This window comes from Simochromis diagramma, unplaced genomic scaffold (genome assembly GCF_900408965.1).
Source record: "Simochromis diagramma unplaced genomic scaffold, fSimDia1.1 OVJJ01000304.1, whole genome shotgun sequence".
Lineage (NCBI taxonomy): Eukaryota > Metazoa > Chordata > Actinopteri > Cichliformes > Cichlidae > Simochromis > Simochromis diagramma.
This window is the reverse complement of record NW_024387030.1, coordinates 11,084,461-11,152,343: the sequence shown is the minus strand read 5'-3', so window position 1 is coordinate 11,152,343 and position 67,883 is coordinate 11,084,461. Positions and strand designations below refer to the sequence as shown.

Here is a 67,883-nt window from a genome sequence, read left to right as displayed (position 1 = left end):
TTGTTTACATTTCCTGAGTGTGCTTTTTGATACTTCAGCTCATTGTGCAGCAGAGTAAGGCTCTCTTACTGCGAAATGTATTTTTAATGAAATGCTTCTTTTTTGTTGAGCTCAGCAAAGGCATCTCAATAATGGTGTACGTTTTCCTCATTTTCTGTTATTTACATACTGTTACATGCTTGGACGTTCATATATTTTTGACATGGATGAAGGTAAAAAAACATGAAAACAAAGGAAGGCAACCATATGTATCAGTCAGTCGGTCTTTAGCCTTGTGTCACTGGAGGCAAATATGTTGATTGTTATTTGAAAAGCTTCAGTATCAGACTGAAGTTGTGAACACCAGAAACAAACAGCTGATTCTTTGCAAATCAAGTAAATAAATATTAGCATATATAAATAAATACATATTAGCTGTTTGTTTGTAGTTTTACACGTCCCACATGCTTCAGTACAGTATGTTCATCAGATAGCATCAATCATCTACCATTTAATGCTGGGCAGTTACTACAGATGAGATTTGTTAGACTTAAAAAATAGATGCATACTGCTATGGGAGCATTGAAATAGTAAAAGGAGGGTCAAACAATAAATTAATCAAGCTCATAACTTTATAATGTTCTGTAAAACTGACAATAACTCCAAAGCCAGGTGATAATTGTATGTAGCTTTATTACTGCATACATGCAGAAACGCGATCTAGTGTAAAAATGAGCAATCATTTTAGTCATTTTAATAGTTATTTATTTTATTTTTATTTTGCCCCAGTCATCAAAGCAGAAAAGGTTTTAGGTCAGAATTGCTGCTTCAATGCACACTGACGGCTAATAAGGGCAGAAGTCAGATTTTCCCTTTAACATTCTAGCTAGACTTTAAATAAGTAATCGTTTTGAAAGCTAATGGCCTTCACAGTGTCAAATTAATTAGACAGTGAATATACAAAGATCTCTGAAAAGAGGTCACATTTGCCTGAATTTGTCTGTGGATCATGTAATTCAGGATACAGAATTAAACCTGCCACAATTAGTAAGATGGCTATGGCCTTTGGGATTTCTGAGGTCATAGATAAATGTTGAGCAGAAATCAAAACAAATCACAGAAAACTGAATTTCTGTACAAAGATAAGTTAAGATAAATCTTGGGTTCAAATTAGGCTGCATGTGCCTCTTTTAACTGAGTTCTCTAAAATAATCTCCGAACATTTATATGGATGAAGAAAATGAGCAGTCCTGTCACTCTGGATGAGCTTGGACAGGAGATGGCTTCAGATAACGAAAGGCTGTCTTAAGCAGTGAAACCAAAATGTCAGGATGCACTTAACCTTATGAGATGGGAACTGCCACTTCCCGACCTGAGCAAGGCTGAAAGGGAGCACAGAGGAAAACAGCTGCAAGAGGGTAAGTGGATTTAAAGCAAGTGACAGTCCTACAAGCTCACAAAATGAAAGTGTCCAACGGACTGTTGAACTGTTAACCAAGTCAAGCCAAAGTGTAATAAAGTACCACTTGGTATATAACATACACATTATATTACTTAGAAAAAAAATCAAGTTAGAAGTATTTTGGCAGATTTTCTATAAAAATGTCCTGTAGATTTGTTTAAATGGCGAACTTACGTACATAAACTCAAATTGGATGTTTTCATAATGTCATGACAAAAAAATTTGCACATTCTCTCAGCACCTTCCTCATGAAATGTTCAGATCAGCACAGTGTAAAAGCTAAAGTTGGCTGTTTGCTGATCTGGAGCATTCGGTTATGTGTTAAAACAGTGCCACAATCTTCCCAGGAGTGGACATCCTGCAAATTCACCCCAAAGTCAGACTGTGGATGTTTAGGATGTTAAAATGTTAAAGTTCATGACAGTACAATTAGAAGCAGACTGAGTGAGTCTGGCTTGTTTAGACAGATTGCCAGGAGAAAGCCTTTTCTCTCCAAAAGAACACTGCAGAAAGTTTCATCTGAACAAACCAAGAGATTTCTGCAACAGACAAACTCAACGTGAAGATGTCTGGTCATGATGTTCAGCACCACATTTTGCAGCACAAACGCCTTACACCAACAGATAGTGATGGAGGTGTGAGGATTTGTGATGTTTTTTTCAGCCATAAAACCCGGGCACCTTGCAGTCTATGAGTCGAATATGAACTCCTCCATATTCAGAGTACTGTAGAGTCAAATGTGAGGCAATGATGATAATGACCCAAGACAAGCAGCAAATCTACAACAGAATGTGTGAACGAAAAGAATTCAGGTCCCAGTCAAAGTGCAGACCTCAACCTTATTAAAATACTGTGGAAAGACTTTATACTGTAGAGAAGAGCGAGCCAAGAGTCCTCCAGAATGATGTGAGAGACTAATAAAGTCAAACGGACACTGATTACTTCAAGTTATTGCTGCTAAAGGTGATTCTACAAGCTACTGAAGCATGGGATGTATTTACTGTCTCAAAGCACTGCTTTTTATTTGTAGGCGATGTAGTCATGAACCAAAGTCCTGAAATATAAAAAATAAAGAGCCAAATGTGCCTGAAGACCACAACACATGAACTTGAAAGTAACAGCTGTTCAAAAGTCTTTGCAGGTCTTTACACACACACACACACACACACACACACACACACAATCACACAATGGAGTAGTAATACCACAACAAGCAAGCTGACATTAAATTAATTATGGTGATACGACAGCTATACTAGAATAAAAGAAACAATCTTCTTTTAGACCAAAACAAACATTTAAGTCACTGAACGATTTAACATGAATTGTTCAAGAATCAAAGCACTGCAATCACATCATAAACTGAAGCAATCAGTCTATAGATTGAATGCATTTCCCCAACCACCAGGAATCTGTGAACCTTGGATCATAGCTTTATAAAAAGTGATAAACTAAGTCGACTGAGATTAGAGTCACTTGTGTATACTCGTGCTTTTCGTGTAGAAATAACTACAAATAAGTAAGTAATGTGAATGGATTGTTTCAGAGATTATCTTGTTCTATTCCTTCTCTCTTGTACGTGCACAGAGACATACCTACAGATTTTTTTATTTATTTTTTTTATCTGAGCTGAGAATTCATGTTTAATGTATGAAGACAGAACAGCAGGAGTGTATAAAAATATTTCTTTAAAACATGTATGAGTTTCAGACACATTTCTGCAGAACTCTGCCATATGGCACAGGTAAGTTATTCTTGATTATTTCAAGTGGATTGCATTGTCAAGTATTGGCATCAGCACTGTAAGTTATCTGGTGGCAGTTATGCCAGACACCCAGTTTACCATACAGCCAAAATTTGAATTTGAATTTGAAAACACCAAATGAGACTTTCAAATTCATATAAAGAGTACACAAAGAGTTAAAATCAGGGAGTAGGGGAAAAGAACGATTTGCTGAAGAAACTGCACAGACTGAAGGTTAACCAAGCACGAAAATGGGCACAGAGGGAACACCGGTGTACGGCAGATGGGCCAAAAACATGATAAATAGCTGAAGGGGCTAAATTCAAAAATGCGAAAATCAGTACAAAAAGTGAACAAAAACCCTCTCCCTCTCTTATCTTTGAGCTGTACAATTGTACAAGATCCGTTTTTTACAATAAGATACTGTTGGTTTTCTGGATACAACAAAATGCCATGGTTATGGTATGACATCCAAAACTCAACCATGTATAGGTTGAACAAACATTTCTTGAACAAACTACCATTCGTTAAAATGGTAGTTTGTTTTTTGTTTTTTTAATTTAATTGGATTGCCTTGTAAAGCCAGTCGTTGTCTTAATGTTCCAGCATCCCGTCTCACTGAAAGCTGGTACATAAATAGAGTATAAACAAAACACAGACTGATACTTAGCATAGTGCAGACCACCATAAGGATAAACTATTAATCTTGTATTAAGCTTGTCTTAGTTGTGCGCTTCAATTGTTTTTCTCCCTGTGGAGATAGGCACACAGCACAAAAGCATGACCAGCCTTAAAATGAGGAAATTACTGAATGCCACAAACGCTCTTAAATCTCTCGTGATAAAAAGAACAATTGTACTGAGGGCCTAACTTCTTTTGAGATTAACAACAAACGATGCTATTAACACCACTTATAAAACATATAAACATAGCATCCTCGGGGTGCTGTTGCACAACGGCAATGAGTGTTTCTGTGTGTGTATTCAGCTTAGAGGCTTCATCTATCAAATTCTATTTGTGATACTACCTGATATTTTCTACACCCAGAAAGCCAGGATTTGCAATCAGTGGAGACCACTTATCCTTTGATGTGGATTCTACAAACGCTACAAATCTTTGAGTAAATTTTCAGTAAGCACACCTTCATAGAGCTTTTTGAAGATCTTTTACTTCTTTGTACTGCTTTCCAAAGATCTGTGATACAGCGATTCATTCTCCGGTCCTGAAGGGTTTTCAGAGTTACAAAAAGTCTCATGATGATGATAATTCTTTAAAGCAGGATTAGAGTATAAAGAACTGCGGTGTAACAGTGCAAGACACACACACACAGCTATAACAAATTACAGTACTGTGCAAAAGTCTTAAGCTTCAAAAAAGCCAGGCATTTTTGTCATTTAAGTCGTGTTGAGTAGTTCTCCAGGCTTTTTCTTTGGACTTTGGCTGCTTTTTTACTCATTTTCAGTTCAGTCCCCACACCTAACCATTTTCAGAAAAATATTTGTTGTCTGTTAAGCTGCTTAACACCAACCTACAAATCTTTCAAGCTTAAAAAAAAAACACTAACTAAACTCCAGGAATGAGCTAGTGTTGTGTCTACACTGTCACGGTTTGCACTGGCAGACTGTATTGAAGGAGGAAGAGGACCCAAACGCAGACACTTGGAACAAAACTATCATTTAACAAAAGACGAGCCATTTATTTGTGGCTGGGAAAATGTACAAAACAAAAGGAAGATGCACACTGGGAAAAACTAAATGCTAAACACAATAGACAAAGAACAAAACCTTGAACATGGAAAAACCTGGAAAAACCTGGAGGCATGAAAGCATGGAAACATGATGAGAACTCAACAGACAACCTGACCAGGAAGGAATGAAAATACACAGACTAAATGCACACAGGAGATGCTGAGGGGAAGTGGAAACATGGGGAAACAGCTGATTAGAATCAACATAATGATGCCACAAGGGAAGTGAACCTAAACACAATGAACATGGGACACCAGACCTCTTCAAAATAAAACAGGAAACATAATGAGATGCACACATGACACACATGAAGGGCAAGGGAGACTTAAACACAGGCGTGAAGACACAAGGGGAATCTAATAAACAATGAACTATAACAGGGCAACATAGGCAAAATAGAAATGAACTTAGATAAGCTAATGAGTTTAAACATAAACCATAAATATCAAAATATATTAAAACTCAAAATGCTGGGTCAAATGACCCAGGAGCGTGACATACACCTTACAGAAAAAATGAGCTTCAGTGAAGAATATTGTCCCTAATGTCAGCAATTACACATGCAGTTGTGTAATGGCATTTTTGTCACGGTCCCCGTGCCTCACCGGCTGATTCCGTGTTAGGCAACATGTGTTTTGTTCTTGTGCTCTCTCTCTCTCTCTCTCTCCCTCTTTCCCCGGCCACAGCGGTGCTCACTGTGGGCTCCGCCCCTGGCCCACACACCTGTGCTCATCATCACACCTGGCGCCGCTAATTACTACAATCAAAGGGCTTTTTAAGATGGCAGACCTACACTACTCATTGCTGGAACGTTGAGTCACTCGCGTTAGTGCTTCAGCAATCTGCCTAAGTCTGTGAGTTTCCTTGTGATCTAGTGCTAATTGGATTTTCTGTGTGTGTGCGAAGATTCCCCCCCAGACCCGTCCCTGTACCCCCGAGTGAGCGAGAGGAGCGACTGGAGTGGGAAAAGAGTGGGATTGTTGGCTGAAAGAGCAGAGTGTGGTTTTGGACCCTTCCCCCCTGGAGCCCCGGACACCTTCCCCGAGCACCTTGTATATATATATAATCACCCGGTGACATCAGTTTCTGCAAAGGTCTCCTGGTCTGCGCCTGAGTCCGTTTAAAAAACCGTGTCAATTTTTAAGTGTTGGCAATTCACAGAGTTGAAGAAAAATTATTTCTGTTGCTATCTCAATGATAAAAAAATTCCCTTTGTGATTTTCAGAACGGAGATGTCCAAAATCTACCTACCTTTAAGTAGTAGTGGATACGCAAATTTGGTCCTTGCAGGTTTACATTGTCATGCAACAATTAACCTTTGATATTCTCTCCCCTGGATGATTCTGAGATGCAGGACAGGAAAAGGTCATGATATTAAAGGTGACTAAAGGTCACTGTAACATTTTGGTCACTGAGGTTTTAGCAATTAACAAACACATGGCAGGTAAAGCCTTTCATGAAGGAATTGGACAGTCACCAAGGAAGTACACATTAACCTTATAAACCCCCTTTTTAAATCTACCCACCTGTTTACACAGTGACGGCAATGCCAGACAGTAATGTCAGCTACCATAACAACGGCAAAGGACACTAATACTGAATACAGGTCACAGATACAAACACACAGTGAAGGATTGATGCACTTAAGGAAATACAAAAAATTCTCCAGTGACAGTGTGTAGGCTTGTGCTCCCAACAATGTTAATCACAACGAGGAGTTCCTGGCAGAGAAAATGCTGGGTTTTAAGGTGAGAGGAGTAGAGAGAGAAAGTGGAAGGGCGAAGGGAAGTCAGGAATACCACACATATATACAGACACACACAAACACAACACAAGGGTTGTCTGTTCAAGATTATCTACCTAGATTAGAGCAGATGAACCACGGGTGAACCTAAACAACACGAAGCATGGAAATCATATTTATTTATAAGTCTGCAAACATGCTCATTTTTAAACATTTATCTGAACAAAGATTGAGAAAGTGATTTATTTTCTGCTCGTAGATGAAACTGTATACATACACAATTAACAAATAGCTTCACTAATCTGGCGTTGTCATTCTTAGACTGGGTCTCCTTATAAATACAAAGAAAGATTTTGCGACAACCAAAAGCAATAATCTTCATAATAGCATGTATTATTCAGAGCCAATATTAGATGATGTCTGCACAGAGCCGTTGAATCTCTGATATTCATATGAAAAAAGCTTCACCTATAGAAATTCATATTAAAAAATACTGATATTAATGATCACTCCAAAAATATATGGCTTTTGGCATTATTATAGAAAAATAGCCTCTATTATGTCTGTCTTTGCTAATAGCTGCTATAGTTTCAGCTCTCATTTAATTATAATAGGACATAATGCCTGCAACTGCAGTGCTGAGTGGACGACCCAACCACAGTGATCCTCCTACGCTGGACAGTGACAGCTCCAATAAATACTTCATCGCTGCTGCTGCTCCTCCGGAAAACTCATCCTGGAATAAAAATGTCCTCTTTTTCAGACCTCAGGCAGCAGCAGTTGGAAATTCATTATTCCCTTAGGCTTTCTTTTCAGAAGAAGATATCCTAGAAGATATCATATTTACATTCTTTTCTTTGCTACTTACCATGTCATGCAGATATATTTGAAGCATGCTACATAATTGTAGCATACTGACAGGCCAAGATTTCCATTCCTATAAACACCTGCGACTAGTAAAAATGAGTAATTCAAATAACTGAGGTAGAAATAATGAATTTATTGGATGTTATTATTCCAGAAAATCTTCTTGTCTTCCAACTTTAAAGCATGCACACAAGACATCTCAGGAAGAAATATTCTGAACAGTCCTGACCATTTGCAGCCAAATTGCGCGCACACACACACACACACACACACACACACACACACACACACACACACACACACACACACACACACACTCATCAGATCATTGCGCTACCGAAAGGGCACACAAATCCTCCAAGAACTGCCTCTCTGCCTAACTTCGACAGAAAAAAAAATCCTCCTAATTTCCAGTCTTTGTACAGTGCTGCCATGCAACCATGGAGCGAGATAAAATGGTAAGTAATTTCCATACTCGCTGTGTTGCCTGAAAAATAACTGAGGGACTAATTAGTGCAGAATGACAAAAGAAAACTCTTTTTTTTTCTCTGCATATTTTGAAATACTCCATTAAAGGCTAATTAAGTGAATCCATACCTTGCAAGAATCACATTTTACATTTCTGAATCTGTGCTCAGGGCTTAGGTGAAAAACTCCCACAAAACAATTTCACTGCAGTGATAAAAGGTTTTAAGCATGAATTAACAAAACCCTCATTAGCGATCCACAACACCCACACACAATTATGCAATTACCCATTCAAAGAGCTGTTTATTTGCAGACAGATGATTGATGTAAAAAGGCTTCCTATTATTCTCCTGTTATTGGTGAATTTTGTTAACCTCAAAATAACCAATATACAGCATTATCTCTTCTGTCGGTCGGAGTCTTAAAGTCAAATTTAAATTTCTACTTCTACAAAGTTATTCTGAACTTCACATTCTGGGCGATAGAGTCTCTCTAGATATGAAGATGCATTTCTCTTTCTAACGGTCAAGCACATTTATAGGTCAGGTTGGATGGTATCTGACTTGAGGCATGAGCACAGCCTTTTATCAACCAGGAAAAGCTGGCCTTTCTGTCAACCTCTGTCTTGGTCTTCAGCTGCCTGTATTCCCCAGATTATAGCCTGGGCAGCTGGCTCATTTTCTGACCTGAGTAACTCCCAAGCAGAGAGGACGGGGCAGAGACTGAGAGAGAATGCAGAGGATAGTGTGAGGAGGAGATAGGATGAAGAAATGTGAATAGGATAGAGGAAAACGGGAAAGCAAAGTCGCTCTGAGAGAGTCAGCGGTGCAGAAGAGAGGAGTCAGAGGAGCCACTGACTCACTGAATGAGACAGTGGTATTTCATTTCAGAAGCATGCTTTTCACTCGGGCTTTATCTCTAATGAAATATGGGGTATGAAAGCAAGATAGAAACTCCAGAGAATTGAGGCTTTCTTAAAAGCCACTATCATGAACCACACGTTTCCCCACTCATTTGTCAAGGTACCATTAAATCTAAAAGTCAAGTAACGAAATGAGACAATTATGAATGCTAAAGTCCATCCAAGCTGGAATAATATTTTACAAGGTGTTTAGGATCACAAAACATTCAAAGGCAACATTCAAGGGGAAATATGCAAGGCATCCTGTCTTGTCCTTTATCCTGTTTTGTTTCTATGGTAACACAACCTTCAACAAGTCCACGTTTCCCACCAACACAGCAGCCACAGATAAACCATCACAAGCTCTCTCTAAGGAAATTATTCAAAGCAGACTTGCACTACTTGACTGGAGCATATTTGATTTGCTGCTGTTCTCTTAAAGTCTGCTGTGTGCATTTTTCAAAGAATCAGGGTTAGGCTAAATGTTAGCTGTCTCTTTTAATTTGCACACTCGTGCGTTGCTCTCGGTACTAGTGTGTACTGAAACCATGAAAGCATCGGTTTATTTCAAATTAAACACCCGAAGGAAAGTGGAACAATGCCCGAAACTTCAAATCTTGTCATTGTTTACATTTCTGATGATGGAATTTAAAGAGATATGACTAATAGTCCCTGGAGAAAAGCAATAGGAATGTTTTTAAGGACGTTTAGAACACGGTGCTTCACCCAAATTAAACATTTGATAGCAAAAGTGGGGACATTTCATAAAGTCAATTGTGGCTCCACAACCCAAAATCAGCGTGAAAAGGAAGGGATCATAATTTCAGCCAGCAGGAGGGAGAAACTTAGCTAATGCTAGCTACCTAGTTAAGAGCGGCAGATTATTTTTTTCAGGTACTAACATGATGTATTGTGACACTGAATGGTTTTTATGCATAGTAACTTATGGAATTGGGCAAAGACGTGAACATATGTCATGAAGATGTCAACATTTATTTAATGAGCTGCCCCCGGAATCCCTGGACCCCTTTTCTCCCTCTCACTGTACATATGTAAATATTCCAACTGTTGCTGTAAATAAACCCTGTTCTGTCTGCACAGTTCTGACTCCTGCACTTGAGTCCACCCTAGTCATCATGACACATAGTGTGTGAAAGTCTGTATTGGTCCAGATCTCCTCTGGCATTAACATCAGCCGCAAAACTGTGCAAGCTTCACGGCATGTTTCCACAGCCAACCTGCTCCTGTATGTGTAATGTGTATGTGACACAGTACTTTCGTCCATATAAGTAAACAAGTAATGTCACATACACGTAAGAAAACACTGAACTGTCTCAAGAGTGCCAAACAATCTGTTATGAAAAGAAAACAGAAAAAATTTTATGTTAAGTCTTAGCAGTTGAATCTGATTAAAATGTTCTTCCTGTCTTTACTCTGAGCCATCGCCTTTTTGCTCTTTCTTTCTATTTCTCATTTTATGGCACTGACAGCTGCAGCTGTTACAGCCTTTTTGATCAGTCTTTCTTTTCCAATTTTTTTGTTTTAACAGATAAAGGGAGCCAGAGGCAAAAAATAAAAGAAAGGACTGATCTGCATAATGAAAGAGAATTCAACTTTATTCGTGATGTCCACCATGGGGTTGAAGAACTGGCAGTTTTCATCCCAGTGGAGAGCAGCGCTCTCTTCTTTCGCTGAAGCAGTCGGAGAAATGACTCGGGACAGCAGGAACGTAAACTGAACAAAACGTATCTCTTTCATTACAAACAAAGATTGACAGTGTCAGTGTCTGTGTGAACGTAACACTGAGATGACAGCTGTGGCTTCAAACTGATCGCCCCTTTTAGAAGAGATAGCAAGTCACAAACACATGAAAGAAGGTACAATGCTTGGGTGGTATAACAGTATTACTGTATGTGATTTTAGCAATTCAGATGGTGATGCTTTTGGAAATGTAGATACTCGTCTTTCCATTAAACTGACAAGGAGATTCTGCAGTAAAGTAGGAAACCTTGTTGCACTGTGCACCACATGCTGCCAGATATCAGTCTTTGCTTGTGTAACATGCAGGTTTGCTCAGTAAACTATGAAAAATCTAACTAGAATAACTGGTAATAAAAAAAGAAAGAAAGAAAGAAAAGTGCCTCTGGTCTTGTGTGATAGTATTTTGCTGCAATAGCCACTTTGCATTTAATCATTAGTTATTTTTAAACTCTGTCTGCCTCCCCTCAACCCTAGCTGGTTACATCAGATGGCTGCTCCCTACCTGAGTTTACTTCTTTCTGAGGTTTCTTCCTGTTAAAACGTGTTTTTCGTTCCCGCTGTCACCGAATTCACAGTCAAGGGGGTCATGGGAATATTGGGATTTCTATTATTGTAGGGTCTTGCAATATAATGTGCCTTGAGGTGACTTTTTTGGTGACTTGGTGCTATGTAAATAAAATGGAATTTAATCTTTCTTCTTTTGTTTTAAGTACATACAGTATAATGTAGTAAGAGAATGGATGGATGGAATCAGCTGCATTCTTCCCTTCCCTTGCATCAATAGTATCAAAAATATGAATATGGTCGTGCAGTCCTCCCGTCGAGAGGTAACGTAGCTGGAATATATTTGACACTGACTACATACAACATACATGGACTACATACTGCTGCTAAGTAGCATAGACTATGGCTAAATAAACCCAAAATTTCTACACTACATATACACTAGCCAGTGTGCTAACCTTTACACATTTAATAGACTGATTGTGTACATCCATAGCTACAATGGCTTCTACTATCATGACATGAATGGCCATAGAGGGCTTTAGCTAGAACGGATGCTCATAGACCCAAGTGTAGGACATAAAGCGATATGAAAATCATTCTGCTTTTGTCTTGTGTAGGATAGTGCATGTGTTTAACCTGAATCAAGTCCATTTAGACTGTTTTTGTTTTTATCCTTCATGTATGTGATGATGTTTTAAATGTTTTATAACCAGATATATTTCTTAATTCTTGCAATCTCTGTCATGCATTTGTCTGCAGCTCCAAAGTTCATCCATACAGGGAGTGCAGAATTATTAGGCAAGTTGTATTTTTGAGGAATAATTTTATTATTGAACAACAACCATGTTCTCAATGAACCCAAAAAACTCATTAATATCAAAGCTGAATGTTTTTGGAAGTAGTTTTTAGTTTGTTTTTAGTTTTAGCTATTTTAGGGGGATATCTGTGTGTGCAGGTGACTATTACTGTGCATAATTATTAGGCAACTTAACAAAAAACAAATATATACCCATTTCAATTATTTATTTTTACCAGTGAAACCAATATAACATCTCCACATTCACAAATATACATTTCTGACATTCAAAAACAAAACAAAAACAAATCAGCGACCAATATAGCCACCTTTCTTTGCAAGGACACTCAAAAGCCTGCCCTCCATGGATTCTGTCAGTGTTTTGATCTGTTCACCATCAACATTGCGTGCAGCAGCAACCACAGCCTCCCAGACACTGTTCAGAGAGGTGTACTGTTTTCCCTCCTTGTAAATCTCACATTTGATGATGGACCACAGGTTCTCAATGGGGTTCAGATCAGGTGAACAAGGTGGCCATGTCATTAGTTTTTCTTCTTTTATACCCTTTCTTGCCAGCCACGCTGTGGAGTACTTGGACGCGTGTGATGGAGCATTGTCCTGCATGAAAATCATGTTTTTCTTGAAGGATGCAGACTTCTTCCTGTACCACTGCTTGAAGAAGGTGTCTTCCAGAAACTGGCAGTAGGACTGGGAGTTGAGCTTGACTCCATCCTCAACCCGAAAAGGCCCCACAAGATCATCTTTGATGATACCAGCCCAAACCAGTACTCCACCTCCACCTTGCTGGCGTCTGAGTCGGACTGGAGCTCTCTGCCCTTTACCAATCCAGCCACAGGGCCCATCCATCTGGCCCATCAAGACTCACTCTCATTTCATCAGTCCATAAAACCTTAGAAAAACCAGTCTTGAGATATTTCTTGGCCCAGTCTTGACGTTTCAGCTTGTGTGTCTTGTTCAGTGGTGGTCGTCTTTCAACCTTTCTTACCTTGGCCATGTCTCTGAGTATTGCACACCTTGTGCTTATGGGCACTCCAGTGATGTTGCAGCTCTGAAATATGGCCAAACTGGTGGCAAGTGGCATCTTGGCAGCTGCACGCTTGACTTTTCTCAGTTCATGGGCAGTTATTTTGCACCTTGGTTTTTCTACACGCTTCTTGCGACCCTGTTGACTATTTTGAATGAAACGCTTGATTGTTCGATGATCACGCTTCAGAAACTTTGCAATTTTGAGACTGCTGCATCCCTCTGCAAGATATCTCACTGTTTTTGACTTTTCTGAGCCTGTCAAGTCCTTCTTTTGACCCATTTTGCCAAAGGAAAGGACGTTGCCTAATAATTATGCACACCTGATATAGGGTGTTGATGTCATTAGACCACACCCCTTCTCATTACAGAGATGCACATCACCTAATATGCTTAATTGGTAGTAGGCTTTCGAGCCTATACAGCTTGGAGTAAGACAACATGCATGAAGAGGATGATGTGGACAAAATACTCATTTGCCTAATAATTCTGCACTCCCTGTATCTTTTCCTCCGAAAGAGGATTCAAAATGTTTCTGGCAACCATTATTAGTGTCAGTATCTTTATTAATTAAAGCTGCATGTCGATCTCATATTGATTGTTTGGTTTGGAATCTACTTTGGTGTTTGTAAAAGGAATCACAGACCCGACCACATATTTCACTGGTTTACACACTTTTTATTCCTGGTTGCTTGCTCTTTGGTCCAATACTCAGCTGCAGCTTTTCAGCTGCCAGCCACACATACACAACAACAACAACAAAACTCCTCCAGTCCTGACACGTTTAATATGGGAGGCATGATGAGCCGATCAAGGTCAGGTGTGTCCGCCTCCTCTGCAGCCGCGCCACAAACCACGCCATGCCACGGTGGTGTAAAGGGACAAAAAAAAGGCCCCAAACCTATGTATGTTACTTTCCTGCAATTAAACTCATTTCTGGAGAAAATGTTTTGCATTGTCTTCACTGAAAATGTCCATTTTGCTTCCACAAATTACAAACATTAATATTTAAATTTGTTTAAATTTAAGATTCCTTCCTTTTTAATGTCTTGACAATGTTGTTGTTGTTTCTGTTTATATGGCACATGCTATCATCATTACTTAAAGGTCCAGTCTGTAATTTTTCATCATATTATCAAAATCACCTCCTGACTTTTGATTTTTGTATCAATGTGGGTGTCAGTATTATTATTATCACGTTGTTTGTTTGTTAAAGCTAAATTTTTTAGATATAAAATCAACCAAAACATGTTATGTGAACTTTTCAGGCTGGCTGATAAAAACTGTAGAGTATAAAATCTCTGTAAAAGACAGATATCAGGCAGAAACACAAACGTAAAGGGTAAAGTCCAGGGAAAAGCTATCTGGAGAGCTCTCCAAAACCCACGGGAAAGGAAAAAAGGTCGACGCTGGCGCAGCATGAGCCATAGCCTGCAGAATATGAGTTGAGACCAAGTGGAGATGGCACGAAACAACAAAGTGACTGCGGAGAATAGCTACAGGTGAAAAGAGTTAAAGGTCACCTTGAAGAAACCAGAAAGTTGAATCCCGGAGGACGATGCTGCAGAAGCAGGTGGTACATGTTGTTTTTTCAAAATCATCAAGCCAGTCATCTGCTGAAGCAAACTGAAGGCAGCGGGGTGCTACCACTATTCATGGTGTGAGAGCGCTGCATCATGCTAAACATAAGTATGCCCCGATGCAATACTCTGGTTTATACATTATCGTTTTGTCATGACTACTGTCTTTCCTTTTAAGCTTTTTAGTAAAGGATCAACTAAAGACTTTTTAGTAAAACCTTCAGTTGATCCAAAATGCCGCAGTACAAATACTAACGGGGATTAGAAAGAGAGAGCATGTTTCACCCATATTAGTTTTTCTGACTGACTTCCAGTTAAATTAAAAATTCAATTTGAAACCCTTCTCCTCTCATGCTAAATCTCAAATAATTAGGGCACACCATATATTAAAGACAACTTATTATCCCAACACCTCTCTGACTGCAGGTTTGCTTAGAGTTTACAAAAGCAGAATGGGACGTTTCAGGCCCCTCTTCCGGTGGAACCAGCTCCCAGTTTGGATTTAGGAGACAGACTCACTAATTTTAAGATTATACATAAAACTTTCCTTTTTGATAGAACTTATAGTTAGGGCTGGATGAGGGTATAAAAGTGAACCATGAAGTTGTAACCACTTTGCATTTAATCATTAGTTATTATTAAACTCTGTCTATAATACGAGTTAACTGGACAGCTTTTTACAACATTAAGAAGAGAATTCAGGTTTTGGTCTGAGGCACTCAACCTGCTGTGAAAGGGGAAATTGTGAGCTGGTGGTTGCACTTACAGGATCACAAAACTAATTCTGATTCATTCCAAATGAAATGAATTACCCACTTAATCAACCTGCTGAACAATCACAGTTCCCTTTCATGGTGAAAGCAAGTAAACAGACCAGCATATGAGTCCCAGCTTGTGTGACATAATCAATACACATTTGTGTGTTATCAATGGAGATCGTGCACCTGTGATAAAGCACAATGATTACAGTCAACCAAGCCATTTCTACCTACCGATTCGCTTTTGTCCTTTCAAGCAATCTTCTTCTATTATCACAAGCGGCCCATTTCTCTCTCCTGTCATTCTGTTCCCTCTCCTGGAAAAATAAACAAGCTTTTTGTTGTTCACCCCCCTAATTAGCCTCTTTTTCCAGGACAGTTTTCTTACAAAAAACCTGGTGTTATGGTAACTCTCACTTCACTGACTGTGCTACATAGCTCTCCGTATAATAGGTTCAGTGACTGTAGCAAATAATTAAATAATTTACATTAGGGCGATCTCACAAAGAGCTGTCTAATGAAGAGTCTGGAAAAGAGAGCAGAGAAGAGTGAGGCTAAGTTTTAAGTTGATAAACAGGAAGAGATTACTGGGAAGTTTAAAATGGAGAAAAAAATCACCCCTTAAACTCCTGATAATTTGTCATTACAAGACTAAAACTACTCCACTTATTATCTTTCTTTGGGAGGAGAGGACAGATTGTGCTTTCTCATGCACATTCATCCACCCAGGCACAAAAAGCAGACCCCTTTTCCCCTTATGTTGTTGCATTGCTGTTGGTGAGACAGGAAATGAAGGGAGCCGTATCATCATGTAATAAAACTGCGATGATGAAGAATCTCTGACCATGGACAGAGAGGGAGGGAGATGGAAACGCAATGATTCAGAGAACAGAACACTCTCACAACCTAATCAATACACGCCAGCGTGCCGCATCAACAACCAGAATAGAAAACAATCCTACTCTGTTTGTAGCCCACACATGCATTTATTACTCATGTCAATCTGCACTCTCTTCTCCAATCAGTCAGGATAAAACGCTGTGCTCACTGTATTTGCAAAAAAAAAAAAGGCAGGTGTCAAGAGAGGGGAACTGTATCCTCGCTCTGGTTTAAGTAGGAGTTTATAAGGTTTTCAGAGACTTGGAATGAAAATAATAAAACAAGAAGCCTAATGTCCCAGAGGTTGGCTTAATTAATTTTTACTACAAGTTTACACTTAGTAATTGGTGTTTGGGTTGTCAGGGTTACATAAATATTGCTGAATTTTCTACACACAACAGAACACTCACGGATGAAAGAGTCTGTCCTCGGTTCAAATTTTATATTGATCTTCTTATTAACACCTGCTTTGGGGCAAATACATTTGACCAGGAATGAACCTTACACAAAGTTCAAAAGGATGCACCACTGCCACCCTATGGACAAAAACGCCTATTACAACAACGTAGCAAGTTAAATGGGGATAAAAACAAGGGGATAATCAACCAAGGACAGCTAGTTAATTAAACAGTTATATGCAAAAAGAATGAGTTAATTCCATTCATACAATTACTGAAGATAGCTCAGGTAAGGAGGAGGGGAAGTTGTATCAAACATGATTAGATAGACACAGTTTCATTCACGATATTTTCTGTTGGCTGAAAAACTTGAATTGGTGTTTTTATATATTTATAGATGTGACGATTTGTCTTTGAGACACTTTTAAAGCTAAAGTTTAAAAAAATACTTGAAATTTGCAACGAGGCTGTGAAATTTCATAATAATTGTAAAAGTTATTTATTTTTTACATTTTGTTATTACTCAGTTGACTTATTGATTCAGAAGCTCAGTTACAATAAAACATGGTGTTCAAACGTTGCATTCATGATTTAATTGTAAACTAAACTAAACTAAAGTACTAGCTATTTAGCCAAATTCAATCGGTATTTTCTTTCATTTAAATGTGTCACACCTTAAGTCCTGAGGATTTGTAGGAATGATGTTGCATTGTGGGCATAAATTGAAGAAACAAGTGCGCTTAATTATTATTTTTTATTTGTTATATGCTGTTTTCCAAAGCAAGCGATTGATTGTACTGACTGGATCCTACAGCAACTTTAGCCACCTGACTTAAAGAGCTTATCGGCCAATATTTATAGTTTGTAGCCAATAATCTGATCGGAACTCGTCACACACACACACACACACACACACACACACACACACACACACACAGAGCTACCTCCGGTTTTCCATGTACAGCCCTGCCCTCTTGTGGCGGTGGTCCACTTTTACAAGCGACACCGGAGACACATCACTCGTTTAGGGCTGGAAAGTGCAGCTATGACCAGAGTAAGTTGGGTGTTGACAGCGGACATAGACCGTATTTGTTTCAGTTGTTAACTACATCTCTACAAAGGGTGAGTAGTGCTGTGCAGCGGTCGTAGAAATAGGATGACTGCTTGCGGCTCCGACTTAGTCACATGGTGTTTGAATGGTCAGTCGTGGAAGCCTCATTATTAGTGTATACGAGCAGACGTGTTTTAACCAGGAGCCTGCTGTCAGTGTGTGGCCACACTTTCACTGCTGACACTGGGGATTCCCATGTCAGTATGCCTCACAAGAGCAAAAAAGAAAAGGTAAAGTGGACTTGGATAGGAATGCTGAATATTTGTATTCATGTATCTGTTTCTTTCTTTCTTTCTTTTTATTAATTCCCATGCTCACTCTTTAGGACTCCTCCAAATCTGGAAGATCCAAGAAATCTGGGAGTAAAAATGGGCCTGCAGGCGACCAGGATGTAAGTTTTTTTTAAACTTCTCACTGTCCAGCGAGGATCTGCATTGAACTCTAAGTACTAAAGTTAAGGTTACTGAGCATTTGTTACTACATGGATCTAATGTCTGTAGGCCAAAACTTTTATTTTCTCTGATACTTTTATTTATTGTTTATTTATGCAATTCTTTGTACTAATTGTGTTCAAATGCTTTACCAGCATTAATAAGTGACAAAGAGGTGGTTTTCTGTTGATTTATGAGTTTTCAGACGTCATGCATATCATATGCATCATGAGCACATATTATAACGCTATCTTGACTACAACTGCTTTTACTGCTTTCTCTGAGCGTTGCATTTGTGTTCTTCAAGTATAATGGCTTTTTGTCCTCGTGAAATTCAGGCAAACCTACTCATGTGACCAGTGGCATGATCTTATGACTTTATTTTCTTTGGAAAATGCTTGCATTCAATCCCTATTTTTACCCCCACTGTGCCCTGTTTGACTTCTGCGTGTAATACCAGCCATTGTCGTGGCTATTTTTGTCCTTGTCATTTGTACATCGGTGATGTTGAGTGGAGTTCGGAAAAGATCTGATTGATTGACTCCTGGACCTGCTGTGTGTTCCCATTGACAGCTGTATCCTTTCCATCTATGTTCAATTATTTTATCCACTGAGGTCCATCACAATCTCTGTCAGCAGATGCAGTACAGCACACCGCCGGCTGTGATCAGGTTGCTTAATTGAGAATCGCCCGATCTGATTCAGAAAGGAACTTGAGCCTTAACTGCAACACCCTCGCCCCTTCTACTCCCCCTCCCCCTCCCTTGGACTCTGCAGTGACACTTGAGAAAAATAATTCCTGTGCCATTTCCTTCGGGGCAGGAACTACCTTGCCCTACCTTGCTCTAGTAACAAGAGCCCTTCCTCTATGACTCTTATTTCTGCAGGGCTCCAATAAGAAAGTGCCTCCTGCAACTCAGCTGATGAGGGTAAAGCAGCCAGGGTCACAATCGGCCGTCAAGAGGGAGAAGAGGTTCAGCACTTCCTTTTTCCCCCTCAGTGCTAACAGAGAACTACACAAGCTACCCGAGCTAGCCGGTATGCCTCCTTCAGTATACAGTATCCCAAAAAGGAGCTGTCTTTCTTTTCTTCCTGTCTTCTACAAATGCAGCTCAACTACAGTTCGCTTATATATGCAGAGATAAGCTACACTTCTTCTGGAAAACACAAGCTGACCTTTATCTTAGATTGCACGTTTGGCCATTATGGATGAAGGGAATCATATTAACAATTCATAGCCTTGGTGGATCCTCATAACCATCTTTTTAACCTTGAGGTCTCACTACATAATTTATATCTAAGCAGACTGCCCATCAGCTTTATCTGTAATGCAAATGATGTGCAATCAGCTGTATCTGCAGTCGTACCTGGAAGAAACAGATATTACCCACCGTGGAGGGCTCATGTAAGATAACACTGAATGAATGGACTGAAAGAATCTTTGAATCTGGGCCACTGGATAACAATAAAAAAAGAAAGCTCCAAATCAAACATTTAACGTAAGCTTGAGCATGGCCCGTAATGTTAATCGTGTCAGATAAACAATGTTGCATAAGCTAATGTTATAACACAGCCCGGCCAAGCCATGTGGATAACTGCGATGGGAGACTTGTACTTGTTTCAGTGTCAGTTTAGTATTAAACAAACCAGCAAACAGACACCTGTAATTATAGCAAGCATGTTCCACTGTCAGTTTGCCAATTTACAGCATTGACTGATTCAGTTGGTACATACTGCACGGATGCTGACTCTGAATTAGGTTGAGGTTTGAACATTTGCATCAATCTTTCATGGCTTCTTTCTTTACACCCCACATTACAGACAGGATTTGGCCTAAGTGGTTTCCTGTAAACTATACCCAGCTATGCTTTGTTCTCATACCTGGATGAGGTGGGTGACACTACAAAGGAACAATAGAGGCGTGCAGCACAGACAGGGGTGGAGTGAGACACGCACACGGTTGGCAGAGTGTGGCAGTTTATCTAATGATAATTTGAAAAGTAATAATTAGCTTTGTGTTTCTGTTACTGAATGTTCTCTTGAACCCTGCAGTGAGGTGATCTGATGGCTGCAAATCAATAAAGCTGTCTGATGACTGTGAAAATTACATAAGTCATATTGATGGCACTGAATACACATTGGACATGTATTGGGAGTATTTATTATTAATAATAATAATAATAATAATAATAATAGAAGAAGAAGAATACATTTAATAGGATTATACAATTAAAACAGCAAACCTGAAATATACCATGACAGAGCATAGCTTAGCAGTTAGTTAAAAGTAGTATTTAAAGTTGTATCATAAATAAATTAAATATAACAAACAGAATGTGGCTAAGGCTAATATGGCTATGGTTTCAATCAAAGTGAATAAACTTGTTTAAAAAGTTTGAAGAGCAGTCTTAAATTATATCAATGAGTCCAGCGCATGAATGTGAGGAGGTAGAGAGTTCCACATGTAGCTTAAAGAAATGGCCCGAACACCCACGTTTCTGAGATTTAATGAGAGTTCTTGCAAATAAACCTGCTCATGAAAACCAGATCAGTGACATCTGCAGGGCAGAGACTAGAGAACTTTAAATGTTAACGTGAATATTAACGGAAATGCTAAAAGATATATGTACATGTTACACCTTGACTTACATGAACTTGATTGTGATTATTATTGTTCACATTTTCATTGCAGATTTTTTAAACCAAGTTATTAATCAATGAATGAAAAAAAATAAGTGAGTACCACCCACACACTTTATTAATTACTGACTTACTCTGAGCAGGAGCTCACTGTGAAGGTCTTTCATTGGGACAATGTGCAGGAGCTTAGCCGAGGTTAGGTTGATATTCTTCACTGTTATTGGAAAGTATTTAAATGTTTTCTTCTATATTACTATATTATGAGATATGCCCCAAGATTATACTGAATCCCAATAAATTCACACAGTAATCAAATATATAAAAATAGACAGCTACAAACTACAGACAAAACTACTTTTGCCTGTATGTATTTTGTTCATGTGTGTATGCTTTTGAGAGTAATGAAAAGTGAAACATGTTACAAGTCTACAAAGGCGATGCATGTGTTAGAGCTGCTGCATATAGGAAAGTTTTTGTCTGTTTCTTTCTTACATGGAGTGCAACCGTGGGTTCACATGGTCTCATTTGGTGAGATGGACAAAAGCTTGTCAGTAGGACAACGTTGCATGTTTAATGAAGGCGAGTAAACAGCAAGTTGCTCCAGGTGTTAGTAAAACATTTAGTAGTAGCTTTGTGTTTCAGAAGCCTCTTGCACAGATGGCCCAGTCTGTGCTGCCACCTTTTGACTGAAAATGGAAGAGCTGTTATTTTGGGAGCTGTAATGTTGAGATTTTTCATTGAATTCTAGCATAATCTCAAGTCTTACTGCCCTATGGCTGACTGTATATTGAGAATAAGACAAGTAGCATTATTCAAATAGATTTCTTTTTCAACAAACGAATTACTTTTTGTATGACTTCACTGGACTTGTGACTCTAAAAAGGTGTAAATAGTATATCTGTTGAGTAAAAGACAATTTTTGTATGTATGTCACCAAGTGCAACAATATGGCTTACTGTTGTGTTTTTAACACTTTTGTACAACAGTGGAGGAAGTAGGGGGGAGGCATAATGTATAATTGACCACTCAGACATGTTAATAGGATAAATTGTGCTGTGGGTTTTGAGTGGGAGTTTTAACAGTGAACTAATACGCTAGATCTCAGAAACCAGAAGTATTTCCCATAGAGTAACAGTGGTATTTGAAGCTTTTGAGTATGTCCAATTTGTAAGAAGTAAGTGGCAGCTTTCAGTAAATACTGGTTCCCGTTGTCATGGCTGTGGAATGTAATGGCACCTCTTGGAGAGGCTTTGGCCCCTGAGACAGAGAACAACAAGAATAAAAACTGCAATACACTTGGCCTGCTTCGCCTCTGCCTTTGCTTTAATTGCTTAATATGTTCCTCTGTGTCACTGGGTGCTTCTTTTCAATGAGTTTTAATTCACACTGTAATGAGGTGCAGAGAACCCAAAGCAAACTTACTGTTGCAAGTGCAGAAATTAGTTGCCAAGAGAAATTTTTACCTATTAAAATAATGAAGACATATATTTTTCAGTTATAAGTGAAGCAATATACAGTGTTGTGCAAAACTCTTGAGGCATATATTTTGCTAAAAAAATGAGAAAAAGGTGTCGCGATTGATTGAAATATGTGCAAACATACATGGAATTTCAGTACATAAGGCAAATACAGAGTTTGTACAATTCTAATGAGCTTGAAAGTGAATATTTGGTGTGACCACCTTTATTCTTCAACGCAGCCTGAACTCTCTTAGGCAGCTTTCTTGTTGTTTCTTAAAGTAGTCTTCAGGAATTGTTCTGCAGGCTTCTTGAAGGACTTTCAAAGCTCTTCTTTGAATGTTGGCTGCCTTTTGTTCTGTTCTCTGCCAAGATGATCCCACACTGCTTCATTAATGTTAAGGTTCAGGCTCTGAGGAGGACAGTTCATGACTGATAATGTACCATTGTGTGCTTTTACTGCACTGAGAGTGTGTTTGTCAGATTAAGAAATTAGACTGTTGCCACTCAGAGGCTTCCAACATCACTGGCTGGCATGCAGCCCCAAACCATGACAGAGCCTGAATGCATACTAACAATAATTTGAACCAAAAATGTCAAATTTCATCACTGCATCAGACCTGTTGCCATTCATTTTGAGTCCAGTTCTTGTGTAATTTGGTGTACCTCTGCCTTTTCTCCTTGTTCTCTTCCTTAAGAATGGCTTATTGACAGCCTCCCTTCCACTAAGACCATTCCTGATCAAGCTTTAGGGAACAGTAAATGGATCAACTAAAGAACCAGATGCATTTATCCCATCTTGTGTCAGGCCTTTGCTTCATCTACTGTAGACAATTTTTAAGCCATTTTGCTTCTGTGATCCATTTATTCAGTTTCCTCAAATTTTTTAAGGACACATTGCACAGCCTTGCGAGATATGCCAAAGCAGGGTGTTTTGCTAAGTTGTCTGTTATGTGTGGGCACAACTCTTTTTCATCCCTTGTGTTAGGGGCCTTTTTATGCTTGAATGATTCACAGGTCAGTGCTAAGTGGCTTAGTGAAAAAACATGACCATTCCTTTGAAAATGGTCCTTTGAAAAAACTTTGCAAAATGCCTGAAGAACTATTTTTCAAGACCACTGTAAAAATAACAAAGTCTCTCTCATTGGAAGCAAAATATATATGTCTTTTAAATAAAACATTTTTTGTGCAACAAATTTCCTTTAGAGTAAATCCATTTTCTTCTATGTTTGCTTATTAATTGTGATTTGTAAATTATTTGAACGTGTCCAACATTCATTAAGTGGCATCAGGATGGGACGAACACTGACTAATAAGAGATTCAGGATAGCTGGAACATGATGTACATCTTGGCCTTTTTGTTGGACTCTTCATTAAATTCCAATTAATTGTCTGACTGTGTCCATTGTTGCAACACAGCACGGTCCCTTTGTTTTTAAATGACTGTGAAAATGGCTTTGTGAAGCCCTTTCTGTTATGAAAAGCCTAGTCTGTCTTGTGGTGTGAATGTGGTTTCACTGTGTCCTCTGATAAATCACATGAAAAGCAGGACAGCCTCTTCATTATGTAAAGATGAAATGCAGATTAATCATTCAGTGTCTGCAAGAATTACTTGTGCTGAAGTAAACATTCCCAAAGTAATTATTCACAAACAAAAACATTTGTCACGTTATTAACAGTAACTGAAGAAATAAGCATAGCCGACTACTACATTTTACAGATTAATGTAGAACATGGCATACTCAGATATGTAGTATTTATCTCATATTCCTAATTAACTTTAACATTTGTCTGATCAGGTAAATTGTGAGACAGGAAACCACTGCTGTTTGGAGTTTCTATTCTGTGTCTCTATGCATTTTCTGTGTTCTCGCTTTCATTTCCTACTTACAGCTAATTGTACTAAGAATGCCGGCATCACTCACAACATAATGCTGTATGTCCTGCCATTGCTCAGAACAGTGTGCGATTCATAAGGCACTTTCACAAAGTATGTCAGGCACCAACTAAATTTTATTGTAGCTTCATCTTATTTATATTTATTTGATTTCACATTGTTTTACATGCTATAAATGGGTCTTTCATCTTGTGTGCAGTGCCTCCACTGGCTCTCTGTGGCTCTTCTTGCTGGAGACCACTGTTGTTTCAACCCTGAGCCGTCCAGGTCTCAGTTCTCATGTGGTTTCCGCTTGTCTGTGTTGCTCATTGAATCCAGAGACTTTAGCCCCCATCTGACCCTCTTCTCCAGCTCCCTTTGATAAAGAACCAAGAAGAAATGACAGGAGGAAACAATGAAAGACTTTGAAGATTGAGCCAGGGCCTCTCTCTCTCTCTCAGAGTAAGTTATTTCCAGCTGCTTATCCTAAGTCAGATTATGCCGAACCCGCTGCTAATGGCTGAATTGTAGAAAAGATTCAAGTTAATCTGATCTAAGATCTGTAGCAGGGCCTGCCTTGCAGAGCGTCACAGGAGACCAGTCAGTGGAAAGGAGGAGCAAAACCAAAAAATAAAAAAATAAAAAATCCGACGTATGACCCACCTCCTATACAAGCTCTCATCCAATCATCTCCCTTCTCTCGAAGCAGTCCTCGTCTCGATTGAGCCAGAGCAACATGGGCTCAGCCAATCAGCTGGCTCCTTCGCTGTTTACGTCACTACCTAGCCAGTTCCCTCCAGCGGCACAGAGCTTCATTTTCTGATCTGCTTTTGTGCTAAAATGGAGGCTGGCCTCTCGCCCTGAGTGGAATCGCCTTCCTGGTTGAGGTTTAGATGTTGACATGCAATAAATCTGGAGACAGGATGGTTGTGGATGCACCCAATTCCAATGGGCCGTTTCAGCCGGTGGCTCTTGTGCACTTCAGAGGTATGTAAGGACAAATTATTCTTCCTGTATTGTCCTATGGAAATTAAGAAGAGCGAGAGAGAGAGATGTGTGTTGCTGCGCTCCTGTTCCCCTTCACTGGCCTGGCTAGTCAGCCGTTTAGTGTACGCTTATTGCGTCTTAGTTTTAGAAAGCGAGCGGTTTTATCGGAGAAGCAGTCGTTGCTTTTTAATGTTTCGGTGGTTAGCCGTGAGATCCGGGAGCTACATAAAAAAATCTGGTTTTAGTAGCTAGCTGCCCATCCCCCCGCCAAGCTAGTGATGTCAAAGGAAGTGAGGTCATAGCCTAGGGAAGGGTCTCTTCTTTAGTTTTTCTTGTGTTTGGATGTAATTGTGTATTTCTGGGTTTGTTGTGCAGCTGGTAATCGCTGTCCGTAAGGCAGAGATAAGTGGAAGTCAGCTATTGTATGATGGCTTCACCTTCTCGGTGACTCTTAACTGGCCTAGTGCATTTTGTCATCTTATAGTGAGTGGGCTATAGGCAGCCACTGCTCTGCAGCAGGCTGCAACCCCTTTCTCCAGCTCCCCCACCCTTTTCCCTTGTTACCGGCTTGCCAGTGGCATGCTTAAAGGCAACCTTTTGCTCAAAACAAGAAATTCAAAACAGAAGGCATCTCACGGGTGCACGTCTTGTAAGCAAAACACTGTGACCCAGCCATTTTTGTCAGAGCATAGCAGCAATATTTTAGGATTACAACATCGGACTCTGCCTCTTAATGCCTGTACAATGTACTCAGTCATGTCTGAAAGGGCCAGCCTGTTACCACTGTACTCCGGGTGCAGCCCAGCGTTAGATGAAGCCTTAGGCAATTATTGATTACTCTCTATTGAGCCAAAGAGGCAAATGCCTTGAATGACAACAGTGTTGTGGTACAATCGGGCTCTCTTTCTCATTCTGTTTCTTCTCTTTGTGAGTCCATCGTTCCAGCCGTGTTCAGATCAAACATCTCTTATCCCAGCATTTGCAAATTTAATCCCGATCCAGCTGAAACTGATTGCCATTCAGGCTTGGCATATGAATGAATCAGGCTAATTGCTGTGTTTCAATTCAGTTCTTCCTCTTGCGTTTTTTTTGTGAGATACTTATTCTGTTACTAAACAAAAAACGTATTTACACTTGTATAGGTGTGTAAATGCATATGGTGACTCATCTCGGGGATAGAATTGAAGACTTGCATCTATGTTTGCTTAGTCTTAGAAGATTAACTGAGCCTTCCACGCACTACACTACAAGTATTGTTAGCAGAGCAAATGCATTCACACTATACTTTGACACAGTTAGCTGAACAGTGGTAAATTAGGCACTCCACCAGTACTTTGACAGAAATGTGGGTTTATGTGCTTAGTTTGTGAAAAATAAGCCCAAAGTAAACAAATGAAATGTGTGATGATACATTTTGTCTCTCAAATATTCTGAAAACACGAACATGGTGCTCGATCCAAAGCTATGTTTATATGTGAAACTTTATTTGCCTCCTTGTCTGTTTCGTCAGACATTATTTAAACAGCAAGCGCTGAGACGCACTCCTCGCCATTATTAGTCACAGTGGAAGCTCGAGCTATAAATGTGTCTCAAGGGTGTCAATGATGCATGTCTTTTAACTGTTACCAAACAATAAAAGGGACCTTCATCCGGGTGCTGCACTTGACAGCATCTATATCATGGATGTATTTTTAGGTGTTGCCTACAACCCATTCAAATTTGTTGAAATGGTAGAAAGTGGCCAAACTGGCTCCTCCTACACTGTCAAACCTATGACACAGTTTCTTTCTGTGGTGCTATAAATAGTAATTGGTCAGTGTTTACATTGATCATATCGTACCGTCAATAAGGCAGGTTGCCAAACCCATCCCGGCTTCAGACTAGCAGCTGTTCATTTGACCCATTTACAGAGGAAACCGTATTGACTATGGCTCCAATGTGACTCCCACTTATTTATTATCTTGGATTGAATTGAGGGGTATTAAGATAAATCTTTCTCTGTTCTCCACAAGACATGATGCTTGGGCTTGTGTGTTCATGCACATGCTTCTTCCCACCTAAGGCTTCTATGAGTTATATTAATAGAAGTCACACTATGGTTAACATCATTTTTGAGACCACAACACTGGGCCTTTTTATGTGTTACACAACAACGTGTTTTGTACATTAGGAGTGCACAGAAACTTTACAGTATAGACAGACAGACAGGCTTATGTAATAGGAGTGCCACAAGCCTGGCAACTCATCCCGGGACAGCTTTGTGTCCTGCAGGTCCAATTACCAAATATGTTACAACACAGTTCTTATAGGCTATAGATAGAAATGGTTCACTTAAGGACTTTGGTGCTTAAAAAGATAATAAATGTTAATTTAAGCCTTCTTACAGTTCCACTTATCTCAGATTGGGAGTTTAAAATGCTGCTCCTCAAGTTTAGTCTACAGGCCTTTTTCCTAAAAAAAACCGCTGTGTCAACTTTGGGAAATGGTTCTCACCTGCTATTGACGGGATAATGAAAAAAGATGTACATCTTGGATGAAGCTCTCACTCCTTGTTTTTTCCATCGACAGCCCCGTCGACTGTCAAATCTTTATGGAAGTGGCTGATAATGGCTGTGCACACACTTGCCCTCTCCTCTGGAATTCCCAATCTGTTACTGTCATCAAGATAAATTGGCCAACTTGAAACTGACACTGCAGAAGTGTGTGTGTTTATTTGTGTGTCCGAGCCAAGTCTCCATTATGTCTGAATAGGAGATCTCTCTTCTTACCTAGAATCTGCCTGTTTGCAAGAATGTGACACACACAGGCTTTGTGTGCGCGCGTGCATGTGCACCATCCTCTATAGTGTGCTGTTGACTTAGTCGCTCTTTGTGTAGGTTCAGTAAAAGTAGGGCAAAGCTGAATATGTTTAGCTGTTTCCTCATAAGTGTCTATCGAGTCGCAATGATTGCCTGCTTGTTTGTTTATTTGCTAATTAATTGAATTGTAATTAAAAACAAGATGGAAAAACATAATGAGACCAGATGGAATCAATTAATCTCAGAATAATGTGATTATATGTTGATTTCAAGTAACCAGTTTGCAGTGCTCAGTTTAGTGTTATCAGCTGGTAGCTGGTTGGTGCATATGCACACCTTTTTCTCATTTTAGTCCTCTGCTAAATTCATAAATCATAATTTGCCTCACAACCTAATTTGCTTATCTCAGTAATAGTAAGCTCTAAGCCCACAAGTTGCAGTACACTCATGGAAGACAAATGGGATACCCCCCCCCCCCCCCCGGTTGCTGTGCATATATATGATGTACCTCTAGTCACCCATAGCATCATCAGCCTCCTCCAGTGCAGGCCGCATCCAAGTTTTAAGTGCCAGCCCTCAGTCAAGGCTTCACCTTCACTGATTAGTTCTTTTTAGGTTTGTCAGCATATATGGTGTATTTTGGGGGCATGGGGGTATTTTAAGGTGCATTTATTTGTTTGTTGAAAAAGTTGGACACTTAAATAATGTTAAGTCACATTTATGAATCCCTGACTTCTTGTTCAAGTTCACTTCAACAACAACATTTAACTATCGTGTTTCTGATAATCAGGAAAAAAGAGCTCCAGAAACAACCACACAAGCAGGGAAGGAATACGACAACATCACATAGAAAAGACAGATCAGGGATCTTGGGTTTGAACAGAGGACTGTGTTACTGCAAGTTGCTCATCGTGTATATTAAATTAGACTGCATTAAACTTCATACTCAAAAAAATACTATTTGTGATGCCACATGGGGTTACAAAAAAAGACTAAATTAAGAGGCAAAATTTTTTTTTAAAAAGGACTTATGAGAGACAGACCACATTTTAGACAAATAATTATTTTTTGCTGTTATTTAACATTTATTTATTAGTGTTGCACATGGGCAGCACTGGTGTTTGCTGCCTAGCTTCAACGGTAATAAATGGTCACTTTATTATTAGCCATAGCCACTAGTCGCTGCCTTAATGATAGAGGCAGCTCATGTGAGTAATAGCTAATAGTTAAATGGTTAATTTTAATGTATCCACCACCCTGATAATGTTTAGTACTTAAGTGTTGTTGAAATGGAAGCTTTACTGACCTCTCAAATTATTTTAGAGCCCAGGCTGTCGGTCTTTAAGATGCTTCACCCAGTTATGCTAATATTCAGTGTTCAGCTGCTAGTGGGGGCGGAGCTTTGTGCCTCCCTGACTGCAGCATTGCTGTATGTCAGCTGGAGGAAGTAAAGATGCCACTATTGACATCAGTAAGGTTGCAAGTGAATATCTAATACCACTGTAAGTTTTAGTAACTAGGTATGTTTATTTTATTTATTTATGTATTGCTACTGTAGATGCCTACAATATTTAAAAAAATACAGTTCTGTTTTCAGAATTTTGGTCTGCATTTATGGTTTTTGGATAAGCAGCTGGTTTCTGTTGGCATTGGGGTTTTGTGAAGACTTTTCTTCAGTTCTGACTTTCAAAGGTAACATTAAACATCATAAAAGAGGAAGAGAAACGGGCTACATCAAAGTTGTGTCAAGTAACTACATAATTATGGTGTCACTATGTGGTATTACTGCACCCCATGAGCAGGTAGCACTGAAAATGGTTATTTCCTCCTTGGGTTTTCATGTGTGAAGTGTGCACTTTGGCAAAGGTTGTCTGTTTGTAAGCCTGTGCTCTTGAGCTCCGCTGGAATCAAAGCAAAACAGAGAGTCCTCAAACCACCATGGACAAATGTAATGACTAGCTAAGGTTTCTTTAGACATCTCCCAGTGTGTGTGAAATGGTTAGTGTGACCGTTCACCTAGTTCCCAAATCCTTCTCCCTCTATCCTCCATCCTGTCTTTTCTGCTCTGCTCTGTTAGCCTAACCATCTTAGTCTTTCTCTCAGCGCCCTCAGTCTTCGTGACTCATTTGCTACTCTTCACTTTGTTGCCATTTTACATGTTGCAGTTTTAGCTGTCATCCTTGACAGATAAACCGCCTCCCTTCCTTTCTCTTGTGACCCCCTCACTCACCCTCATACGTCTTCTTTCTTCTATATTCTCAACCACTTTATTTCATCACCACTTTTCAGCCTTCAACACTCAGTTCAGTTGTCCCAAGACTCTTCTCACTCAGCCTTTTCTTCACCCACCTAATTTTTTCCTCCTCTCTCCATGTTTCTTTAGATGTGGCCCCTGCGGAACAGGAGAAGCTCTTCATCCAGAAGCTGCGACAGTGCTGCGTTCTTTTTGACTTCCTGTCTGACCCACTGAGTGACCTGAAATGGAAGGAAGTGAAGCGGGCGGCTCTAAGCGAAATGGTGGAGTACATTACCCACAACAGGAACGTCATCACAGAGCCCATCTACCCGGAGGTGGTTCACATGGTCAGTAGAGCTGAAGGGAGTTAGGTTTGTCCTTAATGCTAAAGATGAGGTAGAAACTTGGGCTAAAAATATTGATACTCTGCTAATGTTTCCAATAAGGTTTCACTGGAGCATTTGTGTAGTACATCATGGTTGGCCTTTTTTTTTTTTTTTCCATTCATCTGGGTTTCAAATGTTTTTTACGGAGGCTTCTTTCAGTATTTATTTTTCCAGATAGGAAACTGAAAGGTTTTTTTCTTTTGTTTTGTTTTTTTTACTGATGACTTAAGAAAAACGAGCAATGTGAGGCCTTTTAACACTATAAAATATATATAAAGAAAGCATCCTAAGTTGAAGGCGTAAATTTGAGTTTTTGCTTTCTTCTAGTATTAACTTTGCATTACTGATGTTTAAACCTTTTCTAAACAAGAAAATCTCTTCTCGTCACTTGTATGAGGTTTTTTTTTTTTTTTCTAAAAGAATGAAGTAGGTTAAAGCCACTGGGAATGAGAGAGAAAAGGCACATGAAAGCTCTTACATTAAAAGGGGTCTTTTCCAGCAGAGGACTTTCTCTTGGCACACAGAGGGATGCATTTTATATTTTCAGGAGCTACAGCGGTTTGTTTGGGAAGTAATGAAAGAATGGCCTTCTCATTTTTTGCGGCAGCAACTTAACCTTTAAAAAAAGAATCAAAGTAAAACAAGATTGTTATGACAGGAGGAATTGTGCTAACTAGAGATGCACTAATTGATCAGTAAGTAAGTGAGCACCACACATATTCGATTCCATGCGGATCCACCACATCCTGAGATTTGCCTGCCCAGAAATGTTATTGCACGTCACGCCACCGCAGACAACAACTGTTGTCATTTTGCTTGATAGCATTACGCCAAACACGTAATCTACATGTTTGTTTACGCAATCCACTTCCTCCTGAAAGCAAAATGTAACATGTAAAGACCTGCATTGTACGTTGTTACATTATAGGGTTAATGTAATCGGCCATCATTTGTAGCCTTTTCCTTATTTCCACAGGCGTGTCAATCTGTATATTTATTCAGCGGGTTGGTGGTCTAATGTCTATTTGACTTGTACCCAATTTCAGTTAAATTAACCGTTTATTAGTTCATATTGTACAATGTGAGAGGTCCCGGGTTCAACTTCCGGAGGAGCCCCCAATTATGTTATGGCCCATCTAGGGGTGGCCAGATCACAACATAAAGCTGTTTCATCCTAGGCTCATCCCAACCAGCAGACCTTTTGTCACTTGCCCAGTAGGGCTGCTCAATTAATCGAATTTTAATCACGATTACGATCTGGGCTTTCAACGATCATTAAAAATGACTGAGCCGATTATTAGCCCCTCCCTCATGCTTTACTCTCGCGCTGCTCCGTGTGGTAAATCAAGCGCACCTCTCTCCATTTCGAACACGCGTCACAACAATTAAGAGGACCCGAGGGAAGCTCGGAAAGCTAAGCAGAAGTTATTTGGAGAGGAGGGTGACTGCCGTTGGTTGAAAAGAGGTAAAAAAAAAAAACTTCAGTGGTGTGGAAACATTATGGGTTGGCGGAGTTAGACGTGGATCAAGTAGACAGTGTGTAAACTTTGCTACGATGTAGTAGCTGCACCACAGAGCAACACTGCAAAGTTCACTAAACATAGATGTTTCCATTTTTCATTTATTTCTTATATTGCAAACATTTGCACTGTTATCAGTATTTGCACACTATTTTATATTATTTTTTTAAAGTCATTATTCAATACATTGTTATTGTTAACCCTTTAAAGCCGGTCAGAGCAGCACGCTCCGTTTTGCGTAACTATTTTTAAATCCCTGTAGAACCTGAACCACTTAAGCTAGCACAATAATTTGTTTTGCATATGAAACCGGAGGAGTTGTACTTACATCTTATGCCATCAGCTTGTCCTCGGTCACGGTTTCCTTCCACATAAAGCTTTGCAAAAATTGCATAAAAAGCGCTTGCAGGAACAAAAACATAATATTCCAGAAACACGCTTTGCCGATCCATCAGCTGTTCCTAACACTTCCCACTTTGAAAAAGACGTCAACTCGAACTATCGCATTTCCTGCCCGGAACCGGAAGTGACGTCATTTTCGCGGAAAATGTAGTTTTTTACTTGTAGGCCTTAAAAGCCTATACTAGTGTTTTTATAAGTCATGTTTGACTTTTCTGAATAGTTGCTGGGATGCTTAGAACTCGAATTGCACAGCTGGAAATAGTTTATTTTGATGCACGTGCTATTTTCTTTGCAAATTTGCATCATAGGATTGTTGTTTTTTTTTTTGTTTTTCCTGCAGTATATAAAAATTGCTGTATCTCCAAAATAAAACTATGAAGACACTCAAAATAAATTTCCTGTGGTGGGAAACTATTTTTTGCAACTATTTTGTATTAAAAGTTTTGAGGGATAAACCTCTTAAATTTCCCCAAGTAGAAATATATGTAAAAAAAAACAAAAACGATTTTCAATTTTTTTGTAGTTTATCGCACTTGTTTGCAATTAATGTAGTTACTATGGACTTAATGCATACATATTATTAAAATATGGGCTATAACAGTTGTATTGATGTATAGCAACTTGAAATGCTCCCACAAATGGTACTACAGCATGTAAAAAAATAATATAAGCTCTGGCGGACTTGGTTCTATGGTAGGTCTTAAAGGGTTAAATAAATATCGTCAAATAATCGTGATCTCAATTTCAGTGAAAATAATCGTGATTATCATTGCATATCGAGCCTATTGCCCAGTGCTGTTCGCCTGTCCACCTAGGGGTGGACTGCCTTTTTGTATGATTATAGTTTTGTCATGTTTTTCTTAGTTGGGGAGGCAAGTTTCTATCATTTGGTTTAATAACGAATCAACATATTGTAAATAAATCATTATCAAACTTTACCACAATTGGTAAAGTTTGATAATGATTTATTAAACATCATTATCAGATTTCTGATAATGATGTTGCTGCTTGTGGTCTGACGAGGATGGATCACCCTTATGTTGTGGTCTGGCCACCCCTAGACGGGCCATAACACTGCTCATTAAGTCGTCATTGTTTGATGTACATGAAAGAGCTGAACACAACATGGAAACACCATTGTCAGCCAGCTCATTTGTCTGAATGAAGGCCCTGTTGAGTTGTTGGTGTTTTATGATAAATATGAATTTAAATTAAATTGTTTATGATGGAAACAATGTAATTGTGAATTATTGTATCCAGTTGCATTCTTCTGTTCACGTCAACAATAAAGCATTTAACTCAATTAAATGGGGCATAAAAACAAAACAGAATATTTGAGTTTTACGCTCGCTTGTTGTTTGAGAGAATAAAGCTCAGTTGTTTCATGAGTTTTATAACTTTGTTCCCATTTTGAAAAGATTACCTGTAATGTTCAGAAATGCATATAGAGGTTACATAAAATGCAGTGCCCTCTTTTTATTTGTGGCTTTTGTTCTTTTTTTTTTTTTTTTTTTTTTTTTTTTCCCTCGTCTTTTTTCTCTTTTTCATTTTAAAATGAAGAAAGTGCCCTTGGTTATTGGTTGAAGTGCAGCACAGCACAGCGCAGAGAGTCTATCTACCTTGTAGCCTGTCTTTTCTAACAAGGCACTCAGTGTTTTAGTAGGCCACCTGCACTGTCCCATGATCTGCCTTGTGGGGAAGAAGCCCACAGGGGAGTCAGTTGACACTGTGAGAGACCAGAAACACAAGATACTTGGATTATTGTGGGCTAAACCCTTGGGGCCCAATTACAAGGACAAAGCTACCATTACCTAGAAAGAAAACATATTTTATAGTCAATCAGTCTTTTTTTCTTTTTTATTTATTTGAAATATCTTTTATAACTATGTTTAGTTTAACGGTGGTAGGGCTGCACGATTTTGCATAAAATGAGAATCACGATTTTTTTTGGATTAGAATTGAGATCACGATTCTCTCACGATTCTCTTTTCCAGTATAAATATTTATTGCGCTTATTAACTGCACATCAACTTCCTAACAGTTGAGACTGAACATAAAAACAATAACTAAACATAAAAACAACAAATGTCTCACGTTTTGTTGTTGCCGCAAAATGTTGTACTGCTTGAAATTCCGTCTCCACCGTTGCTCGACACTGCGTGTATAGAGCAGGTAGTGCAACAATAGAAAAATAGTTGCGGGACGGCACTGTGTAGCGTTTGTCTAGGGTGTTGATCATTTTCCTAAATCCCTCGTTTTGCACAGTGTTGATGGGAGCCATATCTTTTGTCAGGTGATAAGTAATAGCCTCGGTAATTTCTTTGTGCCTGCGGGAGTTCGACGTGTATAGGGAAGCGCTGTATAAGGTTCCCGTTATTGATGTTTGGGTGGTTGACCGGGACGGATTTTCTCCTGTCACTTTCTCGTCATCCCTGACGTGTTCTCCGTTGTTTTTTCCCTGCTAATTTTAGCATCACACGGCACAGCTTCTGTATCACGTGGTATAAGGCTCCGCCCTTGTCATTTGTTGAGCAGGAAGAGTGAGCGCTTGTTTTCATGCAGATTAAGTCCCGGATCAAAATGCGGTACAATCGTCGTCTTTTTTTTTTTTTTTTTTTTTTAAATCGTTGTCATTTGGAAATGAGATCGCACATAAGTATGAATCGAGATCACGATTTTCTAACGATTAATCGTGCAGCCCTAAACGGTGGGCAATATTTTATGTCAAAAATATCTCTTTAATATCCTGAAGTTGTAGTTCATATCGTTCCCTAACAAAACAACAAATGGAAGTCTGCTTGAATTGCATGCAGTCATTTACAGTAAACATAAACATTTACAGTAAGCTATCGTTTTCCTTTTTACTTGTTTCAGTTTGCTGTGAATATGTTTCGAACGTTGCCTCCATCATCCAACCCAACTGGAGCAGAGTTTGATCCTGAAGAGGATGAGCCAACACTTGAAGCTGCATGGCCTCACCTCCAGGTTGACATTTTATTCATTCAGTTTTCTGCACACAAGTCGAAAAACGTTTATTTCTAACCTAGAAGACACTCAGAGATTGATTATAATGTTCTTGCATATATTCTGCTTTTGTCTGTTGCAGCTCGTCTATGAATTTTTCCTTAGGTTTTTAGAATCGCCTGACTTCCAGCCAAACATAGCGAAGAAATACATCGACCAGAAGTTTGTTATGCAGGTAAGAAGAGGGCCTAATATTTTTTTTTCACGGAACTCTGAAAATCTATAATGTGGTTAAAAATAAATCAAGAGAATGGTAGTAACCAAAAAGTTTGAAAAGCAAAATAAATAATAATAATAATAATAATGATAATAATAATAATAATAATAATAATAATAATAATAATAATAATAATAATAATAATAATAATATTATTATTAACATTTCACTTTCCATCTCTCAAAGCTCCTAGAACTATTTGACAGTGAGGATCCCAGAGAGAGAGACTTTCTCAAGACCACCCTCCACAGGATCTATGGAAAGTTCCTGGGGCTGAGAGCATACATCAGAAAACAGATCAATAACATTTTTTATAGGTGAGTTCATTTTGGATAAGCTAAATGCTCCTTTATCAAGAGTTTGTTTATTGCTACTGAACAAGTCTGAACTTGTTCTTACAGGTTTATCTATGAGACAGAGCACCATAACGGTATAGCTGAACTACTGGAAATACTTGGAAGGTATGGCGCTGGTGTGCGAGCTTTGGCTTTCATAATAAGCACAAGGTGTCCTTGTGCTTATTATGAAATCTGAGTTGTTGTTTTTTATTTTAGTACAAAACACATTAAACTAAATGTAAAAGCTTTCTGAATATGAAGGCTGTAAGTTCTTCTCAAGCTGTTGCATCATGCCAGACAGTGTTTTAGATGTTCTAATGATTCTTTAATGGGTTTTACTTTTTTTCCCTCTTTGACAGCATAATCAATGGATTTGCCTTACCACTAAAAGAAGAGCACAAGATTTTCCTGTTGAAGGTTTTATTGCCTCTGCACAAAGTCAAATCACTCAGTGTCTACCATCCACAGGTAAGCCATACAAGCTTTTTTTTAATATTTTTAATTAAAACTTTTTTTTAAAAAAATATTTACGTATACATATTTTCTTGTCCTTACATGATTTGTGTAGAGACTCCTCTTTTCATGAGAGCAGCAGGTCATTCAGTCACTACATGTCTCAGCCAGTCGTCTCGTGTCCCCTTTCCTTTTAATTTGCTTGTGCATCGGTTCAGATACTTTGACTGTCCAATGAATGTATTTGTTTGTGAATTGCAGCTGGCCTACTGCGTGGTGCAGTTTTTGGAGAAGGACAGCACTCTAACTGAGCCGGTATGTCTAATAAAAACATGCTAGGGTAGTTCTCATTTAGCTTTGTGCTGTTTGTCGAAACTTTGTAATTTGTGCGCCTGTTTGATTTTTACACTGTGATGCCTTGTTTTTATTTCAGTGTGTTTTCCTTATTTTTAAGCTCAAAGCTGCTATCTGTTTATTCTTCCTGATTGGTTATTTAGGTGGTAATGGCTCTACTAAAGTACTGGCCGAAGACTCACAGCCCCAAGGAAGTGATGTTCCTCAATGAGCTGGAGGAGATCTTGGATGTTATTGAGCCCTCTGAGTTTGTTAAGGTGCAAGAGCCTCTCTTCAGACAGCTGGCCAAATGTGTTTCAAGCCCCCACTTCCAGGTACCGGATGGATAATCACAATTTTCATAACCCTGCAAAGAAGTGCTTAAGTTGTAGTGGCTGTGACTCCTAAAAAAAACACTGTATATGTTCTCTTTAGGTGGCCGAGAGAGCTCTGTACTACTGGAACAACGAGTACATCATGAGCCTGATCAGCGACAACGCAGCAAAGATTCTGCCAATTATGTTCCCCGCTTTGTACCGCAACTCAAAAACCCACTGGAACAAGTAAGCTGCATCTCCACACCAGCAGTGCTGGTGTGGAGATGGTTCTGTGTGTACTTTTGATTACACATAACATCAATCTGACACGATGCCTGGCACAGTAGTTCACATATTTCCCTCAGTTACTTTTCATCTGCTGAACTTTCATATCTCAACTCTATTCACATCACTCTAGACTCAAATTAAAACTGGCTTAAAGGGCGCGTAATCCCTACACATGTTTGCACTCATTCTGTCAATATGCTTCATTTAATGCCACCTGTTTAAAATGTATGTTTTAAATTTTAAGTCTGTCTGTAGTAATAATTTTAGGTTTGATCCTCCAGGGCAAAAGTGAGCTTTACACAAATGCTGCTGCTCTTATTTGACTCTCAATACCTTTTCCTTGTGTTCATAGGACCATCCACGGCCTCATCTACAACGCTCTGAAGCTTTTCATGGAGATGAATCAAAAGCTCTTTGATGATTGCACACAGCAGTACAGGGCTGAGAAAAACAAGTAAGCATCAAAGTCTCATCTTCCTTCAGTCTTTTAAAGCGATGCTGAAGTGGGGCATAATTACAGTAAGCCTTAATGCTGCAGATGAATTGTTGTGTTGGATTTCACATTAATCAGAGGATTGGAACCGATTAGTGACAGGAGGGTTGGTGCTTTGTTAAACAGGGAAAAGGCAAAGTCAAAAGAACGCGAAGAGGCTTGGCTCAAGATTGAGAACCTCGCCAAATCAAATCCACAGGTGAGCAGTATGTGAAGTTATTTAAGCACAATCCCTTCTTAACTGTTTTGTGAGTCTGTTTGTGTGTCAAACTATATGATATGCACTCCTGACCCTAACTGTTTGGACAGATAGTCTCTGTGCTGAAGTGCTGCCGGTAAATTGGTAAATACTGCATTCAAGGACCAGATTCAGTCTCATAATATGCAACTGAAGTCAAAATGCATAATATGGCTTAAAAACAAATGCTACATATGTTTTCCTCATAAAGAACTAAGGCCAGGTTGTCCTTTTAAACCCCTAGCACCAAATGTGGTGGTGATTCTGACACAGCTTGGATATGTGTAGTGATTGCTGCATGGTGAATGCGGATGTATAGAGGTGCAGTGTGTGTGTGTGTGTGTGTGTGATAGTCGAATTTTCCTTATTTTGCAGGATATACAGAAGCAAGCAGCTAAAGATGATTGCAGTCTGATGAGTCAGTTAAATGGCATCAGTCTGATAGAGGATGGATTCAGCATTTTTGTAAAAGTAATGGTTTTGATTGAGTGAATGGACTGTTTTAAAACAGTCAAATACAAAGTTTTTTCTGTGCTAGTGCATACACACTCCAATTAAGCCAATTCATTGGAATTTATTTTATCATCTGTGATGTCATTACCGAAACACAGAGCCTAAAGGAAAAACTGAAAATGTGTAAAACTGTCCAAATACTTGGGTCCAGGTGTGTTTTCTGCGTGTCCTGTGTGTAAAATTGTGTTGCTGAATTTTAGTTTCCTTTCTGTTCTTTCCTGTTGAGGTTTTGTTTAGTGGTATTTGTTTAAACCCTAGCTTAGAGATTCATTTTCCCCTCCCTAGTAATACCACTAGTAACAGTGGAAAGATCTTTGAGGAACAGTGTGTGTAGTTGTGGTGAATGGTTGAATTGGGAATTTCTATCCTTCTACGAGAGATCTAAAAACTATGGGAGTCATTTTAATTGGGCTAAAAATTTGGTGTTAGGAATCCAAAATAATTTCTTTAAAACTAAAATCAGCATGAAATACGATGGTGTTTCGTTGCTAGGCGTCATTAAAGGAATATTTCAGTTTCAAGTGTAAAAATTGATATCACTTTTATACCTTTAGACTTAACTGGGAACTAAAACTAGCATCTGATTACATTAGCTTAGCACAAGACTGGCTAGCGGTTTCATGCTAAGGTAGTTGCTACAAGCACCTGCTAGCTGTAGCTTATTTACAACATAGCCATGAGAGCTGGTATTAATATGAATGAGTATATTTCCCAGATACACTCAGCAAAAGCAAAAACGTAACATTTCCACCCCCAAAGAGCTCAACTTGGCTTCATTGTGCTTTCAGGTACAATCAAATATTTAGTTTAGTATCTTTTTTTTTTTTTTTTTTTTTAATTTTCTAAATCTGATACAATATTTTTTTTATATATTTCCTTAGTAAAAACTCAAATTTCTAAAATCATTACTTAATGTTTTCAATCATTTTGATTCCGACACACTCTTGTTCCTTTTTTAAATCATTCACTGACTTTTGGATTAGTTCTTCTTTGCATGCAACTGAAAGTCTTTTCTCCATTCTTTTTGTTTCTTTTTTTCATCATAGTTCTCTATCTATGTTCATTCCTCTGACCTCAATAGTCCTGTAGCAATGGAGACGGATGTCCCTTTGATAGAAGATGTTCAGAGGTTAAAAAAGACAGTTGAGGAGGGCGCAACTCAGGTAAACCTGACTTTCTCTCCGTCTCTTTTTTCCCCTTAAAATTACCAAATACTTTAAACACAACTAGCTACAGATAGCTGTTTTATTCATTATTATTATTATTATTATTGCAACCCCAATTCAATAAAAGTTGGGAAACTGTAAAATGCAGATAAACCCATTTTTTATTTGCGGTAGAGCAAAAAAAATATTAAGTATTTACAGTCAAGAAATATATAATGTTAAGAAAAATTTTTTTTATTTTTATTTGATGGTAGACATCATTCATCTCAGACAGTTGGGAGAGGGCCATGTTTACCACTTTGTAGCCCCTCCTTTTTTTTTCTTTTTTTTTTTCTTTTCTTTTCTTTTCTTTTCTAAAAACTGTCTGTAAATGTGAGGCGACCCCGTTAATGGACTTTCAGGAGAGGAATGTTGTCCCATTCTTGTGTCTTATAGGATTCCAGGTACTGTCCTGGGTCTTTTTTGTCTTTTCCTTTTTTTGTGTGTTTGTTTGTCTTTTTGTTTCATGGTGCACCAAATGTTTTCAGTTGGTGAAACGTTTGGGCTGCAGGCAGGCCAGGGGCCCGTTCTTCGTACGTCGCTTACTACATCCAAGATCAAATGACACATCCAAGACCAAATCATCGCGCTAACTCTGAGCTCGCTATTCCGGTTCCCCGAACACACCTGCTGTTGACGATTAGTACAGCTGGATGAAGTAATGTGAGATCACTGGGTGTCGTAAAAGGGGCCACGCATCGATAGTAGAAACATTGATCGGCAACCCTCTAATTGGTCGGCGAAAATGTCGAAGGAGAGCGCTCTGTATTTTTCGGCAGCAGAGCAAGAACTCCTGAGTGAGGGATTTCAGGAGTTTCAGAGTTTAATCAGAACGCAAGGCTGCAAAAGCAAGGAGAGAGGGCTGGCAGAAAGTTGCTGTCAAATTAAACTCGTAAGTAATTTAATAATAGCAATAATAATGGAGTGGATTGATATAGCGCTTTTCAAGGCACCCAAAGCGCATGACAATACCACTATTCAGTCACTCTCACATTCACACACTGGTGGAGGCAGCTACAGTTGTAGCCACAGCTGCCCTGGGGCAGACTGACAGAAGCCAGGCTGCCATATCGCGCCATCGGCCCCTCTGGCCAACACCAGTAGGCGGTAGGGTAGATTTATTATATTACACTATATTATCCAATATTATATTATATTATATTATGTTATATTACATCCCCTTTCACATTAGAGCCACAACAGGACCCACTAGAACATGGGAACAGGTAAAAGTGAAATATAAGAATATTCTACAGAATGGTAATATTTATCACTTATATTGCTTTTAGTCTCTTGGAAAGAGACCCTGAAATAATCTGTTTGTTTGTTCATAACAGCAACCAAGAAAAGGGCAGAGCAACAAAAGACAGGTGGTGGTCCTGCACCCCCTCGTCAAAAAGTTGGTTAAGTAAATAATACCCTCACGGGAATATCGATATCTCTCAATGAGCACACTGTCGCGCTGAGCTAAAGGATCCTGTCTGTCCCGCAATATACGCTGGATTCTGAGGACTCTCCTTATCAATCTTGCACCTTCCGCAATGGGTGGCTCGCGTAAACGGACAGGACATGGCTGCGACAGACTTCCCAAATCCACCTTCGCTTTTATAGCCGTGGTCTCCCATCTTGATTACACGAAGTAATTTGCAATTACTACTCTGAAATATGAATTACATCTGTAATAATCACATACATGAAATAGAATGTTAATAGTACATTTCCCTTTTTTAGGAAATGACCTGTATGTATCTGTGTGACATCAATAACAGGATCAAGTGCTGCATTATCTTTAGTTACATTGATGTTATTTATTTATGGTGAAACAGTGGTGGGATATCGCTGTTGCTTTCGTATAAATGAAGCGGACATACCTGCGTGGCCGCGATCTAATCCTGTTTACATAAAGTAAACCTGCTCCCGAGCAGGTTTACGCTTACGGCTCTGTTGCTATGGCAGCAAGTCCCGGATGAGCTTCGGGGAACCGAACGATCCAAGATCACGCGAAATCGTCAACAATCTAATCCAGCTAACTTACTTAGCGAGGTACGAAGAACGGGCCCCAGCTCAGCTTCTACTATGAGCTGCGGTTGTATTCGAATGCAGTATGTGGTTTAACATTGTCTTGCTGAAATATGCAAGGCCTTTACTGAAAGACATATTCTGAATCTGACCACTTGTTGCTCTTTTAACATTGAGGTTGCCTTTTCACACGTGCAAGCTGTTCTCTAAAAATGTCACATTTCGATCCGTCTGACCATAGAGCAGTTTTCTGCTTTGGTCCAGAGAAGACCATAGTATTTCTTGATCATGTTCACATATGGCTTCTTCTTTGCATGATAAAGCTTTAATCTGCATTTGCGGCTGGCACGGAGAACTGTGTTCACAGACGGTGAATTGTAGAAGTGCCCCTGAGCTCATGCACTGATTTTCATGGCAGGGTCATGTTTGTTTTTAACGAAGTGCTGCTTGAGGGGTCAAAAGATCCCAGGCATCCAGTGTTGATCTTCAGACATGTCCCTCGCACACAGAGAGTTCTCCAGATTCTGTGAATCTTTTGATAATATACACTATAAATGATGAGATCTCCAAAGTCTTCACAATTTTACAACGAGGACAATTATCCTGAGATTGTTCACAATTTGTAGATGCAGTTTTTTGTGCCCATCTTTATTTCTTAAAAAAAAAAAAAAACCCCTCTCTGTTAGATGCTTTTTTTTTTTTTAAATGCTCAGTCATGTTACCGATCTGTTGCCAATTAACCCAATTAGCTGCTAAATGTTCCTTCAGCTGTTTCTTTTGAAGTACCGCTAAGTTTCTAGCCTTTTGTTGCCCTCTCCCAACTTTTTGAGGTGTTGCTGCCATCAAATTAAAAACAAGTCACGTTTTTTTTTCTTAGCATTATCCTTTTTTTCCATTTGATATGTTTTCTATACTCTACTGTGAGTGAAATGTGAGATCAGCAACATTACATTGTTTTTATTTACATTTTCCTCAGCGTCCCAACATTTTGGAATTGGGGTATCATCATTGTTATTATTAGCTACAATGGACTACTGGAAAACCACTGTGCGTGTGTGTGCGTGTGCATGTTGTGATGGTAGTTTAGAGTTCAGTATTATGCAAATGACTAAAAACTGTATAAAGTATATTGCATTAAATTTTAAGTCAGCTATTGTGTAGTTTGTAACTTGGATCATGATATCTGTCGCTGTCCTGAAGATTATTTAATAACCCTGAAAATAAAAATGAGCCCAACTTTTCGGCTATTGTTCTTTTCTGTTATTCGAACAGTTGCAGCATGAGCAGCGGAAAGAGCGACCCATGATGCGACGCAAATCGGAGTTGCCTCAGGATATCTACACCACAAAAGCCTTGGAGTCCCACCGCAGAGCTGAAGACATGTTGACCACCCACGATGGACTCTAGGTCCCACCATCTGCTGGCTCTTGGTTCAACTAACCCTCCTACACTCTACAGCCATGGACATCTTTTATGCCCGGGTGCCAGAGTTACACTGGTGATCCAAGCTGGGCTTTCCATCCCCTCCCGTCAGTCCCCTCCCCCAGAATATTTAGTTTTACTTATTCCTGCTGCTCCAGCACAGAAAACCTGTATCCACCTCCCTCCGATTTCTGCTTTCTCAGGTTTTTTTTTTTTTTTCTTTATTTGAAGAAGAGTAGTAGTATATGTGTGTGACTTTTAGACTCGTATTTTCTCATCATTTTCCTCATTTGTTCACCTTCCATTCTCCTCTCACGTCACGGTGCGCTCACTGTAAATGTGGAGCCTGAGAGTACAGACAGCACAACACAGGTTCTTCATTCCTTCTTACAAATGTGTTCACAATGGATGGATACGGAAAATTAGGAACTGCCTGACTAAACGTCTAAGGATCGTCTCTTGGTCTTTTCTTTGTTTTCTTTCAAAGGGAACAAAAACAGACCCGATTGGTTCAGATAGAAGACGCAACTTTCTGTTACCTGTTGTATGTTTTCTTTATTTTTGCTGTAACACGCATCTTGTCAGTGCCAAGACTGTTGTGTTCTGTTCGATTCATGTTTGTATCTGTGACTTTAACAGGGACACCTGACGTTGTTTCCAGTCACTGGTGTTTTGGGGTTTGTTTTTTTTTGTTTTTTTTTATTTGTTGTTGTTGTTTTGGTTTCTTTTTCCACTTAAGACCAAACTGAGGCCTGTCCTTAGCCTTGCAATCTCCCGAAAAGATGGATAGTAAAGACTTAGTTGTCCTGTGGACATCTTGACACTTTTCATTTATTGTTTTGTGCCATATGCCGTTCTTTTGTATGCTTGCTAATTGACATTCATTGGCAATATTTAAAAAAAAAAAAAAAAAAAAAAAAAGCAAAACAAAAAAAACAGACCATGGTGAAGCCTACAGTTCAAACAATGGTACTGCATGAAAATTGTGTATTTGCTGCCTATGTTGTTGGAATTGGTTGTAGCAAGGTGTTGTAAGCTCTCAGTCACATGTAACAGGTGCCTGCTGACTAGAAATGCAGAGCATGGTGCATTCACGTGATGATGTAAGATAGGGTATGAATATATTTATATAAAATAAATGGGGAAAATGTAAAGGGGAATGCAATAGAGGGTGAGTTTTTCCTGTGTTGAATAGAGAATTTACACCTGCAAACTCAACTTGTTGGTTTTTAGCATTACTCAGAACATTTGCTCATTATGTTTATTGAATAAGTTGGTTTAATATCCGCCAAGAATTAAATATGGAATTGGTTTATTATCGAACAGAAGTTATTCCGATTTTTTTTTTGTTTGTTTGTTTTGATTTTTCAAGCCCTACCACAAGAGTTACCAAATGTAAAGACGTAGCATGTTTGTTTTGCTACCAGTCCTACTTTCACTTTTCTAGTTTGTAGGTTTTATAAATTGTGTCCTTCTCAGCGAGGAAGATTTTTAAAGTTCAGGAAATATTTTCCAGTCAGTACCATTGTTTAAACCAAGGTCTGCTAGAGGTCTTCATATTCGATGTGTTGTATTTCTTTGTATTGTCTCTGGAGGTTAATAGTGTGGATGTCAAGTTCTGGATTTTTTTTTTTATTATTATTTTTTTTTCTTTCTTTCTTTTTTCCGGCCGTTCGGATTGCTCCGCGCTGAAACACGCCGGCGTGAAACGGCCGCAAAAATACCAGATGCTGAAAATAAACTGACATTGTGACTTGGCTTGTTAACTGTATTAATACTGTATTTGCTTGAATGCAAAAAGATGTAAATTAAAACTACCATGTTAAACATGTACCTTTTACCCTGGAGGAATGCCATTCACCAAACTGATTTCTGTTTATGAAACAGTCCTGCTTGCTGGGAGAGATGTTTTAATGAATTTTAATGAGTTTGAGTCAGAGGTCGGAGGTTTCCTTTTAGTGCTGAAAAACAAGTCGACCGTGACGAGAAGAGATGATTTAAAAACGATTTGGTGGCTTGTTCTTTCTGCAGGATCTTCTCAGATCTTTTAATTTTAACATATTATTTCCAAAACATAACTTAAAGTGTCCTTTTTGTATGTGACCTGTACTATATGCTTCATTTAATATTGTATATATGATTTACCTTGTTTCATGTAGTGTTATATATATCTAGATTAATTTTGTACAAATTGTCCCTCTGTACAGAATAAAACATCAATAGCAAGTGAAAGAAGTCAATCTGGCACATACCGTCTTATTGCTCCTCTTTTTGGCTGTACTTTCAGCATCATGAGAATTTAGGAAATGGCTCTTATTTTTATTATTAAAAGTTTCCTCCTCCATCAAATAACTGAAAAATATCCATGCCCATTGTGTGAACCTATCCCTGTCTTTAGTGGTGTAAAAATTCAAATGAATAAAGAGATTATTTGAATATATATTTTCAACCATGCATCCATTCTGACTTTACTATCCAGACGTCTTGAATGAAATACACGTGATATGCACATTTACCACAGCAGCTCACAAAAAACTTATCATTGATTGATTAATCAGGGTCATGGGTTATTTATTCTTTTTTTTCTTTTTTTTTTTTTTTTTTTTACAAATTTACAATCATGCATGTAAATCAATACAGATTATAATAGTGTGCCACACAGGGATACACTTCCAAACACCAGATTCAGCAGCTTAAATTTCTGTTACTATAAACTGAAATGAGGATAAATCTGAGGTAATACAAAATATAACTAAAGGCACAATTTGGATAACTGTTTTATATAACATAATAATATATATTGAATACTTTTTGGCATAAAAATACATATTTTACATGAATATGTTTGTGTCAAATGGCATATAGCTGTCTTAAATTTTCCTGCATGTTCTATTTAAAAGCAAAAAGGGACTAAATTACAGCCAGCATCAACTTAAAACATGTTGATTAAATTTTAACGTCAACAGGCAAGTGAAAACTCTGGCAGTGCGTTGTTTTGGCCACAAGGGGGAGGCGGATCACTGAAAATCGCTTGCTGTAGTCGAAGAAGATGCACAGAAACATCTGCAGTACCACTTAAAACTATAAGCATCTCAGCACTGATGCAGAAGTGCAGGCCATCCAGACTGTCTGGATGCATTCGCAGTAAATAAAAGCCAATATCATTCACATCTCAACCAAATAGAAATTTCTCATAATCAATCCCTCACACACACATTGCAAAGAAAATGTCGGTCTTGCTTCAAACAACAGCAGCACCGCAATACGACGAATTTATCAGTGCTTACTGTGAAACATGTTTGCAATCAGTGTTTGTCATTATTATCATTATTATTATTATTGATGTTTTTGTTATTTTCCAATATAAAAACTGCAAAAAGAGAGCCAATATATTACCTGACTTGATTATGTGGAGATTGTTTGTTTTTCCTTGCCAGTTGGCTGTGTTGCAAACGCACATATTTTCCACTTTCCAATTTCTTTAGCTGAAACAAAAAACAAAAATGCCAATGATAAAAGTTTGACAGGTGTGATTTTTTTTCACCAATAACGTGATTTCCAAAAAGCTATTATTTGAAAACTTTGGATATGTCAGTACGTTGTGCAGTATGTCATTAAAAAATGAAGGAAACTGGACATATTGGAGACAAAACAAGAAGTGGCAGGCCTAAAAAGAAACTACAGTATATAGACTAGTACTAGTAATGTTAACTAAAGCCTCATCAAAAATCATCAGGGAGAAAAGGCTGAATTATACAAAGGCCAGTTTATACCAGAATTGGACTGAAAAACCAGTGACGACAGTTCAAATCATGGTGGAGGTCACGAGAGAGGTAAAGCAATGAGTGTCTACAGCCATCTGTAAAACACTGTGGAGAATCTGTCATGATCTGTGGCTCCTTTTCAGCCAGTGGTGTTGGTGTTATTCCCAAATTTGATGGGGTCATAAAAAGAAACGTATCAGATTTTGATCCACCGTTGATACCATCTGGTATTGTATCTTATCTGCTATATTTCCATATTTGTTTACACATGTTCCAATAAATCACTGCATTTTCCAGGTAAAATATGATATCATAAAGAAATGAGGGGTGAGTTTTTACAGCACTGTAAATGAATACCCAAGATTGTGAGAATTTATCATATTTAGGTGGCAAGTTTTAAATATTTTCTATTTATATTAAGTCGATATCATACTTGTTTTATACTTAAATATATGTGGCATCACATCAAACAGTAATAAATGAATATCTTTGTTAATAGAATAGAATAAAATAGAATAATCACTTCTAGGATATAGAATGTATAAGTTATGTACACTTAAGAATATAAGTGAAATTTGTCTATATTATTAGTAAGGAAAGTTTACAGAGTACTAGAATATAAATATATACTACAGTGTACAATCATCATTGCAAACTCCCACTGGTCTTAATATACAGTCATGGTTCATGAAGTGTAGCATGGAAGATCAAAACAATATTAAAATAAAAAACAATTTATTGTGTAAAAGTAGGTTAATACTCGAAATTTAACTGGAAATTCTGTAACTAAAAATCAAGCAAATCTTGCAGAAACACTCAACATGTGATTTATTTCATTATTTATATCTTATTTCATCTGCCAGTTTTAGTTATGCAGTTATTCAGTGTAGTGACTTCATGCTTCTGCACTGAACAGATTGGATTTGAGAAAGTGGTGTGTACGTATGTGTGTGTGTGTGTCTGCAAATTCTCTTCACTTGGAAAGATAGAGAGAGAAAATAGGGACTCACTCTTTTTTTTTTATTACTGCACGTGCTTTCTGGAAAACTTCCTGTTAGTAATGAGTGTTTTGTTTTTGATGCCATTGTCTTCCTGTAACAGTTGGCTGTAGTAGCTTATCTCCCTTTGCAGAAAGAGTATTAAATCTTGATCTTACTAAAGGTGAAGATGAAGTCACAAAGGATTGGTGAGCGGAAGGCCAAGTGTAAACAAGTCTGTTTGTTTTTCGGAAGAGGATGATTTCAAGGAAAATAGACATTGGTTGTTCCCCAGAGACATTTCGGGAAGGATCTGCTGCCTTGTCCTGAGCTGACACCACTGATGAAAATAACCCCGAAGTACAAAGTTGGCCCGAGGGTCCAATGTTGTAAACTCAGACTAACTTCATTAAAAGAAGGTAAGTTAGGTAGAGAGCGAACAGCGTGCTGATTGTACTTCAGCATTTTACTTGTTGAGGATGCAGCACTAAAACCATCGGTACATAATCATCATCCTATGTGTGTCGTCTCTGTGTGACTGATGCATTTATATGATTACAATCTGATGGGTCATGATCGCAGTCGTGCACAGTTTATATTATTGCAGCACCTCAAGAATAATTGGATAATAAGGTAAAATTAGATTTTTATTACATTAAAAGTTACCAAAACAATCGACTTGGACAGTTTACATCTTCTCACAGTATGTTTAACGTAATTCTGTTGTGCTTTCAAAAAGCCACAGGCACACTTTTACAAGCTCTGCGATATAAATACTTCCCATGTCCAACAATAAAAGTATGACAAATGTAAAACATAAACATGACATTACAATGCATATGTCTGCATTATTGTATTGCATTTTATTATTAAAGGTAACCACCAGTATTCCATTTTATCCAATCAGTTTAGCCCAGATTTGATGAGATGAGACCCACTAAGCATATTTCCAAGGGACTTGTGACCAAGTAGGCAGAAGTAAAAGCTGTAGACAGTATAATATATTATACAGTATAATATAAAAGATACAAAAGCAGATAATGCTAAAACAAACATGAGGATAGGTTAGATTACAGATGTAATATATTTCTTATATGTTCAGGTTTTGTACATAAAAATACACGCTGAAACATAAAAGCATCCCACGGCTGCTTGTAATCCTATTTTACGTCCGATGGAGACTGCAGGAAATTGAAGATTTAAGCCAAAACAGCAAGATTACAATTACATCCAGATGATACGCAGTCACGAGCCGAAATGCGAAGATCTAAATTGTCACATGTCAACATCAAACTGTAAAAAAGCTAAATAAATATGAGAGCTTTAGTGTTTCTCTGATGCCCTTATTTGGCCTGGAGAATCAGTTGTTTTAGTGCAGCTGCCAAACACTTCTAAGCAGAACGCCTTAATGTACTGTGACTGCAGTTATAATGAAGGATTATCGGCTCAATTTCTGCGAATGATTCTGTATATTAACTGTGACCTGATGAAAACCTGCAGTCTGGGTGTCAGCCTGCTTCTTTTCTCGGGGCTTATTCAGCGGGATCATCGAGGGTTTGCTTATATCGCCAGTTCTCAAAGTGGGGTCTGGGGACCATGACGAAAAAGATAATTTTGGAGGAATGGTAACAGAAAGGGACCATGTACCAAAAAACCATCACTTACCTCTGAAGTGTTTTAGGTAGAAAGGTTTTAGAATGCAAAAAGGGTAAATGGCATGTAGGAATACAAAAGTAGTAAGCATTTAGAAAACAGATGTCAGATTTATGAGGGGGATTTGTACATTTTACCCTCCTTGTAAGAGTCCCCATGTCCCCTTAAGTGCAATCACTGATCAATTTCTTAACCCTCTCAAGACAGGCATTGCCGATTTGCAACAGTTAAAAACTAACAACCTGATTACCCCACATACATATTTTATGAGTTCTTTTTACTCAGACGTACCACTGCAGGACTTAGTTGTGCATTAGCAACAAAAAGTTTAATTTGAGCCTGAGAGGGCTAAAGACAAAGATGTTTTACTGACGGTCCCAACATTATATGCTAGAAACACAATACATTTTATATGTCATCACATTTGGTTTCTCTGTTTATATTTCTAACTTGACCAACATTCCATAGACTCGCCCATAGGGATTATAATCTTCTCGATCCAGTCCTTGTACAGACTATGAATGCAGAAATTGAGTGAAAACCAAATTGAAGTCAAAAAGCAGCAGAACACCTTCACAAAAGGAAAAGGCTGGAATACTGCTTTATATTTTCAAGGAATTTAACATTGCACTAACTGATACTCTTGTTTGTAAAATGTATTGCAGGAATAAAGCCAATGCTGAAATTAATTCTTACTGATCCCGGTCCTCTGTCAAATCCCACAGCTTCTCCTGGGATTGTGTATCGCAGTGTGTTTTCCTGCCAAGTTGTCCTCACCTGCCCCTACCTTACTCACAGGTGGCTCGGAGCCAAGCCTGACAGACTGCTGGAAGGGAAACTAGCCACCATCTGGAATATCACAGCCTGCCAGAAACAACCGAAGCCAGCTCACAGACAAAAGTTACATTTACGTACTATTGTGTGTGGACCAGTATGCGTCTTTTTAAAGTAAAGCTATTTCTTTATTATTTTATCCACACGGAAGAAGTGATATTAAAATCCATTTGATGTAAGATAAAGTGTTAAGTAAATGTCACATATATGTACCATTTACTACATATATGTACCATTTACTACATATGGAAAAAATGCACATAGGGAAAAAATGCAAAGCTTAAAGGGAATACCGTACATTTAAACAAGCACATATTTCTAATACCTTATGACAGAAAACAAACTGTAGGGGATCTGAAGTGCTGGTTATGATTTCTTTCTCAAGCCACAAGTTGCCATGCGCATATTTTGTGCCTTGTTAGTATGTATAATTTTCTTTTTCAGTCCCCTTTTTGTTTGCCAGGGACTCCAGGCTTACAGTTTAAGCTATTATGCATGCTTTTTTGGCGTAAACAACACTTTTTTTTTCTAATATAGAATATCTACTGTATAGGAGCCACCCACAGAGTGTCATATCCACAGATCTTCTTCTGCTTGTCTCTTGGGGATGAGACACTTTTTTCTTTTTACTTAAATTAGCATTTTTAAGCTATTACAATTCATATGCACTCTTTTATGTTTGCTTGTTTCAAAGGTGAAAGGAAGACAAAAGCTATTATGCAGATGACATGGTTTGCATGTGTGAGGCTGCGTATCGGGATTCGTCCTAAAATCTCCAAATATCAGTGAAGATGAAATGTTTTACAGAAAAAGGTTCAAAAACAAGGTACAGTGCTGTGGGGCTGAATAAACAAATATTAAAATAATGCCATGAGTCCATCCATTTATTCTCTTCTGGGAGAGCTGGAGCCTATCCCAGCTACCATAGGGTGAGAAACAGGGGACACCCTGTACATGTTGCCAGGCTATCGCTGGGGCTTACAATAATGCACTGTACCATAATCTGGTGCTCTACATTTCTCTGAACATGTGTAATGCAAAGCAATGCAATACTGTACACCCACAGACACACATGATACCAGTAGTTTTTTTTTTTATTCTTTTTCGATTTTTCTTGCTTTGAGCTGATGTAACCAGTACATTTCCCCAGCGTGGGATCAATAACATCTCATCTACATGTCTTTATGTTTTGAGTTGACATAGATCTTTCACATTTGATGACCCACATAAGTATCAGACAGCTTGCATAAATAAAAACAAACAAACAAAAACAAAGAAAAAATAAAACGTATGAATGAAGCAGAGAGAAGAAAAATTATGCTCATGTCGAATTTTAACTTGATTAGAAATGCAGGATTTCAAGTGGATAGGAAAACCTTGAAATTATTTGAATGCCATGTCACAAATAAGCTGTAATATTGGAATGTTTACTCATCAATAACCCTTAAAATACCGTCATGATAACTTAATTCGTGACAAATGAAAGAAAATTGAATACTAATCCATGGAAAACATGCACGGCAGCATTTTACTTACCTCAAAAGCCTCGGTGAAGCCTCGATGAACTGCAGCCAGTAATTGCAGATAGCTCAGAGATTTTCCTGGCTTAATCCTACAGGGGGAGTTGTTACTCTACAGGTACTGGAGCACCTGGATGAAGGGAGGAAGAGAAAGACGAGAGAGGGAGGAGAGTGCAGCTGAGGTGAATGGCGAGATGGAAGCCACAGCCCGAAGCCTCAACACAGTCTGGAAGGGTAATCTAATCAGGTGTTTCCGAGACTCTCTTATCCCCATCTCTCACACACTTTCTGGGAAATAAGATGAGCTTATTCTTCATTTTTAAGTGATCTTTTCCATTTCATTATCTTCAAATACTTATGTAAAGGTATGAAAACAAGAGATAAACATGCCTGGCTATCCCCTGCAGGAAGTCTAGAAATCTAGACAGGTTTCAGGGTATTTACTGGCACAAAAATCACAGAATTAAGGTAATTTAATTTAATGCTGATAGCGAGTCAGGACAATACTGTGTTTTTATTGTACACGTAACAATTTCGGGGTGGAGAATGGCTCATATACAAGCTTCTACCAAATAATATATCAGAGTATCTAAAAAAGTCTTTAAGAGACAGCATTTACCACAAAGGATTCAACACTTTCTCCACACTGTGTAGACCGAACAATCCCAGTGGGAAAGACTGACCCACAGGATAAAGACATTATCTACTATTTTACACCAGAAATGCCATATGGGCTACTGAAGAGTGCGGCTGTTAAAGCTGTCATAGTTACTTCCCAGCAATAAACCACTTTACTGTTCATCTAAAAGCAGTTAAAGAGTATAACACCAAAGCAGACCTCTTCATACATTTCTAAGACCCACATTTCAGTGCTAGTTGCAGAATTTAGCAGCTGCAAAATTGCTGCTGACATGTGCACTGAATTTATATGACTGACATCTTCTTACATCCTTTTTTTCTGCAGCTGTTAAAAGGTGGAAAGGTTTTATTATAAGCTGTGTAAAAACACAAGATTATCCAGATAATCAAGATTAAGAAAACTAGTTGTAATTGTTAACAGTTTTTTTTCCTGCTATTATTTTAGCATTGCAAACAATATTACAAAAGTATAACACTGTGTTTATTATGTGTTCTTGACAAAACATAGACTGTATCCTTGTTAACTTATACATACAATCTTGTCCTTGTTTAATACTTTTTCTTATATAAAAACCAAACATTAAAAGAAATTTAAAAAAAAACTGATTAGTGTATAATTGTGATATATCACCAGAGCTGAATTATCATTGGATTTTCTTGAGAAATGAACAGAAAATTCTTCAGAAGCCAATTTCTATAATTGCTTTGTTTTCAGACCTAACTGAATAAGTGCGTTGTACTTATTTTATAGCAAAAGCTGTCACGGCTGCCGGGGCGAGCCGTGTGGTGTGGGAGGAAAAGGACCCAAAATGCAGGCAGTTGACTGGTGATGAGAGTGACGTTTATTTACAGAAGTGGCAGTGACAAAAACAGGCAAAGAAGGGTGGGGAGCAAACCGAGACCTAAACTGGAGGAAACTAAAGAACAGACCTGAACATGGGACGGAGACCAGATGATGCAGCGAGATGTCGAACACGCTGACTTACGCGGAGTTACACAGAGAAACGCAGACGATCCATCAACAAGCAGAGGCAAACACACACTATAAATATACACCAGGTAATGAGGAGATGACATGCAGGGGTGGACACAGCTTAAACTAATGGACATAACGAGAAGCAGACCTACAAAGTAAAACAGGAAACACGCAGTATTACAACACAAACTCGGGGACACGAACAGAGCACAGAGGTAAGACACAGGTAGGGATGATAAACACGACAACCAAACCCAAAGAACTAATACAAAATCAGAATAAACACCAAACCCAAGATGAAGCCAAAAGGAAACACAAAAAGCTGGGTCAACGACCCAGGACCATGACAAAAGCACATAAAAAGAAAACATTTCAGTTAACAGTCACCAATTAAAAGAATCCGCATTTAAAACTTGTATATTGTTGTGCACTGACAAACAATTTTCTCTGATAAACACATCTCAAAGCCAAATTGGGTTGATGGCTTGTTGTTTACAACATTTTTTGGGGGAGCCACAACACTCATAGTACATTCACAGTGGTGTAGATTAAGCATTGTTTGGCCAACGCTAACTAGATTTTATTTAGCTTACACGTCTCCCGTTTTTATTTATGAGCTATATATTTGATTTGTTGTACTGGAGAATCTACTGTCAAGGCCAGTAGATCCACAAGTGTGTATTTTAAATGGCTCAACAGTTACATTAGTGTTCGTCCTTAAACTTGTTCAACTGAACATAGTTAAAAGTTAGCTAAGTTTATGTTCAGAAAGAAAGCAAAAAATGTAACATTACAAATTTTACTTGGTCTAATTTATGCTGTGGCACTCAGATGATAGGGTCAGAATTTGATGCAAACCTTGGCTTAACCGGCAGCTGCTGGTGTTGTAATAGAGTGCAAAGCTTTTGTGACACACTGTGAGATCTTTAGGGGCACTTATATTATCCAAATACCAGAGCGTGAGCATAGTAGTTAACAATGACCATTCCTTTATGGTTTTAGTATAACAGGTGCTTTCAACAGGATAATGTGTCATCTTACCAAACTATTATGTTTCACTGATTTTTTGACCTTAAGTTAACTCCAAATAAGTGCGTTCTGACGGAAAACTGAGATTCGCTATTATAGTGTGTTTAACAAAGTGATTACTGTATAATCTGTTGTAATACTGTATTATGTCCTTGTATGATCCTGGGATCATGTAGCATAACATAAGCTGAAAGAACAGGCCCCTGGAAAAAGAAATGCATTTTTTGTATGTTTTTTTTTTTTTTTTAAATCAAAAAAAGTCTCATAGCGGACAGCCTAACAAATATTGTCTCTTTTTACAACTTCAGCAACAGATTCAGTAATCCATAATCCTGTACAGGCATGTTAAAGCCAAAGTATTGATCTTATCTATTTACATTACATACAATTTCCTAATGACTATTCTGTTGACTCATTTAAGGAGACAGAACATGAAAGTCCCGAAGTCTCAAGCAGCCACAGAACAACTTGTTAAAACGAATGACAACTATAGCCTAACAACATAACCCAAAGAAACAAATGAAAATACGACAGCTTAGCTCTCTATCTAACACGAACAGGTGAAAAACAACTCAAATAAATGGCAGCTCGCCCCGCCACACTCCTTCAGACTGACAAGCAAAGAACCACAGGTGTGGCCTGCTGATATGAGAGAAAGATGAATGAATTCCTCTGGAGCAACCACCTTAGCTCGTTATGCAGCAGATATTCACATTCATTCACACCTAAGGTGCATCATGCAGAAATTTTCAAAAAGACAAAAAAAAAGTAAAAAATACATAATGATGGCAGTTGAAACACTGTTAAAATCAAATCATTTCCATTATAAAGTTACAGTCATTCTAAAATAACAGGTCGCTGAATCCCTGGGAAATTTAGCTCTACTGTAGCCTCGTGTTACCTTCAAATGCCTTCTATATTGTCAGCGACTCGGGTTTCATTCCCATGCAACTAATTCTGAGTTAAATAATTACAATAATGTTGTATCACAACAGATTTTTTCTTTCAAATATAAAAGCTGAATGCAGCAGTGATGGAGGAAAAAAAAAAACAGTGTCTGTCTATAACACACTCCTCCTGTGCGTAAGCTGCCTTTCTGACATTTTTTTCTTCTTCTGCATTTACGTCTCCCGCTGATTCGTCCATATGGTTGACATGTTGGACTTACTGCACATGTTGTGTTCTCATCCCATGTCTCGCACATCTCCTCCATCGCTTTCCAGTCAGAGATGAAACAGAATGGTAATGGACAACATATTTTAAAGCTACTGATCAAGCCTGCTTCAATCTGTAATCATATGAAAGCTCGCAAATTTTACGAGGCATCTGTGGCGAACATCTGAAGACATACAATGTAAATGCATACTGCTTCATGTATATGTCTTGATTACGGGAGGTTAATGGGCTGGGCTATAATTATCACGTTGATGAAAAGGTAAGCAGTTCATACTGACACTCCAGTAATGACCATGTTTGTAGAATTATATACATCCACATCCTACATGACGTGACATACGGATAATTTAGGTTTGGCTGGGGAAGCTGAAGTGAACGTCGGAGTCATTCGGTTATTTAGATGCCCTTCCATAACCTGAGGATGTGGGTTCATTTATGTCTTTTATTAGGTGAGAAAGGGTACTATTTTCTTTTATGAGCCAAATATCCTGATGATTTGAGTCAGATTCAAGGCACCTGGTGATGGGAAGGATGAAAACTTTATTCATCTTTAACTATCTTTTTTAGTCTTGTGTATAGTTATTAGATGTCTATATTCCTCTTTGAAGAGGCAGGGCTTTAAAGGGAAAACAGCACAGATCAGTAATTGCTAGAAAGTTGGCAATAATCTCCCATATCCATAATGACAGAGAACGTATATTTCCAATGTTTTAAAAGTTGAAATCTTGCAGCAACGCAAACATCAACGTACAGAAACCTATTATGACCACTTAACTATCACTGGAAGTTCTTTAGAAAAGAAAAAAAGCAACATTTAACAGACAAACAAGCCTCTTGGGTGGTATACAGACTCTGAGAACACATGACAGAAAACCTGCTAAAACATAACATGTAGTCATTGGTGTTTCGTATGTTTATGTCAAATTAATGAGCACAACTGCCAGTAAAGTCCCAATAAAATTCGGCTTTCTCTTCTTAGACAGATGTTGAAGATGACGGTGCAAGCCAATACCTGCATACTTATAAAGTGTCTCCTGGTGTGCTCATTTAATATCCACACCATCATCTGGTGCAAATATTGATACCTTATGTATAAACTGCAGGAAGCTGATAACAACATCAGCATTGGTTCATTATCTTAGCAGTCTTGACGATACATATACAGGGAGTGCAGAATTATTACCAATTAAGCATATTAGGTGATGTGCATCTCTGTAATGAGAAGGGGTGTGGTCTAATGACATCAACACCCTATATCAGGTGTGCATAATTATTAGGCAACGTCCTTTCCTTTGGCAAAATGGGTCAAAAGAAGGACTTGACAGGCTCAGAAAAGTCAAAAATAGTGAGATATCTTGCAGAGGGATGCAGCAGTCTCAAAATTGCAAAGCTTCTGAAGCGTGATCATCGAACAATCAAGCGTTTCATTCAAAATAGTCAACAGGGTCGCAAGAAGCGTGTGGAAAAACCAAGGCGCAAAATAACTGCCCATGAACTGAGAAAAGTCAAGCGTGCAGCTGCCAAGATGCCACTTGCCACCAGTTTGGCCATATTTCAGAGCTGCAACATCACTGGAGTGCCCAAAAGCACAAGGTGTGCAATACTCAGAGACATGGCCAAGGTAAGAAAGGCTGAAAGACGACCACCACTGAACAAGACACACAGGCTGAAACGTCAAGACTGGGCCAAGAAATATCTCAAGACTGGTTTTTCTAAGGTTTTATGGACTGATGAAATGAGAGTGAGTCTTGATGGGCCAGATGGATGGGCCCGGGGCTGGATTGGTAAAGGGCAGAGAGCTCCAGTCCGACTCAGACACCAGCAAGGTGGAGGTGGAGTACTGGTTTGGGCTGGTATCATCAAAGATGAGCTTGTGGGGCCTTTTCGGGTTGAGGATGGAGTCAAGCTCAACTCCCAGTCCTACTGCCAGTTTCTGGAAGACACCTTCTTCAAGCAGTGGTACAGGAAGAAGTCTGCATCCTTCAAGAAAACATGATTTTCATGCAGGACAATGCTCCATCACACGCGTCCAAGTACTCCACAGCGTGGCTGGCAAGAAAGGGTATAAAAGAAGAAAAACTAATGACATGGCCTCCTTGTTCACCTGATCTGAACCCCATTGAGAACCTGTGGTCCATCATCAAATGTGAGATTTACAAGGAGGGAAAACTGTACACCTCTCTGAACAGTGTCTGGGAGGCTGTGGTTGCTGCTGCACGCAATGTTGATGGTGAACAGATCAAAACACTGACAGAATCCATGGATGGCAGGCTTTTGAGTGTCCTTGCAAAGAAAGGTGGCTATATTGGTCGCTGATTTGTTTTTGTTTTGTTTTTGAATGTCAGAAATGTATATTTGTGAATGTGGAGATGTTATATTGGTTTCACTGGTAAAAATAAATAATTGAAATGGGTATATATTTGTTTTTTGTTAAGTTGCCTAATAATTATGCACAGTAATAGTCACATGCACACACAGATATCCCCCTAAAATAGCTAAAACTAAAAACAAACTAAAAACTACTTCCAAAAACATTCAGCTTTGATATTAATGAGTTTTTTGGGTTCATTGAGAACATGGTTGTTGTTCAATAATAAAATTATTCCTCAAAAATACAACTTGCCTAATAATTCTGCACTCCCTGTATGCAGCAGCTTGGAATAAGAAAATGGGAAGAAATTGTAGGTTTCTTGTCACACGTGCCACACACCAACATAGTCAGACCAGACATTAGCCAGTAACGTAACCTGCTACTCACTAGTATAAAGTCTCTGTGATGGTGGATTGTGCCGTGTAAGAACAGATCATCTGATTTTCTGTGCACTGACCATTAACTAGCAGGCTTCCTGTTTGCTGCCTCCTGCACGCTCCAGGCAGCTCCCACACCTAACCCACACAAAGTATTCCCAGTAGTGTGAACATGTCTAAAACAGACTATTTCCTGCTGTGTGCAACATGTGAGAAAGGACAACTGTGCAAAACAACATCCTTGTTAGCTGAATCTTTATGTCCAGTGGCTTTTCCATTGTAGCGTCTCTCATTATTAAACAGAGGTGGCACACCGAGTTAGAAGTTCACAGTGAGCTTGAATTTTGTGGCCAGATCATGTATTTCTGTGCTCATCTTCATGTGTGGGGGTTCAATGGCTCCACTTAACTTAATGCTAAACACTTGCTGGTTAACTCTACTGATAAGTCGTCATCAATATGATTGAATTCGGAATTCACTTAAAGATCTGTTGATTCAACATTAGACAAGAAGACTGTGTGAGTGATTCTAATGACTATTTTCTAGACATTTTGTTCTGACTTTAAAAACAAATTAAGGTTTTACATTTTGAAACTAGTCATAGATAAGAGTTGCCTCACAAACTTTGTTTTAACTGTCCCACTTTTAAGTATTTTGAGTAACTTGCACATCTTTTCAACGATCAATTAAATACTTTTTCCTCTTATTTTCATTATACCCAACCATATGGTGTCCTTTTGCTGTATCCTTATCATTTCTAAAACTCTGGCTTATTTGAGTTTTTGTAACACCAATCTGAGGTTATATCTTAGTGTCTGTTTTTATTGATCCCATGACAGTCATAACCAAGACAGGACACCCAAATGTCAAAGCCTTAGTCATGCAAGACTATCCATAAATGCTGGGTGATGTTTGGTGCTTCAGAATTTAAATCAAGTTCACAGGAGCCAAGCTGCCTCTCTACGCAGCCGCGCCATCACCCAAACAGCAGGGGTATCGAGCCGACATTCACTCTAATTATAAATCAACCTCCTGCTTAGTCTCCTCAGATTGCTCACACTGTTCTCGCTCTCTTCCTCTCTGACACTCACTCTTTTTTTCCTCTCAGTCTCTCTCCTACACTCTGTCTCTCTTTCTCTCTCTCCCTCTCGCCCACGTCTATCTGCAGCCAAATGCTGGTTCATCCGAGGTAAATCTGCACCGGATGAACAATCACCACCACAGTGGATGCAGTTTAGACCAGATTCTGAAAACTTCTTTTGAACCAACAGGTGTTCTGTCTGCAGATGGACCCCTCAAACATGTTTCTAACATTTAATTACAGCTGGTTGTATGAATGTCACTGACAAGTAAAGGTCCACATCTTTACATGGTAGCTTCGCAACCTGTAATTCTCATGCCTTCAATACCCCGCCTGACAGTAACACGCAGAACTGGAGATGTACCCTGTCATTATTAGTATATTGATGACACACTGAACCTTCCATTAGTGGGCTAACACATTGTAAAGTGTGACCTTAGGATGGCGCCAGATGAGAGGACATTTCAGATTTGACTCATTCCACGCATACCTGTCTAACTGCCATGAGTTTATGAGTCCTTAGCCTCACAAGCATCGCGATATTGTGGTTAACATATCATCACAAAACTTCACAGCAATCCCTTTGTGGTAATTCTCTCTGGACAAAGTTGTTTGATAAAAAAGCACAACTGGTTGATAATCTCATCCTTGCCCAATCCCAGATGATTTCAACATTAATGTAGCGTTCAAGTTAAAAGTTCCATTTTTTTAGGAGTTATTTATCAACCATACCACTGAGTGTTTCTATTTCATTTCCTGCTGTTATGAAGGTAATAATGGAGCACTATGTCATGTTGTTAAGGGATTCCCTGGATGCCTAGTCCACTGACCTGATCTGTAACCAGGTCACAATCCTCCTGACCCTGGTGATTTGGCCTGTAATGCCTAGTGTCGCAGTGGAATAAAATCTGCATCTCACGTTAATCTGTCCTTAATTACGGCAAACGTGAGCTTTGCAATGTGGCACAGGGTGTCACTTTTTAAGGACAAACATCTGATGATTCAGTGTTGATACTTGCATGAGGGTTGCTCATTTGAATGCGTGCATACTTCTTCTTTTTATAATACAGACCATGCAAATCTCAACCGTTTTAAGGGAAAAGAAAATCCAGAAGGGTGGTGATGAGAGTCCTACCAGTTATTAGTGACAATCAGTGCATAGATAAGTCACATGAGCCAATGATACTATACAGCATTTAAGCCCCAAGAGTGTGCGTATAACCCGAGATGACCCTTCCAAACTGGAGCTCTAGTAAACAAGTTTGACTAAACAATTAAGTCAAAACCAGTGTACCAAAACCAAACCAACCACACTTACTGGTTTTGGGACATGTGGGAAATGTCTGTCTACAAATCCGTGAGGAAATAACTGACTTGCATATCTGTTTTTCCATAGCTGTCCCCTTTGCCTCTCCAGTTGTCTAAACCACACCCTGAGGTGAAACAAGTCCAGAAGAGTGTGGGGGGCCCTGCATTGTGGTGGCTGAGCTTAGGAAGGATTTAAACACTACTACTTAGCAGCTCTTAACCCCACTGACCCTTTTCGAAGTAATACAAATCCTGTTGTGCGAGAGAATTACATTAAGCCCTTGCTTTGAACCCAGGCTTCAGTAAGCACATGGACAGGAACATTTATGCTAGATTGTTAGCTCTTAGCATAACTTGGTAGGTTAACTATGAGTTTTCTATTTTGATGTGTGCCGCTGATGTTGCTGTGCTAGACTGCAATGAATTGGTGGAGACATGGACCACACTGAGTTTTGTTTCTTTAAGGTTTTAATGATGGTAACTTTTGATGTTTACTGCTGGCCCCTGATCACTGAAAAAGTGATATGAAAATGCAAGTGTGCATCAGTGGCTTACTCAAGTTGTCTGATGGTCTGTCATTTTGTTTATAACCGTATTTCTCCCCTTTACACACAATCTAAACAGAGAAGCTCAGCATCATGAAGTCATCCCATAAATTTCCTGATCTCACCTCTTTTAGCTGGGGCTGAAACAAAGTGGAGCCTGTGCAACAGGTGCTGGAAGTGATTCTTTTTTCCCTTTTTCTCACTTCTGAAATGATCCAGAGCGCGTTTTGTGAACAGAATGCAGTTTTCATACACAGACAACTGGCAGATGTAGTGCTGGGGCCTTTAACAATTTACATGACAGCAAATTAATTGTAAAATATAATAACAGAACCTGTAGACACACACATCTTTTTGTTCCATTTTAGTTACACACTCTAGGCCTTTGCAATACCCCTGTGACATCATCCTGCTTTGAAACCTGGAGTTCTATTATGTTAACATCTTTTGGTGTTTTTTTTGTTTTGCTTTTTGGGATGTTGACATTGATTAAATGATTATGTTTAGTTAGAAAAAGGCATTTCTTTCTTCAATCCTAGAGGTTGATGTGCATTTTATACATTATTTAGATTTGTCATCAAGGTGGATGCTTTCATTAATTTCGTTAAGCAGGCCTGGCTGACTTGTCAGCCCATATGGCATGCCCCAGGTGATTATGAATAGGAAGTCTAATTTTTGTCTATGGTGCACTTCTGCATATGATACAACCACGACCCTTGACTTTCATTAATCTTCACATAAAGCGTGATCAAACAATTCTGGGGTGCGCCTCTTACAATGAAAAAACCTGGTCAGATTTAAATTGTGCTGATCTCCTACCATCCCATAAACAGTGTGACTGCATTGTCTGTTATTTTTAGAAGTCCTGTTATGTCCCCTCATACTTGTAATGCTGGATCTTCTCCACTCTGCCACCACAGAAAACTTTAAGCTTGATTTTTGTTTTCGACAGGCAATTTGGGCCAAATAGAGCAGGTGGCAACCAAAGATTGAAAACCAAAGATGGCATATGCAGTAGGCTCTGTGCCTACACACGTTAGCAATATACACGTTAGCATCTTGCTAAATTAGGACATTACAGGAAAAGTCCACATTGACAGTTTTACTGTTGTGTTTATGGTGCACATGGTGAAAAGTGACAGGTTGCAGGTGGAAATCGACTCAAAAATGATTTGGTTTAAAGAGAAGCCAATGTTTCATGTTTAAGCCCTCTAGAAGTTAGCGCTCCATGTAGCCGAACTGGAAGCTGTCTGGACATAACAGAGAAGATGGCCTTGAAGAGGAGATTTAAATTAGAGTTTTTTTGTTGTTCTTGTAAATTTTTTATTCACACCTTTTATATGACGTGTGGGCTGAGTCTCATAGTCAGGTAAACACTTGATTGTTATGATCTTTGTTTCTTTCTTTGTTCTATTTCTTTCTGCAAAATCAACAAATCCACAACCTCTTTTTTTTCACTTACAGCTGCCAAAATAAATTAAATCAATTTTGGAAGAATTTATGCAAATTCAGTAACTTGGAGTCAAAGAAAACGAATACCAGGTTGACTCTTAAGCAACCACGGTGTTATACCGGAACCAGTGTTGTTATAGCTGAACTGAGTCACTGCATTTGTTAACCACTTGCCGATTCTTCCAGTAACAGTATCTTTGTATCACGTCTCTACTGGAAATGCATGACTTCAGTGTAAGTTGAGACAACTCTGATGCAACAGCACATCACAAAAGCATGCCTGTTTTCATGAAAACCTTATCCCAGACACTGAAAACAATTAGTCACGAGCCAGACATTTAAAATAAAATTTCCTGTAAATCGTGATGAAAGAGCCTTATGTTGCACAAGTAAACACTAAAAATGAAAGAAAAAGGTCCATCCAGCTTTTTGTACCAAAAATGATCCCTGTGACTAAGTATCTCGAGGTATTTACTTGCTCTTCCTGTCTTTTACAGTAATTAAGTTGTACAAGACAGCTTTGAATTTGTGCACGTAACTATAGCTGTGCACACTGGCCGTCTTGTTGTTTTTTAAACTCACCTCACAAACGCAAACCTGAACATTTTGGCTAATGTGAAAATCAACCATGGTCTCTCATTCACTCCATCTCTTCAAGGGCAAGCTGTTGGGCTGACATTCAAAAGTTCTTTTTTTTCTGGCAAGGGAAAGCTGTTTTAGGTTAACAGCCCCCCAGATTCTTGGAAAGCTTCATATTGTAGGCTATAGAAAGAGGGCCTCACTGCATAGTTTATGGAAACCTCAGGGAATAGTTCACAGTAAATGGAAGAAAAACAACAGAGTGCATAGGCCAGGACACAGAATGTGCAATTTTCTCTGTCAATTTGCATCAAACTCCAACATTTAAGACAACATTAATGAGAAAATTAAGTGCACTTTGAGCATCATCTGATAAACACAAAGAAAACTGAGAGGCTAATCTGTGGGGAGAGAGCAAGGTCTAACATAAACTAGTTAACAAATATGCTGGCTCTCACACATGCCGAGCACGTACCCTCCACATACGCTCTGCTTCTCATTAAGCTCACTTACATGCTTCTCATTATGTTTGGGCCATCCTTTCCCTAGGCCTATAGCCTTATAGCTATTTATGTGTCAACTGAATTACCACGGAGAAGCATCTCTGTCTCACATGAATGTCTACTTCTTCTTCAGCCCGGTCTGATGTGTAACTCAACATGTGATCCTCCCCTGATCCTCGATTAGCCTTAAATGTCCCCCTGTGCTGCCTATATACTCACCATAAACTGTTAATACATTGAGGGCTAAGATGGTCGAAAAAAACATGACCCGGATTAAATAGTTTGCTTGTGCATCGTCACATGAAAAGGGCAAAAAAATGCCTAATTTTAGAGATAGGATTCATTTTACATGGTTGGAGTTCGGTTCTTTCTCATGACTGTTGCCCCCCCTCCCAAAAAAAACAAAACTGGCTAATCTCAAGGCAGCGAGTGTACGAGTCTGTCCTCGTCTGAACTTTGGGGTGGATAAAACGGCGAACACACAGCTGAGTCCTGCTGCTGCGTAGCCTCTCTCTCACTCTCTCTTCCTTTCTTTCTCTCTTTCTGCTCAGCATTAGCTTTGCTTTGCTCCATTGCCACCCGCCTGCTCTCAGCATGTCAACAAGTTAGATCTGAGATGTGACTGTGTCAAGTTGGACTCATGTCAGGTCTAAATATATATAAGAAGAATGCTATTTGGAATTCAAAGGAAGAGATACTAAAAGCGTTAATCAGGAGATAAGCGCACGTATGCAGATGCACACACAGACAAATAAATACGTATGCATGCCCATGCATAAATGACATTCAAAGCTATCCGGTTATCTAATTCCTAATGAAAAGTACAGCAATGACAAGGGTGTAGAAAAAAAAAAGGAGCTTCATTTCTGTGGCAACCAGGGAAACTGAAAGATGGAAAAACAAAAAATACTGCATTGCGTCGCAGTGTAAAATCTGAGTGACTGGTTCTTGCATAGCTCCAGCTTTATTATATCTTCACACTCCTGCTGAATAAAGTCCACCACAAGAATAACAGTACAATAACAGGACTTTTTTCTTTTACCCCATGGCTTTTTAACCTACCAGCAAACTCAAAATAATCCTTTGCACCTATAGTTTCACAGAGGATGTGTATATTTCTCATCAGTGGTTTGTAGCCTGGCTGTGTAAATATTTAGGAGTGACCTGAATGTGGTCCAGATGTTCTTCATGAACAGCATGGGATGGCAAGGAGAGTGTTTCTCCACCATCTGTCCATAAACTTAAAGACTTTGATCAGAGAAGTTCTTGGATTTATCAACAAAAGGCTCGGCTGTACTGTGTAAGAATCGAAATGGTAATGTTATATAGACTGCTTTTGCCCTATGAATAAATATGTCTGTGTCTCAGTACCAGTAATAACTACCATCGTCCTTTAGTGACTTTATAATATAAAGTGATCTGATACCCCAGCTGTCTCATTGCTCCTTTTTTGTTTTGTTTTTTGCATACTCCAATTTAGTGCATTGTTCCATTTGTCACTATGTCTGTTTATATATGCTGGAATTTGTATTGTGTTCATTTTATTGTCTGGTCTGACCACTCTTAATGATGTTAGTGCGATTGTGCCCTAAGAAGGAAATCATGTGTTTTGTTGAAATAAAATTGCAAACGGTCTGCCTTTACTGCCTGTATCTCCTTTTACAATTAGCAATCACCTGCCATAAGTGACATATTGGCGTCTGCAACCCCTGCAACTTGGTGGGCAGCTGTCTTCATCACCACAGCCATCAGAACCACAAAAAGCAATGACCCAGCTTTTGCTATTGTTATTTAATGAAGGTTTTAACTGTTGATGTATCATAGCAAGATTAGCAGTGTGTGCTACATTGTTCACTTAAGAAAAATGTGACAAATAAAGCAAATATTTAAAGCCATTTTCCAGACAATGTCAGCAGAGTGCCTAAAGTTACACAATGGGAAGTAGCCTAGTATTCGCACTATTGCATTTGGTCTTGATGACTGGAAAAAATCTGCAGTCTAAATATAAGAAGAAAATTTTGCGAAGATCCAGACTATAATCTGCCAGCGTAGCAAGATGATAACACAGGGTAAAATTTCTTAAAATAAGAAAAAGGTTTTAGACGTTTCATTCAAACTTTTTTAAGCAAAATAAACTCAAAACTAGCTCATAAATGCTTCTTTCAGTGACGCTTCTTTCTCACTTTGAGCATACATGAAGCAGGACCCTGTTAGTTCATCAACCATGAAGTATATCCTGCGCTGTTTTCACACTGGTGTAATCGGACATCCCACAAACTTTGCTTTAGGAAAGCTAGCGGCCAAATGCCAGGCTTGCCAGGCCTGTCTAGGAAAGGTCAGGGTTCCAGTGCGTGTGGGAAAACACACAGAGTTACTTAGACAAGACTCAGAGTGATAAACTTCACACCCAGGACAGTGCTCGAAATCACTTTGAGGTTGACAGCTTTGCTAATTGAGCTATCGTTTTACTGCGACACATCTTTATCAAGCTAGGACGAGTGCTACATTCGCCAGTGACAAAAACACAGATGAGTATCTTATGAAAAACAGCTTTTTGAGTGCTCATCAGTTATCTTGTAAGCCAAGTGTTGCTTACAAGACGTCAAACACATTAGATAGTGGAATAAACAGCGATTAATAGCGCTCTCATTACGCGTCTCAGTTTTCACCACAAAGTGCAGCATGAGTGTTTCACATCCAGCAATTCAAGAAAATGGTGCTGAGATAGCATACTAAACTGAACTAAGACTGGATTAAGAGGCAAGTGTTTTGTTTTTACATTTGTACTTTGTGTATAAAGATCTTAAACCGCAGCTGCTGCTTTTCATTTGTTTGTGGTTTGTTACAAGCAAACTGCTTCTCAAAGAATCGTCTCATTTGTGTCAGCGTTCAGTTTGAAGTGCCAGAAATGTCTTTAATCTGCCATTTACTGTTCACCACGCAAGTTGTCACAGAAATTCCTACATATTCCAAAAAACAATCTCTTAATGAATAGATGCCACAAAACCCCCCAAACCTTGTAAAATGTGTCAGTGACAATGCCCAGAGCAGAGGGGGTAAATGTAGGCCGTGCTAGTCCCTACAGTTGACATTGTATAGCCTGTATTTTCTTTCAGTTTGAGGCATTAGATCTCAGGTTTAATGACTCTTTTGCAGAAGAAAAAAACAATGAAACAATGAAAAGTAATTTGTTGCCACAGCTGTGTCACCATCACTATGGGAAAAAAAATTATGGTATGTGGGGATTTTTTTTTAAACACACATGAGAATGAGTTATGACCGATCTACTTACTTACTCCGTTAAAAATGTAAGAAACACACTGAATTGCACTGCATTAAATTACACCTGGCAGACAGATCTGATCACACTGTGAGCCAAACCACCTCTGGAGGTCTGGCTGGCCTAACCACTTACCGATCACTCTTAGATGTAGACTCAAATAGTTCTTTAATACCAGGCGTGAATGTGGTCAAATCTGGTTTTTCTATTATCTTGTTCTCATCAGAAGTTTGCCAGGGCACATTTTGGGTTAATGACCTTATATTACCCACTCTGTTATTCTTTAAAACCGCATTTGAAAAGTATAGCTGTTTTGTTTTACACATATAGTCGGTGTGCTTGGGGCAAAATACTTGTAGAGCAGATGTGCTGAAATGGGATAGTGAGATCAAGGCACCGGAACACAACAGCAACTCTACTGTAGAAATATGCCACGAGTGGGAATGTCTCAGACACGGATGTGCAATCAATTTTCCCAA

General features: G+C 38.8%; 2 protein-coding genes across 4 annotated transcripts; both read left to right on the top strand.

The window, feature by feature from the left end:
- Positions 1-17,873: 17,873 nt before the first annotated feature.
- Positions 17,874-20,326, top strand: LOC120739970 (serine/threonine-protein phosphatase 2A 56 kDa regulatory subunit delta isoform-like). Its single transcript, XM_040042002.1, has 3 exons — positions 17,874-17,977; positions 18,073-18,138; positions 19,066-20,326. Exons 1-3 carry the CDS (start codon positions 17,951-17,953, stop codon positions 19,321-19,323), a joined length of 351 nt encoding a protein of 116 aa, XP_039897936.1. The 5' UTR covers positions 17,874-17,950; the 3' UTR covers positions 19,324-20,326.
- A 4,615-nt stretch (positions 20,327-24,941) lies between these two features.
- Positions 24,942-45,782, top strand: ppp2r5ca (protein phosphatase 2, regulatory subunit B', gamma a). 3 transcript variants are annotated; one of them, XM_040041998.1, is made up of 14 exons: positions 24,942-25,138; positions 30,320-30,519; positions 35,355-35,465; positions 35,587-35,679; positions 35,908-36,038; positions 36,123-36,182; positions 36,419-36,527; positions 36,774-36,827; positions 37,010-37,180; positions 37,281-37,408; positions 37,803-37,904; positions 38,070-38,142; positions 39,741-39,857; positions 43,191-45,782. In XM_040041998.1, the coding sequence occupies exons 1-14, from the start codon at positions 25,045-25,047 to the stop codon at positions 43,323-43,325; spliced, it is 1,578 nt and encodes a 525-aa protein (XP_039897932.1). In that variant the 5' UTR covers positions 24,942-25,044; the 3' UTR covers positions 43,326-45,782. The 3 variants fall into 3 exon arrangements, with proteins under 3 accessions (XP_039897932.1, XP_039897935.1, XP_039897934.1); XM_040042001.1 differs by having other exon boundaries at positions 24,943-25,138; positions 39,776-39,857; positions 43,191-43,302; XM_040042000.1 differs by lacking the exon at positions 39,741-39,857 and having other exon boundaries at positions 24,943-25,138.
- The last annotated feature ends 22,101 nt before the right edge of the window (positions 45,783-67,883 follow it).

Excerpts from the sequence above, each read along its gene's own strand:
- LOC120739970 (XM_040042002.1), top strand. The coding sequence starts at position 17,951 with ATGCCTCACAAGAGCAAAAAAGAAAAG. Across the intron at positions 17,978-18,072 it reads ACAAGAGCAAAAAAGAAAAG|GACTCCTCCAAATCTGGAAG; the intron begins GTAAAGTGGACT and ends CTCACTCTTTAG. Across the intron at positions 18,139-19,065 it reads GGCCTGCAGGCGACCAGGAT|GGCTCCAATAAGAAAGTGCC; the intron begins GTAAGTTTTTTT and ends TTATTTCTGCAG.
- ppp2r5ca (XM_040041998.1), top strand. The coding sequence starts at position 25,045 with ATGTTGACATGCAATAAATCTGGAGACAGGATGGTTGTGGATGCACCC. Across the intron at positions 37,409-37,802 it reads TCAAAAACCCACTGGAACAA|GACCATCCACGGCCTCATCT; the intron begins GTAAGCTGCATC and ends TTGTGTTCATAG. Across the intron at positions 38,143-39,740 it reads TCGCCAAATCAAATCCACAG|TTCTCTATCTATGTTCATTC; the intron begins GTGAGCAGTATG and ends TTTTCATCATAG.